This window comes from Anabrus simplex, chromosome 6, assembly GCF_040414725.1.
Source record: "Anabrus simplex isolate iqAnaSimp1 chromosome 6, ASM4041472v1, whole genome shotgun sequence".
NCBI lineage: Eukaryota > Metazoa > Arthropoda > Insecta > Orthoptera > Tettigoniidae > Anabrus > Anabrus simplex.
In genome coordinates, this window is record NC_090270.1 from 20,759,303 (window position 1) to 20,831,391 (window position 72,089).

General features: G+C 40.7%; 1 non-coding gene and 1 pseudogene across 1 annotated transcript; both read left to right on the top strand.

The window, feature by feature from the left end:
- The first annotated feature begins 39,953 nt into the window (after positions 1-39,953).
- LOC136875840 (eukaryotic translation initiation factor 4E-1A pseudogene) lies at positions 39,954-40,613 on the top strand (annotated as a pseudogene).
- An 11,045-nt stretch (positions 40,614-51,658) lies between these two features.
- On the top strand, positions 51,659-51,765 carry LOC137501372 (U6 spliceosomal RNA). The gene has a single exon (XR_011018516.1). It is a non-coding gene; the product is annotated as a U6 spliceosomal RNA (small nuclear RNA).
- The last annotated feature ends 20,324 nt before the right edge of the window (positions 51,766-72,089 follow it).

The window sequence follows — 72,089 nt, forward strand, 5'->3', positions numbered from 1 at the left end:
CTAGAGCGACTTGGATGAGGGAATGGCAGAACGTCGTGTTCTCCGATGAGTCACGCTTCTGTTCTGTCAGTGATAGTCACCGCAGACGAGTGTGGCGTCGGCGTGGAGAAAGGTCAAATCCGGCAGTAACTGTGGAGCGCCCTACCGCTAGACAACGCGGCATCATGGTTTGGGGCGCTATTGCGTATGATTCCACGTCACCTCTAGTGCGTATTCAAGGCACGTTAAATGCCCACCGCTACGTGCAGCATGTGCTGCGGCCGGTGGCACTCCCGTACCTTCAGGGGCTGCCCAATGCTCTGTTTCGGCAGGACAATGCCCGCCCACACACTGCTCGCATCTCCCAACAGGCTCTACGAGGTGTACAGATGCTTTCGTGGCCAGCGTACTCTCCGGATCTCTCACCAATCGAACACGTGTGGGATCTCATTGGATGCCGTTTGCAAACTCTGCCCCAGCCTCGTACGGACGACCAACTGTGGCAAATGGTTGACAGAGAATGGAGAACCATCCTTCAGGACACCATCCGCACTCTTATTGACTCTGTACCTCGACGTGTTTCTGCGTGCATCACCGCTCGCGGTGGTCCTACATCCTACTGAGTCGATGCCGTGCGCATTGTGTAACCTGCATATCGGTTTGAAATAAACATCAATTATTCATCCGTGCCGTCTCTGTTTTTTCCCCAACTTTCATCCCTTTCGAACCACTCCTCTTTGGTGTTGCATTGTCACTGTCAGTCAGTGTATTTAGACTCAAACATGCTGAAATTTTTATGTCAATATGTATAGTTTCAGAATACATTTCATTCATACCTTGCACTATTTTAAATAAAAATTCAGTGAGAGAAAAGTATTTTGAGTAAATACTTGGTTTACTGTTCATTGCAAAAGTAACACTTCGATCCAGACGTTGGGCTTACTGCCATAACAGTAATGGTTCCTACTTGTAGTGTTTAAATATTAAATTTCAGATTATCTTGGATAAAAATGTGTTGTGTTGCTGTCAGGTGGTGAATATGACTCCGCTTAAAGGATTATTCAATGAAAGGAAATTTAAGGGTAATAAAAATCCGAAAAAAGAAACGGAAAACTAAGATGAAAGTGCTAATTCAGTGGTGGTTGTAGGGAGCTATAATACAAACTTCTGTATTTTAGTCTCCCTTGTGTTTGTTATATCATTTTTGCTTCAGGCATATCTTCACTTTTTCCTAGTTGTTCTACAGTGAAACTGACTTTTGAAAATTTGCCCGCACCTTTGTCATTGGCTGTTGAACAGCTTGCATCAGGGTTTTAGAAATGTTAAGCAGCTTCAACACTTTTGCATTTATTGGGTGAGGGTGGTACAGTTCTAGTAATTTTTCTTTTAGGACTATTGGTACTAGTCACCTTATAACTAGGATAGTTATGGAATACTGATGGTACAGAACTTTTCTTTCCCTACTTTTGCCTAAAAATGAATAATAATTTTCTTTGAAATGAAGGCTACCGACAACAGTGTTAGGGACAAAGTTTTCGCGAAAAAATGCTTTGAGCCACTCCTTAGTTTTGTTCTGGTTTACAGGAAATTCGTGAAATGGCAGTGTCCCTTAACTTTTTTTCTGTTTGAAGTACAAAAAGGCACGCAGCAATACATTTTCGAATATTTACAAACAGTTAAATAAAAAGAAATCACTACAAACAAAATTTATAAGAGAATTAGCGAATAAATTACAATTCTTGTTTAGGACGAAGTTAAGGAGAGAAATCACCTTGAGCCACTCATTAAATTTATTTTTGTTTGCAGAAAATTTCTGTTCGAAGTACAAAGAGGCGCACAACAATATCACATATTCAAAGATTTGTAAACACAATTTTAAAATATCAAATCACCACACTACATTTTTGCTATTTGCTATTTGCTTTACGTCGCCCCCGATACAGATAGGTCTTATGGCGACAATGGGATAGGGAAGGCCTAGGAGTGGGAAGGAAGCGGCCGTGGCCTTAATTAAGGAAACCCATCTTCAGGGCTGCCGACAGTGGGATTCGAACCCACTATCTCCCGGCACCACACTACAAAATAAAAGTATAAACTAATTAGCACAAAACTATCATCTCTCAATAGCAAGCCTCTAAACACCTCATTGCGAACACACTACCAACACTTACGACAGCAAAACAATATAAATGAAACTGGAAATGTGGTAATTTGCGGTACATAGCTTCCTGTCAGTGACTGAGGTGGCCAGCGCTCCAGCGGCGTTATGGTGAAACTTTTCAATTACAGATTTATGCTGGGGTCGTTGCTTACGGCTGAGCTTTACAAGCGATTGTCAAGGTCGGTATAAGGAACGCAGCGAGGGATCCAGTCAACCGTGGACAGAGCACCGTTGCATACATAATTATACAAGGCCAGGACGAATAGAAGTACATACTGTAGTGTTCGTGACTGGACGATAACACATGAGTCCAACCACACCTTTCAAGTAGAAGAAGAAGAAGAAGAAGAAGAAGAAGAAGAAGAAGAACATAGTGTGACGACTTCTGCTGTTTGATATGTTCCTACACTACGCGGCGCTGGTGTAGGTAAACAGGGATCAGCTGTCCCTGAACATGTGATTTTGTTGTTGTTGTTGTTGTTGTCGGAGAGATTATGGGCTCTATTATTTCACCCAGCCACTACACTTATTATCGTGATATTACACTTAATATGAGAAATCACACGCAATTATTCACACTACGAAGATCACACGCAATGAGTCTCACTACAAAAGTCACAAGAACAAAGTTGAGCATCATCTCTATGTACACATCTTAAATATCGCGTAACATAAAAAAGGAAGTGCATAGAAGTAAAAAACAGTGGAAGCAGGAGTATGTAACCGAGCGAACAATAAAAAGACAGTAATTTACAAATGAATATGAGAGTCATTCAAATATTGATTGATAGCATGTATTATAGCAGGAGACATATCGGTAAGCAAACAGGAGACATTGGTGGGGAGAGCTTTCTGAAGACTGATAAGACGAGAAATAAAAGCCGGACGAAAAGAATCATACACAGGGCATTGGAATAATAAATGATTTACATCAGCATACGGAGTACCACATAGACAGGAGGAGTGGGGGGAGAGGTTAGAACGATATTTATACAGAGGAGTAAGGGCATGATTAAAGCGAAGACGAATAATGTTGGTAATGTGGCGGCGAGAATAGTTACCCTTCAAATACCAAGGATAGGGAGGAATAAAAGGCTGAATATTGTAGGGACGAGAAGAGTGAGAAGAAATAGGTTTATAGGGATGGTAAAGATCGGGATTTTAAATGAGATCTGATGTGACTTAATTCGGAATTTATCGTTTAAATAAAGTATTTAAAACCGTGTGTTTATTATTGTTATGTTTCAGGAATGTGCATTCTCTTTACTGACGGATGATTGTGTTTATGTGCCATCTATGTTTCGTGCAAATTGAGATATAGTGTTACTTGTTTTGAACGTAATATGTGGCAAATTCGTAGGAAATATTTCACATTTAGTAATGATTTAATGGCATTACTTCTCAAATTGGTTCGTTAATGTCTTAACGAATATCTCAAACGGGTATGTGTGTATAGAGCTAAGCCATATTTCATTAATTCACCACGAAACCAAACTCAGTTGTAATGATCAGTTATAACCTTAAAAAAACACATGTTCAACTGTTAGTGTGCATGCTACATAATATAAGCATATTAAAACTCTGCACGCACCCACATGATGTTACGTACCGGTATGTCATACATACGTTATTCCTACATAACTACTTAAGTTAAATTATATGTTAACATGCTCAGATTAATGAATCTTACCAGCACTTCACCCCATCAGTCAGTTAACTGGACACCTTGGACTTTTTACGGGTATGTTTTGCGGTCTACAAGCTTGCATTTCTTTCCGTACTTCTTTTATTCGGAAATAAAATCGGCATCGTATGTAATGAAAAATTAATTTTGGTACCAAGTCCTGAGCATGTTCAGTACAGCACCCAAGTCTATGAGAAACAGTAATTGAAGGTAAACTATCCAGGCATTCTTGAAATATTTCGCCCCATAATGCTTCTTGTACACTAATATTTCTCACATGAGAAAACATCAATAATAATTCACTCGATGGGTAAAGGAGATAGTTGGACGAGTAGACTTGTTAAGGCTGAAACGGGCTACCCAATACATGCTGTACAGTCTGTCACTTTGCTTGCATGTTTAACAATATACCCACAGAAGTGATGAATAACGTTCAGTTTTGAACTGGTGAAAGGAACTATTTGTTCATCTTCCCAACTTGCAAAGGGTGGCTGATCAAAGGTAAGCTTGGTGTAAATTTTCTCCTGAGCTGTACTTATGCTTTTGGCATTATCTTTGGCAACAGCTTTTGCCACGGCTCTAATCTGACTGAAGAATTATGTTAAGGGTACTTCAACTTCAGACTGGCAATTACCTCCTTTAGGTATAGCATTGCTTAGTGCGACAAACACTGATTGTAACATGAGCACATGCAAAAGTCCACTGTAGAAGGGTGATCATCACAGCTTATGGATCGTAGGATACCAAAGTGCCCTTCCAAGGGGTCTTGGTTGAATTTGCCTGTAAGCACATAAGAAAAACCGCTGCTCCACAAATACTGTGTAAGTTTTATTGTGCTTTTAAGTGTCACACGCATGGACTCAAGAGTTCTCTCAGAGGCGAATGTATTGTTCGGTGCTTTTAAGATCTCACTCATTTCACACAAACGATAACATTTCTCATAATCAGGAAACAATGCTTCGTTAGGAGTTTTGGCATTCAATGCATCAAAAACATCATTGAGGTCCCTTGATAAAATTTCTGTGGCTTCATTTCCTTCAAAACCATTGGTGTGACTGTCTCTAAAGAAATGAATTGCGTTTGCCATAGCAACTAACTGGAACGCCAAACGAGCATTAATTTTCTGAAAACCGTTAGGGTTGATATGAGATGAGGTTATTTTTGGATACTCACAAACCTGCAGAATCCAGGAGGGTGTCACTTTCATAAATTAGCCCGTAATAGTTGAAGCTGATATTGTGGCCTTTTATAGGTAGAATTTTCTTTGGCAAGAAAATAGCTTCTAATGCATTTCAGGATATGAACTGCATTTGAAAATGCCCAAATCTTTCTGGAGGAGCTCACAGGATTGGGAACGCTTACGTTTAAGTTGTTGAGTTTACCTCTGATATCAAGATTTTGCCATGCTTTCTTGCTTGTCTGACTCCCATCGCACACAAATCCAACAATGTGAATCCCAGCATTTTCCAGTTGAATAATAACTTAGATTAATATTTTTGACAGTATGTCACCAGGTGTAGAATTGCGACTTGCATATATTGCAATAGGTTGCACCCAGTGCTTTAAGAGTGGTACAAACATAAACAGTAGGGCATGATTTGCAATATTTGCTTGTTGATCTTCTGGTGTGAGATCATCAAAGTCCACGTACCCATCTATTTTTAAAGAAATGCCATAAAACTGTATTTCTTCTTTTAGTTTAACTTAATCGAATTTAATATTCCTAATCTGTTGTTGTCATCATCCTGACTGAATGATGATTGATACCGTATGAACACTTCAGGCCTTTCAACAGACTGTTAAGATGTGGTGTTGATGGCAGTGGCAGAAAGTCATGATGTCTACAATGCCTGTAACCTTTTGGGTACTTAATTTTCAACAGGAGTGGTGTCGGCAGAAGTTTCTGATCATAACGCATGCTTTTCGAACTTCTGGTACGGTATTGCTCTTCTTCAGTATGGTATCAATTATTATCTTCTGTTTTCTACTTAGTCTTTAATTAGGGGAATTTACCTGGTTTTTTGGGTAATTTCATTTCTTCTAGCTCCCTTTCTAATTCAGCATTCTTTTTCGTTTCTTCTTTTAATCTTCTGCTAAAAAAATAACTTTCCTCTGGAGATGTTTAATTCTCTTTTTTAAGATAAATACCCCCTTGTTATCAGCACTAACCTGTGATTTATCACCAGCACTAGAGCACACAGAGCTAATACTAGCGGAGTCTAGTATGGAATAATCACATGTGGAAGGAACATCTAATTTGGTAGACTGGCGTTGATATGGAGATCTTCTTACTGTGATGTTTCGTGATAAATATTTCGGAAGATTAGGAAAAATATGTGGGACTGCTATAGGATCCAGTTTCCATCTCTGTCTTGGAATTTCCACTTTTTCACCATTAATAATGAAATTGTCACATTTTTGGATAAGCTCGGCTTCAAAATGCAGATCACAGATACGACTTTTATCACTACAAGGCAAATCTTGACGTGGGATAGCTTTCGACCACTTCGAGAACAGAGTGGGATCTTTTGGGGGTGAAAAAAATGCAGATCCCCATTCGATTTTTTATCGTAACCCGACTTGCAACCCGGGACATAGCAAGTTGGAGGCATATTCAGATGCGGAAGTAAATTGAAGCATATGCCCAAGTATACGTCCTATTTCTCAAATGCCTAAATATTTTTCACTTTTTAATTCACGAAAATTTAACACCAGATATTTTGCACGTATTAAACTGGAAAACGTATAAAACTACCGAAAAAGACCACAAACTGTTTATACACTTGCACATAAAGCCGACAAACAGCGCGCGTACTTGGACCTTTTGTCGACAGCAGCGCTTCAGGTGGCGGGGAACATGCACACCGTGTCTGTTAACCACGGCCGACTTGATGCGTCGCTCTAGCTAGCTTACGGCGACTTGATGCGTCGCTCTAGCTAGCTTACGGCGACTTGATGCGTCGCTCTAGCTAGCTTACGGCCGACTTGATGCGTCGCTCTAGCTAGCTCCTTACCAGCCTTGACAATCGGGTCCACGCACTGTAAACGGCGACCTACCTATTTGCAGTAGAAATGCATACTTCTTTATGGAAAATATATTGACTTTGATTGCCGATTTATCGTAATTTATAGTTATGGAGAATGTTACATAGGTTAATACTGTTGAAATGATTGGTCCTGAAGGTTACTTTCGTTGATATTTGCCAAAATGATGAAAAATGAAACTGCGGAGGATGGAGTAGTCCAACTGACGTTCCTTAACTGTGAGGAATAATAGTAATCGTTTTCATTATCATGGCATTTAGATACATAGCAGAACTTGCTACAATACTTTTGTCTTCTGATGTTATCGTTGAGACTAAAAGTCATTGTTCTAGAGTTTTAAAATTTTCCAAGCGTTGCTCTCATTAAAGGGACTGGATAAAACATAAAAGTCTTACTTTTTTCATATTCGTTGTATGCATAACATAAATATTTTGACTCAACATGTTTAAATTTTAATTTCAATATGTGTAGTTTCAGATTACATTTCATTTATTCCTTTTACTGGAATTTTAAATACCGAGCGAGTTGGCCGTGCGGTTAGGGCGCGCAGCTGTGAGCTTGCATCCGGGAGATAGTGGGTTCGAACCCCGCTGACGGCAGCCCTGAAGATGGTTTTCCGAGGTTTCACATTTTCACATCAGGCTGTACCTTAATTAAGACCACGGCCGGTTCCTTCCCACTGCTAGCCCTTCCCTATTCCACCGGCGTCATAAGACCTATCTGTGTCGGTGCGACGTAAAACAAATAGCGAAAGAAGAAGGAGAAGAAGAAATTTAAATAAAAATTCAGTGAGTGAAAAGTATTTTGAGTAAATAAATTGTAAAATGTTCATTGCTCAGGAAACAACACTTCATACGTTGGCCTTACCGTCATAAGAGTAGTGATTCTTACTGTCTTAGAATGTTTAAATATTAAAGTTCAGATTATCTTGGATAAAAATGTGTTGTGTTGCTGTCATATGGCAAATACGACACCACCTAAAGGATTATTCTATGAAAGAAAATTCATGGGTAAAAATACCTGATTAGCGTGATTAGCAGCCCCTCCCGCAGGCCCGGGTTCGATTCCTGGCCCTGCCACGAAATTTCAAAAGTGGTAAGGGGGCTGGAACGGGGTCCACTCAGCCTTGGGAGGTCAGCTGAGTAGAGGGGGATCAGTTCCCACCTTAGACATCCTCGAAGTGGTTTTCCATAGTTTCCCACTTCACCTCCAAGCAAATGCCGGGATGGTAACTAACTTAAGGCCACGGCCGCTTCCCTCCCTCTTCCTTATCTATGACTTCCAATCTTCCCATCCCCAACACAAGGCCCCTGTTCAGCATAGCAGTTGCGGCCGCCTGGGCGAGGTACTGGTCATCCTTCCCAGTTGTATCCCCGACCCGCAGTATCACGCTCCAGGACACTACCCTTGAGGTGGTAGAGGTGGGATCCCTCACTGAGTCAGAGAGAAAAGCCAACCCTGGAGGGGTAAACAGAGTAAGAAAGAAAGAAAGAAAGAAAGAAAGAAAGAAAGAAAGAAGGCAAATACCCGAAATAGAAACGGAAAACTAAGATGAGAGTGCTAACTGCTTTTAGCCACTCAGTTGGTTTGTCCTGGTCTACAGAGAATTCTTGAAATAGTGTCCCATTGCTCTTTTTTTCCTGTTCGGAATACAAAAAAGGCACACAGCAATACGTATTCGAATATTTCCAAACACAGTTAAAGAAAAGCAAATCACCACACCATTAAGAAACGAATTAGCCCATAAATTAAACATTCTTATTTAGGACGAAGTTACAGCGAGAAACCACTTTATTCTTGTTTGCACCGGGCGAGTTGGCCGTGCGCGTAGAGGCGCGTGGCTGTGAGCTTGCATCCGGGAGATAGTAGGTTCGAATCCCACTATCGGCAGCCCTGAAAATGGTTTTCCGTGTTTTCCCATTTTCACACCAGGCAAATGCTGGGGCTGTACCTTAATTAAGGCCACGGCCGCTTCCTTCCAACTCCTAGGCCTTTCCTATCCCATCGTCGCCATAAGACCTCTCTGTGTCGGTGCGACGTAAAGCCCCTAGCAAAAAAAAAAAATTCTTGTTTGTATAAAATTTCTGCTCGACGTACGAAAAGGTGCACAAGAATGTCATAAATTCCAAGATTTGTAAACACAATTTTTAAAAAATCACTACACTACACAATAAAAAATCTCACTAGCGCATAACTATCAGCTCGCAATATCAAGCAAACAAGCACCACATTGCGAACACCTTGCAAACATTTACGACAGGAAAACAGTATAAATAAAACTGGAAATGCGGCAATTTGGGATATACAGCTTCCTGTCACTGGGTAGGAGGCCAGTGCTCCAGCAGCATTACGGTGAAACTTTCCAATTACAGCTTTATGCTGGGCTTCACAAGCGATTGTCAAGGCCGGTGCGAGGGATTCAGTCGGGAGCGCAGCGAGGGATCCAGTCGGCCGTGCTGTTAACATGTGATTCAGACGTTCAGAGGGAGTCGTCACACTATTCATTTCTATCCGTCCTGACAAGGCCGGAGGATGCCGCGCAGTGACTGGGTAACACTGCAGTTCAGAGGTCTGCCGCCAGTATCGTGCTTTACCACCCTACATACGCATGCACTAAATTAATTTATTCTAGAGATCAGAGAATGTATTGACTCTTATTGTGCACATTTACAATTTTCAGATTTCTCAGTCACATCTACAATTCACCGCAAATTTCAGTACTTCTCTGTTGAGAGACTTATTATGAAGTTGCAAAACTCTTTCGTCCATGCTCGTGCGATAAAAGGCTAGGCTGTCCAGGAGCGGTTTCATGAATTGTTACAAAAAATAATCGGAGGTTTATAAAGTTTAGAGTCATTGCATTTGTCACGCAATTGTCTGAAAAAACATGTCCTTTAATAAAGCAGTACAGTTTGTGACCGAGACACAAAGTGGACGGCAAGGGATATGAATTGCATAACTTGCTGTAGTAACGCCACAATGATGCTTTAGGGTACCTCAGCCCTCCGCTATCCTGAAAACGTACTAGGATGTGGACCGGGCTTTCACTCGTAGAAAGAGAAACACATTCACAGTTAGTACTTTCCAATAAAAATTTCGCTTTAATACTGCATTGTTCGGCTTCATTTTGAAGTGCGGACAGCTGCTTGTTCATGCCAGATTTGTCAGTTTTATGCTTGTACATTCTGGAGATTATGAAGTTTTCTTACCGAGCTCGATAGCTGCAGTCACTGCAGTGCGACCAGTATCCAGAATTCGGGTGATAGTGAATTCGAATCTCACTGTCGGCAGCCCTGAATATGATATTCCGTGGTTTTCCATTTTCACACCAGACAAATGCCGGGGCTGTACCTTAATTAAGACAACGGCCGCTTTCTTCCCACCCGTAGCCCTTTCATATCCCATTGTCGCCATAAGACCTATCTGTCTCGGTGCAACTTAAAGCAAATTGAAAAAAATATTTCTTTTTACCCTTTTAATAATGGTGTCTCGATTAGCGGTCTCTTTCGAAGAGACTTCCTAACTACTGGCCTTAAAATGGGTGAAAATTGTGTTTCTATACTTCTACTTCAGAAATAGGACCTAAATTGCATGCAGTCTTTTGAGAGAAACATTTTCTTTTGGATAAATCAGCACCGGTATAACTAGTTTGAGGCTGTCGTTGTTTCGAAGGTTTTCTACGTGTAGCTGTCACTTGTCTGTGCTATGTGAATACCGAAGGTAGAAATTTAGCCAGAAGAAACCTTCTAGTTGTTTTCGCACTATAGTTTTTTGCTCTAAAGTGCCTCCTGCAAACCGTCGACTTTTCCGAAGGAGTCCATACAGTACCTGGTTTATCATCTTGTCGAGAAACAGCTGCATTCTTGATTAACAGGTAACGTACGAAACGAAATGGGTTTACGCTTTCCCTCACGAGACGTACAAAGCAGATCATAGCAGTAAACCATTTTAAAGAAGGTAGTCATTAAAACCACCAATATTCGGAATGCCACTAATGGCTTAAACAGGCGGAAATGCTGATTGCTGAAGCTAGGGTGGTACAGAGCGATCCTAGCGGTGATGACGGAACATTTAGAGCATCATTTTTACACTGCTTGTTTTTCACGGCCTTGTATAATAAATAAGGGAACCCAGAGCATACCTCAAATTAACAACGATCAGTCCGTCAGTTATTGTTAAGCCTACTTTGATGAAGGACATTGTATGTCACCACTCTTCCGGCTCGGCGATTTTAGGGCATTAGAGACCTAGACTTTCATCTCCTCTCTCCATGATTCATTTCATGTTCTTCTAATTCTTCGGGTGATCGCTCCTTCAAAGTTTTCTTCTCATTTCATAGTCTTCATTATCTTCCTTATCAATAGGGCCTAATGACCGCGTGATTTGGCATCTTACAAACCGCAAAAACAGGAATATCAAGTATGCAATGCAATAATAAAGTTGCAGAGTGTTGTTTATTTATCACAGAGACACGCAATCAGGAAATGTAAACTTTTACAAACTCAAAAATATTTCTTCGAATATCTAACGCAAATAAACGTTAATTAATGAAAAGGTCACAATTTGTGGGTTTTCTTTAATAATAATAATAATAATAATAATAATAATAATAATAATAATAATAATAATAATAATAATAATGTTATTGGCTTTCCATCCCACTAACGACTTAACGGTTTGCGGAGGCGCCGAAGTGCCTGAATTTAGTACATCAAAAGTTCTTGTACGTACCAATAAACGTACCGACACGAGGCTGAGGTATTTGAGCACGTAAAATATCACCGGACTAAGCGCTACTCGGCTTGGCTCTCGATCGTTATAGCCCGTCCTGTAAAAATAGGTTTTATATGCAAGATGAAAAATCGACTTTCCTATTATCTTTGTAGCGCACACTTTTTAGTCAGAACTAATATTTCTACATATATTTGAATGTTCACGAGAAATGTAATAATCGTTATTGTTTCTAGGAGGGAAAGAACACCTAAAATATACAAGAGAGAATATTATATTTCACACAACTTTCATTATCTACAGTTTACCGATACAGTCTGATATTAAGGGAGAAATTTGACGTTCACTGGCCTTAAATACTGAGTTACAAGAAATTACGTTGAGCCATTTCTTCGTTTTGTAAGAAACAATGAAACGTATGTACAAAAAAATGAGTATACTTTTTGCCTACGTATACTTAATCCGAGATAAAAATGAAGTATCAATCAACAATTTGATGTGCACAGACATTATACATTGTTCTGGTAATCAGTCCGTAGACTGGTTTGAAATGCTAACCTTTTCATTTCTACTCAACTACTACATCCTACATCTGCTGTAATCTGCTTGTATCATTCTACCAGTGCCGTTCTTACCGCCTACACATCTCTAATGTACAGACTGAACAAGTCCTGGGTGTTTTAAGATGAGTTCTATAATTCTGTCATTTCTTCTCGTCAAATTTAGCTAAATCGGCTTCCACTCACCCATTTGTTTCAGTATCTGTTCATGCGTGATTCGATCTATCCATCTCACCTTCAGCACTCTTCTGTAACACCACATTTCATAAGCTTCTATATGCTTTATTTCTGAGCTGTGTTTCACTTCCTTACAATGCCATGCTCCAGAGGAAGGTCTTCACAAACATCTTCCTAATTCCTATATCAATGTTCGAAGTCAGCAAATTTCTTAAGAAAACCCTTCCTTGCTTGTGTTAGTCTGCATGTTATGTCCTCCTTACTTCTACCATAATTATTAGTTAATCTAGTATCCAACTGACGATATCCATTTACTCCTTTAACACTTAATTTCCTAACCTAATATTTCCTGCGTTACCTCATTTTGTTCGATTGAACTTCATTACTTTTGTTCAGAACGTATTTATTTTTATGTTTCTTTCCTAGTGGTTTTACGTCGCACCGACACAGATAGGTCTTATGGCGAAGATGGGATAGGAAAGGCCTAAGAGTGGAAGGAAGCCGCTGTGGCCTTAATTAATGTACAGCCCCAGCATTTGTCTGGTGTGAAAATGGGAAACCACAGAAAACCATTTTCAGGGCTGCCGACAGTGGATTCGAATCCACTATCTCCGGGATGCAAGCTCACAGCCGCGTGCCTCTAACTGCACGGCCAACTCGCACGGGTTTTCATGTTGTACTCTTTCTCCGAGGCTTTGTCCATAATATTCCAGAATTTCGCCAAAAAAATGCCATTTATTATCTACAGGTATGTGGAACCAAATTTCCAGCAATTATACGGCCGCATACTTGATACTTGGTATTGTCGTCATTTTGTATGAAGAAAACCTGCTCCTCTCAGTAATTGTTAGATGATGACGTATAATCTTGTTAAGTAAAGATTAGAAAGTTCTGGGTCACTGGGCCAAAACAGCTACCATGTTTTGACCACCTGTTGCAGCAAGGAACAACGTTTTGACGCCCCTGCTTTAGAGCACAACATGTATGCCCCTGAAGAGATATACTAATCGTTAAGATTCATAAAAGTTCAAGGACAGACGGGATTCGGAGTAATTTAGCGTGTAATTATTCTCGTGGATCTCTCTTTTGTGATATTATATTAGCCGAGAGCGTGCTATTTTAATCAGGACAGAAAAATGTAGAATTAGTTTCTTTACTCTCACGTGAATAGTTAATAATCCTTCATTAGTTTCTTTATTACAACCAGTAGTGCAGTCATTGTTTGATGCTGGTGATTATGGAGCTGCGCTAGTGGCAATTGTACAGGAAGCATCAAAATTCAGTACTCAAAACATGCATTTCGATTTATTTAGGAACAACCTTCTGTATTTACAGGTTGCCACTCCGAACGTGGTAATATACATAACATTTTATCAATACAGTTCATTAATGGAGGAAAACTCTAAATTATAAAGAAACAGTATAATTAGTGCGGCATTTCAGTTGTGTAGAGGTGGTGTCTCAGGAATTTGATGGAGCCTCGGAGGACGAGAGTCACTATTTCGGGGAGGAGCTACATTGGAAGTTGGAAGCGCTTCCACGTGACGACAGAGTGACGAGGTACTGGTATCACGAGCTCCGACCATTATCCCTATTATTTCAATTTCCTGAAGGTGGTACTTAGATATGTAGTAATGAATAGTGGGTTTGTATAATTTTATCTTTTCTAGATTGACTTTTTCTGGCTGACCACTATGGTGCTCGAACCTGGCAGTCGGATCTAAAATGAATCTCTCAGAAATGTTGTCTATGGCTACGATGTCAGTTCTCTGCGAACAGTCCGTGTACCTCCTCATGGACACTCAATCAGTATGTCCAACACTTGTCCCGTTCCCTGCGCGGTGGGGTATGGATTGAGATAAATCCTCGGTGTGAGCTTTTATGACCGTATGCCCAATTAGAGGAGATAATGAGATGAAATGAATGACGTGATATATGATAATAGGAAGAGAGAGGGTGAAACTCGGTGTCGACACATAGGCTACTTCTATTGAATAGCACCAAGGGGTCTGCGACGGACGAATCACCAACAACAGCGTCATCTGTCCTCACTCCACATGAACACTCCAGAGAGGTTTGGAATTGAATTCAGGCTTTTGGCGTGCAATATAGCGATTAAAAATGATATACCACCACCTCTCCTACCCTGTGGCTCAACATTCTGCTGGTGACATTTTTCCACCAACGAGACTCGAACCGGCTAACTACGGTGTCAGACCGTATAGAGACAGAGCGAGTTGCCCGTGCGTTTAGAAGTGAGCAGCTGCGAGCTTGCATTTGGGAGATCTTGGGTTTGAACCCCACTACCAGCAACCCTGAAGGTGGTTCCCCGTGGTTTCACATTTTCACTTATTTAAGGCTATGGCTGCTTCCTTTCCACTCCTGAACCTTTCGTATTATATCCCCCTGTGGGTGGGGGTGGTAGAATAACACCCACGGTATCCCCTGCCTGTCGTAAGAGGCGACTAAAAGGGGTCCCAGGGGCTCTGAACTTTGGAGCGTGGGTTGGCGACCACGGGGCCCTCAGCTGAGTCCTGGCATTGCTTCCACTTACTTGTGCCAGGCTCCTCACTTTTATCTATCCTATCCGACCTCCCTTGGTCAACTCTTGTTCTTTTCCGACCCCGACGCTATTAGGTTTGCGAGGGCTAGGGAGTCTTTCATTTTCACGCCCTTCGTGGCCCTTGTCTTCGTTTGGCCGATACCTTCATTTTTCGAAGTGTCGGACCCCTTCCATTTTTCTCTCTGATTAGTGTTATATAGAGGATGATTGCCTAGTTGTACTTCCTCTTAAAACAATAATCACCACCACCACCACTTTCGTATTATATCGCCGCCAATTGTAATAAAAAGCAACTTATACAAATAAAAAAACCATACAGACTTGATATGCCTTTGCTGGTGAGACGTAATGTTTACAGTGCACTGTGTATTCTCGTACTGTGTTACTTTCATTGATCTGTCTCAGTCTCATCCTTGGCTTTGACAATATGAAAGTGACTGAGGTATGAGCGATGCTAGTAATGTCATTCCTTATGCATCCAGTCCCTGCTGTGAATGGTATGAAAATGCTGCCCATAGGGCGGTTGATGCATGCTTTTCAATGGGCTTGGCATAATAGCAACGTCTGGCTCGGTGAGGAAAGCAACGGGAAACTACCTCACTCCTCATTTTCCAAGTACGCCTCTTCAGTGATGCCTAGGCCATTTATGACGAGTGATGGTGGAGCTGTTGAGGATCCAACCAGCCTTAGGGCTGAGGAACGAACATACGTACATATATTTGATGCCTTGTCCATCATGGCCCACAGGCGGAATTTTATATAGATGTATTGCTCTTGACCACAATTTGGGATCTCAGTTCAGCGATGTGAGTTCAATATTTACGGGAAAATGATGAATGCGAAGGAGAGCTCCAGACAACATGAACCGGTAATTATCGTGGCCGAGATCATTCGTTCCACTAGCTGCAAGAGGATGTTATATTCCTCTAAATAGTGCTGTTCATAAACCTGTTTTTGTATAACTAGGAAACGTGTTTGTGGTCGAACTCGCAAAATAAACGAACGGCCGGTAAAATAAAAGTTTTCAAATACTGAGGCTATGTACGTACGTTGCAACTCGGTTAAAACAGTTCCAACAGACGGTATAAATAACTTATTGTTCACTACTTAGAATAACCCCAAAAGCCTCCCAGACTGGAGATGATGGTTATTGTACGGTGGAGTACTCCCCAATAATCACACCCTCTTAACTATAATCATAACTCACGAATGTCGTTCCTCCTCTCTAGGTGACGAAGCGGACATCTTCACCGAATAAATCTTGGTCATACCTGAAGCATTGTACTGTATTACAGTTGGTTCAGAAACTTGAAACTTGCAGAAGATACTCATCATCTCTGATTCACAAAGTACGCAATGTATACTCCTCGGTTCATTAGAAGCAATGGATCAAAGGATATACAGGAGTGACATCGTCGAAAGGTTGACCAAACACCAGGCTCACAATGAACTTTTTCTTGCGACTCGTCTCCTCTGCACAAAATAAGCGTCTGACTACACCGAGCGGACAGCTTTCTGGAAGGGATCCAAACAACTCCGTGACAAATATTATGGATCTATTCAACTAGACATACCTATAAAATCGTGCTATAAAGGCTTGCGATTAGCCAGAGAATACATTTCCACGATAATATGGATGCAGTTTAATCATGGTATATTTCCTAAGAAAATCGGAGTCACTGGTGCGTCGTACTGTTTCTGAAATGGAAGAAATAGATAAATCACACCATTTTCGACAGCAGGAAGACTTCCCCAACGACGGTATTATTAATAACCAGATCTCATCAAAGGTCTCATGCTGCTTTGAGTTCCACAGTCGATAAGTGTCGAAATATTACTATCCACAGGAGACGTTAAGGTACTGGAAAATGACCTCATTCATCAAGAGAAGCGAAACTAATATAAAAAATACAAAATATGTGTGCACTGTAATGTGTGATTAATGTTATGTATTTATTATGATTATTATTATTATTATTATTATTATTATTATTATTATTATTATTATTATTATTATTATTATTATTATTATTATTATTATTATTGTAACCTCGTCACAGGCTGAATCAAATTAAGACAATAAATAATTAAAAATAACAATTACAATGAAGCGAAAGAGGTAAAAAATACCAAAACAACAGATTCAACCATCGTAAGGTTCGGAGATGCAAGTTGCTAAAAGTGAAAACAAACAGATAAACCAACATGACAGCTAATGCAGTACCGGTACGTGAGAAGTCGGCTAGGATCCTTAAGAGGGTGAATGGTTACTTCACGTTGTAGGGAAAGAAAAGTGAATGGGGGACACCCTTTAAAATCAAAATTTTACTAACGAAATAAAAATCAGAAACACATGAAAACGTACGAAATTATGACAAAATGAAAACATTTTCAACGATATATGTTGGCCGGCATGTGTTACCAGCGAAAGTAATTCAAAACACATGTTAAACAAACCAAAATTAGATTTGAGACAGGAGCAATTACAAGCACCAAAGAAATTCAAATAATTCAAAAGAAATTAAAGTGGATTACACGATTGCGCACTACATTATTAAATTACAAAGGGAATGATAACACTCGATGCTTCCATACCAAAAACACTTCTGGTATGGAGCAGATGATAATTTAACGTACATCGAGGGACGCTGAACTACGGGAGGCAATCGCGAAGAAAAGTTAAGATTAATATGTTAATTACACAGTTCATAAAACCAAAAGAAAAGGGGGAATTGCCTCCAAACCAAAATAATGATGACTAGCTGTAAGGCTAAGTCATTTCGACGAACACATTGGCGAATGCCGATGTCTGGGGGGTAAACACCTAAAAGGAAAATATTACATGGAATTTAAATTTTAAGAACAAGAACATAGTGCTTACCTAGGGGCCTGGCATCCCAAGAGGGATGTAAGCAGACGTGCGTCCGCCTGCTAGACCGATCAGAAATCAAAGACGCGGACGAGACTTTCGCTCCCGCAGAGGAACGAAAGGCCGGAAATTGAAAAACTCGCGAATAGCCAATGAGATAAGCACGCTACTAATCCAGACATTAGATTCACCAATAGAAAAGGTTGTTATTCTAGCCTATCAGAAAGCTTTTCAAGAATATTCTTTATGATGAATCAGCAAACTACAAGAAACGACTGGAAATATACTCCTAAAAATGACACGTGGCAGTACACTCTGCCTCACAAGCTTTAAGCCACAATTACAAAGTACATTCTATAAAACCTAAAATTTCGCATCAAGATCTTCGGAAAAATCAGTCCTTAAATGTTCACCAGTTCAAATTAAATAACAGTACAAGACATATTCAAAAGCAAATAAAAATACTCTTCTTTAATAACACAAAATAAAATTCCAAAAGTTCTTCTTTTAGTTCTCATTGACTTCAAGCCTTTTCCTGTCCAACCACAGTTACCACAAAAATTTTCAATCAACATGAATTCGAAACAAATAAAACTTTATACAAATAAGTTTTATACAGTTCTTGAGAATGTTTACTGCACACGGCGGTCCCAACATAGGTCTCTATTATTATTATTCGTCGATTTGGTCATCTGTGGACCACTGGACGACATGTATACAGTCTACCTGCCCTTCTGTCACGCAGACTAATGCCTTTCTCTTTGCACTTTCGTTAAAGAACATTTGGGTGCATCTGTCACTTCCACAATCTTTGTTCCTAAATGTTGTTCTGTCCTGCATCTCTTTCTTCTTGACACCCACTTCTGCTAGATCCATGTAAGACACCCCAGGCCAGGTTTTGGGTATCGAAGTCCTCCTCTGTCCTTATGCATAATCGTTTCCATTAGCGGCGTCGTAGCTCTACGCAGTGAGATGTTGCTGAAGCAAATGTCTCACTCCATCCTCTCTTCAACAGCACGAACCAAGTACCCGCACATTAGGACTCGATTTTCTGTTTCTTCATTGATTGGGACATTATCATTTGTATATTTGTGGTTCTCCAAAATGCCTGAACATGAAGACGTTTGTTTTGTGATTGTCCGTCACAATTCTTATCACATGGATTCCACTATCCTCCACGGCTTTAATCACCTTCCGAAATAAGATGTAAATGAGTAAAGGCTACAGATGTGAGAGTAATGTGAGGATATCTAACTACTTCCTTTATTAGGACCTTGTCTAGATATAGCCGACAGCCATTTTCCTCTCAATTCACTTCTAGACGGTATTTTATGCCATCGTATCTCTTCTGGCTATGAACCCCCTTGCCTTCTTTTCCTTGCTATTTGTTTTACGTCGCACCGACACAGATAGGTCTTATGGCGACAGTGGGATAGGAAAGGCCTAGGAGTGGAAAGGAATCGGCCTTGGCCTTAATTAAGGTATGATGTGAAACCACGGAAAACCATCTTCAGGGCTGCAGACAGTGGGGTTCGAACCCACTATCTCCCCGGATGCAAGCTCACAGCTGCGCGCCCCTAACAGCACGGCCAACTCGCCCGGTATTTAATATTCTAGTGCAAGGTATGAATAAAATGTAATCTGAAAATATATATTTAAATTAAAATTTAAATATGTTTGATTCAAAATATTTATCTGATCCATACAACGAATATAGAAAAAAGTAAGACTTTTATGTTTTGTCCATAATCGGGAGATAGTGGGTTCGAACCTCACTGTCGGCAGTCCTAAAAATGGTTTTCCGTTGTTTACCATTTTCACACCAGGCAAATGCTGGGGCTATATCTTAATTAAGGCCACGACCGCTTCCTTTCCATTCCTAGGCCTTTCCTATCCCATCGTCGCCATAAGACCTATCTGTGTCGGTGCGACGTAAAGCAAATAGCTGTGTGTATGTTTTGTCCAGCCCCCTTCCTGAGAGCAGCACTTGAAGAATTTGAAAACTCTAATTGAACAATGACTCTTAATCTCAAGATTAACATCAGAAGAAAAAAGTATTGTGGTAAGTTCTATGTATCTATAATAAAGACCATGATAATAAAAGTGATTACTATTATTCCTCACAGTTAAGGAACGTCAGTTGGACTACTCCATCTCTTCTCAGTTTCATTTCACGACGTTATTTTGGCACATATCAATGAAAGTAGCCTTTAGAATGAATCATTTCAACAGTATTAGTCAAGGTAACATACTCCTTTATTCCCTAAATTAAAATAAATCGGCAATCATAGTCAATATCAGAACATCAGCTGGACTCCGATTACAGTGCGTGGACCCGATTGTCAAGGCCGGTGAACCACCTTGCCGAGATTTACAAAATTGTACACAACAGTTGAAAATTTCTCTGAAGAAATCTGAATTTTCAGTTCTACAGAAAAATATAACGTGCACAAAGGAAGTGAGCAAGCACGTTTACTCACTGTACGAAACAATTCAACTTCACGTACAGTACGCGAACCATTTCGTGATAGCTGTGGTCCCTCGTGCTGCATCGGTAGACCTCGGTTATCTTCGAGATTCGTATTGACAACCTTTGACACAAATTATGAATCGCCGTGAGACAACACCTCCTAGATTATAAGGGCTCACAACAGCGCTGTGACGTCACGCTAAGGAGGCGATCGCAATCCAAAGAAATTTTAATACTTTTAGCTTGTGGAATAACTTATTTACCAACAGATAAAGTTTAAATTTTAAAGGACATTGAATTGTATTGCCGTTATTACCGTATCTTAGAGACTCTGTCATTAAAGATAAACAACACACTGTTTTAAATCACGGCAGCATTTTACAATGTTAACAATGTTAACAATGTTAACATGAGATTAGTCACTTGCAATGTTAACTTACTCCAGGCTGACTTGCTAACACGCAGAACTGAAATTCACAAACATATTTCAATTTAAATAGGCACTGAATAGACAGTAAATGATTTTAAAATAAAAAGAGAACGCATAAAACTAGTTTAGGCCTAACATGTAGACTGTACTACAAAAATATGATACACTAACTTAACATTTATTTACAGACTTCCACTTTGCGAAAATAACAAATTTTCTTAACTTGTATTGTCTTTTGTGCATGCAATGACTATTTTTATTTTGAATTAAAGTAAGTTTATAATAGTAGTAAATTTAGAAAGACACTGAGTTAATAATATTAAGGAAGAGGAGCATAACATTCACCTGGTCTGTAGGTAGGCCTAGGTCCAAATTATAACACATTGGCATTAAAGTTAATAAGATATACATCATCACATATCAAGCATGCTAGTAATGCAAAAAGACTTCAATACTTTTGCCTATTACACGAGTACTGTAAATACCTATTTTGAGAAAATTACAGACTTTCTTGAATTTGTACAATGTTTTATGGATTCATTAGTTTTGTTCCTGCAGTAGTTATTTATTAGAATAGTTGTACACTTCCAAATAATGTTGTAATACAAATATTCTGAAGTGTGCTCCCTACATTCATTCCTGTCGTCTATACATTCATCAGCTGAGAGAACAATTTGCAGGGTCACATCACTTACATACTTCTTATGGTTATTTAAGCTAAGAAATTTTCTCTCACTTTCTGGCCTCAACATCTTTTTTATGATGACATATATTATGTGTATGTCACTAAGTGTACAGTTGTTTCTGCAGGATATTTCAAATTGCCCCTATTGAGGCTGTCAATAACGTTATGATGACTATTTCTAACAGTAACATCTTTCAAAACTAAGAAATCTGCACAGTAATTACAATTTAATTTCTTGAGAAAAGAATGACTACAATAACCTGCTATGTATGTTAAAACACTTGCAACACCAGATGTGCTGTCAGTATCTGAGTCTGTTACATTGAGATCACCTGTAAATGTATAAAATTAGGAAACTGCACAATAATCATGATCTAACAGTATATCTTCATCAACAATATCATTTACAACAATTTTCCTACTATTAGAAATGGGCAGTTCAATTGAATTCAAGATTCTGATTTTTTTCTCAATTTCAAACACCTGTCTAACAGAAACATGGTATTGGCCACCTGCAAATTCACCAAATCGTGCCTCCAACGCATCTGTCTGAAACTTTCCAGGAAGAAAGTATGACCATTTCAGTACTTCAGAACAAAATTCTGTTAGCTGTATAATGCAGCGAGTTGTTTGAGTAAGAGCCCTATGCGTTTGACTAGACAATTTGCCACATTTCAGACCTAGATTATCCCAGTGATCTAACCACTGAACAAACTTCATTAAAAAAACCCTTCCGTTCATCACCAGGTTTGTTGGCGAGAGGCTGTTGAAATTTATCATTAAGTCTTACACCTTTGAAAGGGGTCCTTACATTAACAATATGCCACCAGGTAGTGATAACTTTTACAAATTCAGCTGTGCCCTCATATGATGTTAAATTGAGCTCTTCTCCTACAACTAGTAAAGCATTTACTATATGGTCATTAAACAACTGACACACATATTTCACATTTTGTCTTTCAAAACTTGAAGGCATAGAGCTTTGACAGTCAAACAATGCTCATGCTTTACACGGTCATTCCCTTCAGCCTCAAACAAGTCCCTTATAGCTTTGAAAGATGCAACTTTAATTTTAGAAAAATCATCAAAGTCAGGGTACACAAATTCCAAACCATTAGTTTTCTGGTTGAGCCAATTATTTCTGATGCATTTAAATAAATGCACAGTGTCAATGAGATAAAAAAAGAGACTTGTTAGGATTTCCAGGATTAAAATACTCAGTTTTAAGTTGAGGTGAATTTGAAAATTTTGACATTGCTTTGGTGTTGAGAGCATTATTATCAAACACAACAGCCAGAACATTAAATCCCATAGATTCCAAACCAACAATAACCTTTGACATGATACTGTGTAAATCATCACCTGTTAACTTGGACACAGGGAGAATATGAAATTCCTTCTTTGATGATAAAATGCTCTGGATCATAAATACATGTGCTGATATAGTAACATTGGTAGTGTTAGCACATGAGCCTACAATGTTCCCTCCCTTGAAGTCCATGTATGGTTTAATGTGAATTTCATCTACCATCAATGTTACAAATTTGTCATTCTGTTGAAAACCTTGAACTTTCTGTTTTATGTATTCCAGAAAATATGTAGGGTTCTGTTCTAATATTGGGCTATCATTCAGACTGGAACATACACTTTTCAAAGTATTAACATGTGGCAAAATTAAATTACTTCTAAGTCTCATAAATTTGTAAGCATGAGGAGAAATCAGTTGGAAGATTGAACAAATAACAAGAAAATCATTATCATTTTGTGTTTAGGAACTAAGGAAAGTTTTAACTGTGATTTTATTAAATTAAACGTGGGGTTATCATCCTCAGTGATCAATTCACCCACTAGGCCTAGAATTAACTTATTCGTTGTATCCTTTTGCACACAGTTACACTTATTCCCTGTAATGTAGCTATGGAATTTTGTAACTAAAGTATGTACTTCATTTGTGTTGGTAATTTTGTCTACATTAGAAAATTTACACTGAAATAAAACCCCTTTAGAATACACTTTTGAGGTCATGTCCTCTTCAATTATGATATATGCTATGCAATGTGGTTGGTTTAATGTATCCATGTACAGAAATATTACTTGCATTTCATTCACCACAGTACACCAACCATCAGGCAACATCAACATGTTTATTTTACTTTTCAGTTGTGTTAGATTGTGGACTGAAATTCTGTTTGTGTATGAGGCATGACTGTTGATACTGTCTTCAATTGCTCTGTTTATTGATTCCCTCTCTATTCTACTTCTCTTTTTGTCCGGTTCTTCTCTTGAACTGGCAGAATGTGAAGATAAATATGATGGACAATTGAGAAAGATACAGGGGACTGCATTGTCTGACAGCCGTGGTCTTGGAAGAGGAGCAGTTAAAGTTTTTCCTGTCTTTGAATGAGTAGCAGTTACTTCCCACAAAACATCACTGGCTTTGAAATGTCTGATCGATCGATATGAATTTTCTAAACCTTTATTATCTTACGTCAACAACTGTGTCACACATACATTATTTAACATTATATAACATTTCCCGGTGCGAAACTTGTTACTAGCATGAATTATATAGTTTGGCTTTGCTGTGTAAACAACAACAGTACTAGTTCGTAAAGTGTACGCCAGATGTCGCACAGCGATGAATAAGCGTGTTTCAAAGATTGCCAATATGGATGTCGAAGATAACCGAGGTCTACCGATTCAGTACTAGGGAGCTCAGGGCTCAAGAAAAGGTTCGCGTATAGTAATTAGTAACTCGGTAATCTTGTCTTGGAATTGCACGTAACCATCTCTGCTGCATAACCTCATCTTTCGGGAACTTAAACACATGCACTTTGTTATCATTATCGTAATTTCCCTTGCAGTTGGGCACACAACACTTTAGCACCATTGTACACAACGATTCGCAGCTGGTACAATTAAAACAATTAAAACACTTCTACATAATTGCACCGACACATGGCCACACTCATTGCTTTCTTAACACTGAGAAGGTTCAAGCTTGCCTCCCGGTGCTGACATCACGGTAGACATCCTTATTATCTAGGAGGTGTTGCGTGAGACATGTGGTGTACACTTTACGCACTGGTACTGTAGCTGTTTACACAGCAAAACCAAACTATAAAACTCATGCTAGGAGCAAGATTCGCATCGAGAAATGTTGTATAATGTTATATAATGTGTGTGATACAGTTCTTGGCTTAAGATAATAAAGGTTTAGAAAATTCCTATCGATCGATCATACTATCGATTCAATTCAGATTTCATTTCCATTCAGTTGACAGTATAACTGGAACCGGGAGAACTCCCTCCTTATTCCTCCACCCCGTAAAACCTGGTATCAAGAAAAGGTTCGCGTACTGTACACATATATGCATCAATAACACAATGCAACACAAACAATGACTGCGAAGATTGTGCGCGTTGTGCATCTATCACTGCACTCTTACGGCGAATTGAAGAGATACTGGTATCAGGCTAACCCTCCATTCTTCAGCACGATTCCAATTGGCGTTTACGAGTATGACTTGCATATACAGTAAAAGAACATTACAAAGATAAAACATTGTGTCTTAACCAGAAAAGTGATATTTCTATGACGTTTAATAAAGAAATATAAATATAAATATAAATATAAATATAAATATAAATATAAATATAAATATAAATATAAATATAAATATAAATATAAATATAAATATATCACACATCCGCCTCTGTGGTGTAGTGGTTAGTGTGATTAGCTGCCACCCCCGGAGGCCCGGGTTCGATTCCCGGCACTGGCACGAAATTTGAAAAGTGGCACGAGGACTGTAACGGGGTTCACTCAGCCTCGGGAGGTCAACTGAGTAGAGGTGGGTTCGATTCCCACCTCAGCCATTCTCAAAGTGGTTTTCCATAGTTTCCCCCTTCTCCTCCAGGCAAATGCCGGGATGGTACCTAACTTAAGGCCACGGCCGCTTCCATCCCTCTTCCTTGTCTATTCCTTCCAATCTCACCCCCCCCCCATCCCGCAAGACCCCTGTTCAGCATAACAGGTGAGGCCGCCTGGGCGAGGTACTAGTTAACCTCCCCAGTTGTATCTCCCAGGACACTGCCCTTGAGGCGGTGGAGGTGGGATACTCGCTGAGTCCGAGGGAAAAACCGACCCTGGAGGGTAAAGAGATAAAGGTGAAGAAGAAGATACTCAAGAGGAACTCATACGAGTCAGATGGTATAGTTGCCACTGGAAAGTGGGGCCAGACTAACAAGGTGACCTGAGAGGTGTCTGTGCTCTTTTCTACTCTCACCTTCTTAAATCTCATGCCTCTTACTGTCTAGCCAACCTCTCTGCCTCCGGTAGTAAATCCTGTAGGTGGGGCGGTAGAATAACAGCCACGGTAGCCGCTGCTTGTCCTAAGAGGCGACTAAAGGCGGCTCCAGGGGCTCTAAACTTGAGAGCGTGGGTTGGCGATCACGAGGATCTTAGCTGAATCCTGGCATTTCACTCACTTGTGCCACCTCCTCACTTTCCTATCCTATCCGACCTCCCTTGGTCAACGCTTGTTCTTTTTGACCTCGACGGTATTAGAGTATTCGAGACCTAGGACGTCTTTCATTTTCACGCCCTTCGTGGCCCTTGTCCTTCTTTGACCGATACCTTCATTTTTCGAAGTGTCGGATCCCTTCCATTTTTCTCTCTGATTAGTGTTATATAGAAGATGGTTACCCAGTTGTACTTCCTCTTAATACAATCACCACCACCACCACTCTCTTCGCTCTACTTGCACGTCGTTTGAAACATTTGTATTTGCCTGTGAGAATGCATTTACATAGCTTCTTCGGTAGCTTACGCGCTTTATTAAGCCTACTCTTTTCAAGCAAATGCGATGGATACCCTGAAATAAGCGTTGGAATTGAATTTGGTTTTAGTAGAAATTCTAAAGCACGCGCTTTTAAGATGTTGACTACATACTACAAATTTTGAGGATGGTTGTCACATGCTATTTTTCTCATCACACCGGCGTGATATAATTTTGACCCATTTTTCTCGTAATAATGTATTTGCTGGTAGCTCGTGTAAATAAATTCCGCTACCTTTGTGAAGTTATTTTGCAGAATGGTACACAGCAATAAACAATTGTTTAGCATGCGCAATAAGCTTCCCGTGAATATAAGGTTTACAGTAAATATTCTTTTTTATTTCTTTTTCTACCGCTTTTTCGCACAGTTGTGGGGTCGCGGGTGTGAACTGTGTCGCACTTGTGGATATGGCCCGGTTTTACCGCCGGATTCCCTTCCTGTCGCCAACCTTATATGGAGGGATGTAATCACTGTTACGTGTTTTCTATGGTGGTTGGTAGTGTAGTATGTTGTATGAATATGAAGAGGAAAATGTTGGTACAAACACAAACGCCCAGTCCCCGAGCCAGACGAATTAATTTAATATGAAATATGCGATTAAAACTCCTGACCCGCCCGGGAATCGAACCTCGAACCTTCTGAACCGAAGGCCTCAACGCTGAGCATTCAGCCAAAGAGGCGGACTATACAATAACTACTCTCTCGGTGGTAAATATAGAACCTCGTATATTTATAACTGTGCACAAAATATTATCTTAAACTTACGTTTAAATAGAAACTAAATAGGCCTACACCCTACAAGCTGAATAAACAAATCAACACGTTATATAATTATTTATAAAGTCTACCTGACCTAAAATTTCACTAACTTAACTTTTTGCGTCTCTGTTTACCTATACGTCAGTGTAAAACAGTGAAGGACCAGCACGAAGTCTAGCGGCGAGTGTGGAACTAGACCGTATTTCGCGTTGTGTAAGCTGCCATGCGGAGGTCTTATTACTCATCACGTAGGCAACGGTTGTGCCACAGAGCAGGCACGGAGCAAGCAGTGTAAGAGGATCGAGACGGCGGTGGATTTCACCACCACTGTAGTGGAGATCAATTCATCAATCGAAGTATTGAGAAGATATCGACTCAATAATCGCTGATAGAAAGTGAACTTGTTTTTTCGTCTTAATGTTTGCTTTCGTCCATCGAGGTTAAGTATGACATCGTTAAGAAGTATTATACGGAGTGTGGCCCAGCCAGCAGTGAAATTCCTTTCCTCAAAAGAGGCTAAATGTCGTCAGCGTGTGAAGTTCAGTGGGAGTCATATCCCAGTGATGACAGTTCAGAAGAGGTTAGTATAGAATATGCATCTTATTGGTTAGAATGTCTGTTTTTACAAACTTTAACAGAATAATGATAACTTTTACAGGTGTTATGTTGTAGACAGAAAGGATACTGTATCTATTGATGACCTTCGAGACAGAGTGATGACTGTGCTGTCCTTGTATGATAAGATTGAAGGCCAGAAACTAACCTTAGACAGTCATTTTGAGAACGACCTCGGACTAGACTCCTTAGATCACGTAGAATTAATCATGGCTATGGAAGATGAGTTCGGCTTTGAAATTCCAGAGACTGATGCCACGAAGATGGAGAGACCTATTGATATTGTTAAATACATCGCTGAAAAACAGGATGGCCGTAAATAAGTGTGTGAAGTTCATATAGTAATGGACTTTGATGCTTTGTTGGAGATGTAATTCTATTTAGACTTGTGTGCTATTTCATGATCTTTAGTGTTTAGTAGCCACTTCATTTTACATAAAACTGTGTTCTCTATATGGTAAGCTTCAACTCTGACAATTTTCCATATACCTTCTATGACTGAAGGTTACCATGATGTAAGGTCACAAAATCAAGTCATAAAATATACAATAGGAGTCGATTATAACGGCAGTTTATACAGTAGCCCAACGCCGTATTCACTTTATAACTATTGCTGATTTTTTTTCTGACAAATTGTACTACTTTTCTAGATAAAACTTCCAGACGTTGCCTGCTGATCGCGAAGTGATCCTATCTGAATCTCTCTTGATTTGAATTCAGTGCAACTTTAACTGAGAGATGTGTCTCGTCCGGTGTTTTACTATAATTTCCTAGGTACAAAATATATTTCGACATTAATCCATGTTACATTTTGGGGAAGGATACTGTGTTCACAATGCTGACGATGTACACGTTCCCCAAATTTCGCTGCGAGAGAGTATGGATTTGCACGTAATATATTTCATATTAGAGCCCGTATTTTCAAAGTATCCGCTTGTGACAATTTAAATTTATAATTCCACCTTTACAATACTGTAATTTCCTTTATTGAAAAGACTACACTAGATTAAATTCATGATACATGTTTCGTCCTCTTATGGGATATCTTCAGTCATACACACAACATTGAAAGTAGGACGTTAAAATAAGTTAATGAAAAGTCTTTAAATCTTGAGACGCGCCGTGTTGGCGTCTTGTCAATCTTGAATCTGAAAATTGTGCAGCATGAACATGATATGAACCATGAAGTCCAGTTAAAACACAGGTTAAAATATTGTTATATTGTACATAAAATAGTGTGATGATATTGCCACATTAAAATAGCTTCCTTGATTAGATGAAGGTGGAGTTATGTTGACGCAAGTTGAACTTGATTGTGTGTTGGCAATATGGGCAGGCCCCAGTGCTTATCCCGACAGGAACAAGAAGTTCCTCATTGACTTCTACTAGAATTCTGCAGCTGTCACGTGTTACTACTAAGATAACTTCTTTAGGTTATCTAGGTACCACTTTAACAAGGAAAGATATGTGTACAAAGCTTCGTAGGCCTATAACTTCTTGTTTAGTTTTTAAAGTGATACTCAGATAAACTAAAGAAGCTACTAACACGTCACAGCTGCAGAATTCTAGTAGAAGTCAATCAGTACCACCTGCCTTTCCATTCTTCATTTTTCCTCAAGAATCGCATCACCTCTCCTTTCTCAATACCTCCTGTCGCCCCTTTATTGGGTGTCCCATCTTCTGTGTATCTCCTTTCATTTTATTCGTTCAGTGATTCTTCAAAATGACACTTTCATCTATTTTGGATACCTTGCTCTCTAATTAATACTGATCCATTTGCCCCCTTGCTTTGCTCCACTTGGTATATGCCCTTTGTTATTCTCCCGTTTGCTTAACCATCCTATACACCTTAGTTTGTCCTTCCTGTGTGTTCTGGTCCTGGTACATTTCATTATAAGATTGGAATTTTGCTTGAGCTACCGTTTTCCTTGCTACTTTGTTCTTATTGCTGTACTCTTCATGATATTCATCTAAACGAGTTTCGTCCCATTTTTCTTTACTCTCTGTTTCTCGTGGACTGAGTACCGCACTCCTGAATTCCACCACCAGCTTTCTTTACTCTCCTACATTTTTTCAGATGTTTCTGCCAGGGTACCCATCACACAAGATCGATTAACCTTTGTATTATTTTCGCACCATACCTGCGCATATTTTAACTGCCTCTAAACACTTACGAGAACTTGCTCCTTAAATCTGGATCTCAACTCTGCATCTTTTAGTTCATGTTTTTCACCCTGGTTTAGTTTATTTTCTTGATTTGCATCCCAAGACATAATAAACTGTGTTGCCGTGGGTAAGAGGCGACTAAAAGGGGATCGTGGGTTGGCGACCATGGGTCCCTTAGCTGAGTTCTGGCATTGCTTCCACTTCCTTGTGCCAGACTCCTCACTTTCATCTATCCTATCCGACCTCCCTCTTGTTCTTATACGACCCCGACGCTATTAGGTTTCCGAGGGCTAGGGAGTCTCATTTTCACGCCCTTCGTGGCCCTTGTCCTTCTTTGGCCGATACCTTCATTTTTCGAAGTGTCGGATGCCTTCCATTTTTCTCTCTGATTAGTGTTATATAGAGATGGTTGCCTAGTTGTACTTCCTCTTAAAACAGTAACCACCACCACCACCGTGCATAACGATGCAGTTCCGTACCTCCCTAATTCGAGCTCGTCTATTCAATGTGGGATTTATTTCCTCCATTGTTTTATGTTATGAGATGTTTTGGTAGCTTCTTGAAGAATGGATTGATTACAAATGGCCAAATCAAATGATATTGCGAAATTTACTATCGTCACTTCCTCCTGGTTTGCAGTTCTCAGGCCAATGTGCTACGTGTACTCTTTCTACTTCTAGATTCTGCTTCCCAATATGTCCATTCAAATCTCCTCCAATCTTTTTCCAGTACGAACCATAAATATTTTTCTTCCTCCTTGCATCCTGCGTGAGATACATATGCACTGATCAGTTATCTCATTGCCTACACTCAACTTCATTCTTATTAATATATCATTATTGTGTTGCACTTTCACGACTTCTTGTAGGTTACTCGTTAGGATGATTCCAACTCAGTTTCTTCCTTGCTGATTGGCACTACTGTAGAAACGTTTGTACTCAACTCTAACGAACATTTTCAGTCGTTGTCTATAGCCTAACTTCTTCATTCGCATCCGCTTTTCATGAGATAGTCATTATTTTCTCTCAGCTTCCAAGCGACGAGACTGCGCTTGGCTTGTGGGGTACCCCCAAGTCTTGGATTTAAATCATCGTAGTTTGTTTATATTATTACCTCATTATTTCCACGCCGGGCCGACGGTCGAGGGGTAGTGTGCCTGAGCCTCCCCCATGAAGTCCCGGGTTCGATTCACGGACAGGTCAGGGATGTTTACCTGGACCTGAGGGTTGGTTCGAGGTCTCAGCCTACGTGATTACAGTTGAGGAGCTATCTGACGTGAGATGGCGAACCCGCTTAAGAAAATCAAGAATAACGGCCGAAAAGATTCGTCACACTAACCAAACATCACTTCGTAATCAGCAGGCCTTCGAGCTGAGCAGCGGTCACTTGGAAGGCAAAGGACTATGTTGCCATGGGTTTTGGTTTGGATCATTATTAGCACAATGTACAATACTTTTCGTGAAGGCTAGTGTTACAAAATGCGGCTGTGTTCTATTAATCATAGAACTAAACTAACAAACAATTTACTGGAAAATTGTATCTTTGATTCATATCGACGTTTAGGCCTATAGGTACTTTACTTTTAATGTATACGGTCCGATTCAAATTTATATTGATATATTTTACCTAACGCCTGCGCCTGTATAATTATATGCAGGTTACAATAAGAAGCTGGTATTTAGGGTAAGACACAAATTAATAAGTTGAAAATAAAATGAATTATTAGGATGGTTTGTAGAAGTTATGACTTTGATTTGAACCAAACATAGTCTAGGCTTCGTGTAACTTGCACAACTATTAAAAATTATACTAAAGTCAACAATTCTAAGTAAATTTTTAGTTTCTCAGTAGCATATACGGAAACGTTTCCTGTATAGATCCAATCTTTATAAATCTTTCATACTATCCGCTTATTTTACTGATGTTTAGCTGTCCAGTTTCGTTGTTAATTGTATTATTATTTTTTATCATAAACTTCAGCAGTACTGCCTTTTCTCACACAGATGTGCTCATTATGGATTTATCACTACTCATCTATCACAGCGTTATGGTCAAGGCCCCGTTGTCTTAAGCTGTTATAAACCTGGTCTTTTCATTGTAATATGAGTGTCCCTCGGCCAATCTATCATTTATTATTCGTATTTTACTGTTTTACCTTCAGTTTTCCATTGAACCCGTTCAAACTCTCTCAGTCTACATCTTACTTTTCTCCCTTTGTTGTATTTGTTTCATTATGTGTAGACTTAATGGCAGTAAAATATCGCTTAGCACCCAAAAGGTATATTCACAGATTTAAAATATATGTTCAACCAGTAGATGGCATGTTTATTTGTTCGACACTGTCTATACAGTTGAAGTGTTGCTTTGGTGCTTGTTACTCCTTTCATTCTGTTCAAATAATAATACTGTCAGCGTTAATTCTAACTCATGATGTATGCTAATTGCAAGAACGATGATATCATCTATAGATTTCAAGTTGAGTTTAAATAAACTAGCACCAGTTTGTGGGAATCCTGGAAATCTTTCCTATTATCTGTAAACTAATGACTTAAACCATGCATATATTTGTTCGATTGAGTTATCTGCAAGGCCGACACCATGCCTTTGAGAGAATTCAAACGTTGGTGTTTGCTGCCTCCAGGACATCGACATGTAATGGAGTTCAGTGCTTATACAAAACTGGCTGGTGTACCCATCGCTTTTGGAACAATTAGCATTCTATACAGAACCGAGACTTAAAAATCCAGATATTGGTTTAAACCTGTTTCGAGGTTTCGTTTCTATTGGTAGGTATGTTGGAATGAGTAACTGTGTCCAAACTCTATATCACAGTGTGGATTTGGGTTATGTAGTTTGGCGATATGAAACTCCCAAAACGGAAATAATATGGCACTCGCATTACTTCCAGGAAATCTGAAGTCCGATTATTTCAAGTCTGACTGATACGATAATTTGAAACTCAAGACATAAATTCAGATAGCAATTACGAAAATTCACCCTTGTGATCATCGTCTGATGGATATTCCGTGATTGTCTGTTTTAACACCTTCCTCTCTGCTCTCACTAGGATCGCAAAAATAAAGCATTAGATTAACATTTGTAGAAGCTCAGACTGATGTATACAGCCTTACAAACGTAGCTGGTATGATCTCCACTGCAACTATCCATAAACTTAGTTATCAGCACATGGACGTAAACTTTCGCTGGATAGAACCGGATATTTCACTTATTTTTTACTGTGTCCGAATAATGAATAGAACAAAACTGTTTAAAATAAGATTCTGAATACATTTTTCCGAATAACTAACCGAAGGAGAGGTACGCCGATCACCTACCCCCCCCCCCCTACTGCTGATATTTTTGACCAGCATATAGACAAGATCCTACTCATCCGTGTCGTAAACTTAAGTAACAAGTTTCTGCTTTCCTGTGATGCTGTAACTGACGAACATACAATAATCCCGGCTATCCCGTATAAATCCCAAATATCAGGTTAATATTCAAGGGCTGGAGACAGAGAGACGACTTTATATACGCAAGGTAGGGGCCCATATTTCGTCCCCTTAGCAGATCTGGACTTGTAGAAATTCAGGAATATTATGGACAAGGCTAGAAATTGGTATACGTGACATGAACACTACAGAAACTAAACTACCAAAAATGTGTTCGTAATTTCGTCGCCCATCAAATTTTAATATATATTTTCCTTTCTAACCTTACCAAACACTTCCCTATAATGAATTACTAGAAGAAAATTTATGAAAAATGTTTTCGTGATATTCTTTTTAACATCTTTCAGCGTTGCTCGTGGGAGGTTGAACGCTTTACTTGCACGTTTGTAACCCATTATCTTGTACCTCGCTGACTTAATAGCCTTTTCTACAGCCTCCTTATCCCACAGCTAGCGTTTTCCAATCTGAAAATAATAATAAACTTCATAAATAACAAAAAATGAAGGGAGACGAAATTACGAACGTTCCCTGATTTATAATAATGACGGTACCCTAACTCACGCCAACCACCTCACTGTAGCGATTACACGCCAGAAACTACTCAACACTGAAATACACATATCAGTGCTCACACTTGTAATAACAGGCTCTTAATGTGAATGCTGCACTAACTGAGCTCAGCATGAAAAACGAATCTTCCTTGTACACGGGATCTAAACGTGGTGCACACAACAGGATAAGGCTACGCGTGTGCGCGCGGCTAACATTAGGTTCCAACCGTGCAAACTGGAAATCCCTACAGGGACGATATTAGGTGCGAGGACGGAATTTGGTCCCCTACCTTACAGCGTGTCTCTAAGAATGTACTCATTCCTGGAATGACGACAAATTCAGTGTTTGTTAACATACAAGGTTAATTGTTTCATTTAAATTAAAGGCCATTCAAGGTAGAAAATTAAAGTAATGAGGTCCAGAAAAGAAAGAAAACGATTCTAGTAGTGCCCCCTGCGTGTTCTCAAATTTTCAAAATTGTTCAGGGCGATGAAGGTACCTTTAAGTTAAATGGTTCCATCAATCCACACAATTGCACCACTACTCCACACTTTGTGAAACTATCAGGGGCTACCGTGTGGTGTGCGATATCTGTAAAGGGCCTCCTAGGACCATTCTATTTTGACCGAACTCTCACGGGGGTCGTTTACCTAAACTTGCTGCACGAATCCGTCGGTTGATGCGTTGCAGATATGTTTGGTGACGAGGAGCCTAGCTTCCACCGCACTACCATGATCATGTCAGGACCTATCCCGATGTTACTTTTAGACGGACTGGGCGAAGAATTACCTGCGCAGTCTCCCGACCTCAAGCCAATGGGTTTTTCCTTATGAGGATACCTCAAAGAAAAGATTTACGGCACAAAATCCACAGCAGTCCATGCCTTGAAAGATGAAGTTGCAAGACAATATCTTGCATTTACAAATGCAATGACCGAGCAAGTTGGCCGTGCGGTTAGGGGCGCGTATCTGTGAGCTAGCATTCGGGAGGTAGTGGGTTCGAACCCCACTGTCGGCCGCCCTGAAGATAGTTTTGCGTGGTTTCCCAGTTTCACACCAGGCAAATGCTTAGGCTGTACCTAAATTAAGGCCACATTTGCTTCCTTCCCACTTCTAGCCCTTTCCTGTGCTATCGTTAACGTAAGACCTATCTCCGTCGGTGCGATGTAAAGTCAATTGTAAAAAATAAATTTAAAAAAGCAAAGGATTGTGACGTTATCGATTTCACTGGTGCACGTTGCTGGCTGTACCTGGAAAATACATAAAACAATTCTAGCAGTGCCCCTTACGTGTTCGCAAATGTTCAATATTTTCCAGGGCGATGAAGCTACCTTTTGAGTTAAATGGTTCCATCAATCTACACAATTGTAGTAAACAGTTCTGTTCGAACATCTGTGATAACGGAGGAGGCACTACACTTGTTTCATTTCTCTCCTGCGCCTGATTAATTTAATTTCCTACACTGAATGGACTTTAATTGAAATAAAGCCATATTAGTTGTAAAGGGGTGAACATAACAATCATTTAAAATTTGTCCTCACCGTCTCCTATGTATAATGCTCGCATTCAAAGTTGGATTCAATGCAGTTCTGAATTTTAGATCTCATATTCATCTAAATCATAGTTTTATATTGCGGATTATTTTGTCGGCACTACAGTAGTGAAGGGAGTTTTTCGACGAATTTTGAAGTAATATGTAATGTAATTCATTAGAAAAACCAAGACACAGATTTCGACATGGCTCGTGAAATAGCAATGGTGTTTATGGTCCCACAAACACACAAACAATCCCGTGGTACATCCGGGGCCTGCAAAGATGGCAGCAACCGAGCTAGAGTTTATTTCATGAGGTCTAAAGCCGGGCTGAGTGGCTCAGACGGTTGAGGCGCCGGCCTTCTGACCGCAACTTGCCAGGTTCGATCTTGGCTCAGTCCAGTGGTATATGAAGGTGTTTAAATACGTCAGCCTCGTGTCGGTAGATTTACTGGCACGTAAAAGTACTGCGGGACTAACTTCCGGCACTTCAGCGTCTCCGAAAACCCTAAAAGATAATTAGTGGGGCGTAAAGCCAATAACATTATTATTATTATTATTATTATTATTATTATTATTATTATTATTATTATTATTATTATTATTAGTATGGGGTCTAAAGTCGCCTAACGTAATACATACACAATGTAAAAATAAATTTTACGTTATAAATTATAGCAACCAACATCAACACAATAAAACATTGAGACTGTCAAAGGTTTTGTGGAATTCAACTAAAACATAAAAAATGCCAAAATTGAGAACCCACGCGGGTAATTAAAAGCAAGACAAGGAACAGAGCTGTAGGAAGTATTTTCTTAATACTGGTCAGGGCTATTACGGCACATCTTAATCGCATCAAAGTGTTAATGGCAATTCCAGCAAAATTTTCAAACATTAGAATTCTAGAATGGACACGAACACATGATATGCAAAAACTAGATCACACCTGTTAACAGAACCTGTAGTGGGATGTCGGAATCCAAAATTTTCCGCAATGAACATCAATGAAAACTATTACCGTGTAAGTTTATAGAGAATGAAGGTAATACAACTTATTGGTCAAATAAATGACACAGATTCGAAAGTTGATGCTATAAAGATTTCTTATTCTACTGCAGCTTTTCCCACATCTGTAGCGTCGATGGTGCTAACTGTGTCGCACTTGTGTATATGGTCCTGTTTTATGGACGGATGCCCTTCCTGACGCCAACCCTTCATGGAGGGACGTAATCACTATTGCGTGTTCCTGTGGTGGTTGGTGGTGTAGTGTATTGTCTGAATATGAAGAGACGGGTTGGAACAAACACAAACACCCAGTCCCCGGGTCAGAAGAATTAATCAGACGCCATCAAAATCCCCGACCTGGCCAGGAATCGAACGCGGGATCCTCTGAACCGAAGGCTTCAACTCTGACAATTCAGCCAATGAGTCGGACACTATAAAGGCTATGAGCTTTAACATAAACTGAGGCTTATTAAAATAGCAAACATTCATTACGGGCAGATGTTTCTCATGGATCAACTGCTCAAATCTCTGGACATCTAGTGCAGACTAGATCATACCAAATTCTCATGAGGTCCGGTCGCACTTCTTCACGTTCTTCCCAGGATGGAGGCTACCAGATAGTAGATCACTTGCTGTGGACGGCAGAGATTTCAGTCTGTATATGGAGTGAATGAGGTTGGTATATTGCCATACAATGTGAGGTTGATGCCTTAGATTCCTCCTGTCTGGTTGTAAGAGGCGTAGGACACCTGTTTGACAGTAGATATTTCGAGAGGTGTAAGTCTCAGACAGGCTGTGATCATATGACCTCAGCTACCGTCTACAGCCATTTCGATTAGACATCATTTAGGCTGCCCTGCACGTCAATCTATCTATGGCTGTATTTTAATTTTATCGGGTGAACACCAAATGTGTCATCGGAGATGTTTTACGTGTCGGCATCGTTCGACATGGAATGACAAATGGACATTTCTTCTGCCCTTCCTCTGTCCGGTTTGAATCCGAAGGGAGGGAGCTACAGTCTGTGGTGACGCATATTCTGTAGCTGACGTTCTTATCGAGTAAGAGTAGTGGCACGAGGACAGCGTGACAATATCCTTCTCGGCTTTTTCGACCGCGCCCGATACCTCTCATGTCAATCAGACATGTCCTCGGTTGAATTCACGAGCTGACCTGGAATCGAACCCATAGCCTCTGGTACACCACGGGACTAGCTACGTGTAACCCAGCAAGTGGCTGTGTGGTTTGGGTCGCGTAGCTCTCAGCTTGCATTCCAGGGGTACTGACTTCGAACCCCACTGTCAGCAGCCGTGAACATGGTTTCCTGCGGCGGTGGTTTTCTATCCCACTGTCGGCAGACCGGAAGATGGTTTTCCGTGGTTTCCCATATTCACACCATGCAAATGCGGCAGCCTTTTAAGGCCACGGTCGCTTCTCTCCCACTTCTAGCCCTTTCTTATCCCATCATCGCCATAAGTCCTAAGACTTCAAGTAAATTGTAAAAAATATTTAACATTTCACCCCATGTCTTACAAATCTCTACTGGAAGAATATTGACAAGTGATTCTGAAATCGCAGTCACCAAAGTAACGTCAAATTTTCCCCGCATATTCCCTACCATTCCATTTAATGCTGCATTTCCCGTTCTATTCCTTCAAAAACTCTGAAATGCCTATCACACGGCTGATAAATGGGCACGATGTTGGAGTCTCATACTGGCCTAAACTTGGATGACTGAGACCTTCCATAAAATTAAAATAAATGGCTCGCCAGATGCAGATCTTTTGATTTGATGTCCGTAGGCGACCTGCGCGTCATAATGAAGATGAAATGATGATGGAGACGACACGTACACCCAGCCCCCGTGTCAGAGAAATTAACCAATTATGGTTAAAATCCCCGACCCTGCCGGGAATCGAACCCGGGACCCCTGTGAAAAGGCCAGCACGGTAACCATTTAGCCCTGGAGCCGGACTAGACCTTCCATGAATTCATAAGAACATACTAGTGACTTGTTTCAGAAATCGAGTCATTCTTCCTTCTCGGGAAATGCATGAGTAGGAAATGAACTGCTGCTACATAATATAAGCTCGTAGTGTTTCAACATGGGAGTTAAGTCTTTCTTATAATCCCTGCTCCAATAACGTGAGATGAAGGAGTTTGCCGCTCCTATCTACGCAGTGAATGAATAAGCTCTACACTTTTCAACACAAATGTATCGAGTTGAAAGTGGTCGACTTGTTCAGAACTTGAATACAAGTCCATTCGCTAGTATAAAGGGAAAATGAGTCAGATGAGACTTATTGGAGTTTAATATAACCAGAGCAAGTAGCGTTGTGAGGAGAAGAAGTGCAGCCTCGAGCAAGTAAAACAACTGTCGTTTTCTTGTTGTTGCTGGTTACGAATTAGTGTTATAAATCTGATAGCGTAAGAACTCCCGGTCGGGGGTTGCAGAGCAGGATTTGGCCTACAAGTGACTGGTTCGTGGTCCGACAACTCTGCACTCCGAGCGACCAACCGAGCAGAGGAGTGGCCACGGCTCTACCGTGGCTGTACACGTCTGCACTCGGGAGAGAGGGGCTGGTCCCTTGAGAATGGTTTTCCGTGGTTTTCCATTCTCCTGCACTAAGGCGAATGCCGGGACAGTTCATAGTATAGGCCACGGCCGCCAACCCCCTCACCTGCTGCCAAAATCTCCTTGACCATAACAGACCTTCCTTCCCTGAGAGACGGGGTTAACTATCTAGAAGGTTCGTTTTAGTTCAGCGTACTTTCTCTTTCGGCTTAGGTTTATCTTCCCGGAAGGACGTGGGTTCGATTCCCCGTCACGAAGTCGAAAACTTTAAGAAACGAGATTTGTGCAACATGGCCCTGAGGTTCACTCAGCCTACACCAAAAATGAGTACCAAGTTAATTCATGAGGGCATAGACGGCCGAGAGTAGAGCTAACCATTCTACCGCACCAAGTGCCGAGGTTACGCCCCTCCAAGGGCCTTCATGGCCTGTGCTTTTCGCTTTGCTTTGCTTAGTTGTACCGTGATCAATTCACCTTCAGTTACATGTTTGCCTCTTTAAGGAATATCCAGGAGAGTCTATCACGAACTTTTATACATCAGCACAGTGGGAGAAAACTAGCCCACAAATTACCACAAAATTTCTCTACATTGAAGGGTTTGGGTTACGTCTTACTTGTGCCGAGCTCCTTACTTCCACTTTGCCTGTCTGACCTCACTTGCTCATCTCTTGTTCTATTTCGACCCAAACTGTATTACATTTGCTTGACCTATGGAGTCTTCCATTTTCACGCCCTCCACGGCCCCTCTCATTCTTTTCCCTATTGACGATTGATATTCTATAAAGCAGGATAGGAAACTACTGACAACAATAACAAAGAATAGGCAAATGGGCTAAGAGGCAGGTGAAGTGCAACTGAGATGACATTTTCCTTGCTCATTTGTTTCTTTATGTTTGGAAGAAAATAATTTTAATGACAAAGGTATCTGCACCACTGTTACGTGACCCATGCGAGAAAAGTCACTAAATAAAGCTATTTTCGCGTATTTGATGTCTGAACAGAAAGTAGCATCGTTCACTACATAAAAACTTTACTTAACTCTACGTATGTATGATCTTTGCCTTTCTCTGAGGTCATTTTTCGTCACGTCAAGTCACTATGGCAACAGTAAATATGCGAGGTTATTATAACATGGCTGGAATGAAATCAGCTGAAATGGATGTTATGGAGAACGTAGATTACTATGACTCAGACTATTATACTGATTACTGGAATATAGTACATCCTTTACAAAATTCTTGGACCCTGTGGTACTGCCATAATGATACCAGGCTGACTTGGGAAGAAAACCAACGAGAACTGCTAACATTTTCCACTGTCGAGGAGTTCTGGAGTATCTTCACCCACATTGAAAAACCAACGAACTTAAACCGTGGTTGCGGATATGCTCTCTTTAAAACGGGAATTCGACCTATGTGGGAAGACGAAGCAAATGCTAAAGGTGGTCGTTGGGTCATAAATTTGCAGAAGAAGCGCAGGGAAAAGGATTTGGATAAGTATTGGCTCGAGACAGTCCTATGTTTGATTGGAGAAGCATTTGAAGAGCACAGCGACGAAGTGTGTGGTGCAGTCGTTAACCGTAGGGGACGAGGGGGAAAGATTGGTCTCTGGACTGCAGATGCTAAAAAGTGTATTAGTGTTGTAGAAATTGGACGCAAACTGAGGGAAAGATTAAATATTGGACGTAATATAACTTTTGGATACGAACTTCATAATGACAATATGGCAAAGGCTATTGCTGTGGGAAATGGTTACTGAATGGTGACTCAAGTTAACTGAAGATTGAATTTTAATATCAGAATTCGTTATTTGTAATTTCTTCTTTTATTTATAATTAATGATTTAATAAACAAGCCCGATATTTATGCAGTTTATAATGGCCTTCAAATTAAATTTATTGTCATATTAGTGAAAGGTAATAATCAAATTACGGTGATTTCCAAACATCCTAGCTTCAGTAAACAGATAAACATTGACGGTTAGCCGTCACATTTACCTAAGTGCTCATCGGGAATACGATTTGGAGTTTAGTGTATACAGTACATTTCGAGTCGGAAGTAGTTGTCTGTTGTTTCAAGAGTTCGTTTCATTTCTTTAGCTTGTGGCAGATGTACAGCATAACAAGAAAATTGAATATTTAAAGACATATGAATTAATCTAAAACCACTATGCAGACCATGCAAGTGTTGTCTATGTGGCAGTATAGAAGTCACTGTGATTTTCTGATAGGACCTCAACTCGGTCCGTAATGTTTTGGATTGTCTGAACCTCGGTGCCACAATCCAAACATGATCAAATTCAATTTATACAGTTACAAACTGAAACCTTTGTGCAAATATTTGCTAGTGTATGGAGTGGTTTGAATGTTTATACAAATTTTCGAACAAAATCGAGCGAGTTCAACACTATCTGTGCGAATTATTTATTTCATTACACTGAGGTAAGGGGTAAGTTTTGCTACCTTTCCACAAGTTACCCTCGCAGGAACCATTTGGAATTTTATTTTTTTACGTAAATTGTGGCGGTTCCATATCAACTGGTGTCTGAATGTGATCTGCAATTAGATTCTCATTTAACTATTTGGAGAACCATCTCATTCTAATCTAAGCACTTACAGCTGGAGTTGACATTATTTTGCTAGGAGGAGAGGGCTCGTACGTACATATACGGCATCCAGGACTGCTCCTTCTTATTATAGATAGAGGTACATCAGAGTAAGCTAGGGTCTGAGACTCGTCCACTAGGATCAGAAGAGAACGTCGTCTGTGTTGTTTCGATGGTACAATTATAAATTAAAAAGGGGAGTCCAGTAGAGTTAGTTAGATGCGATAAAACCCCATGACTCTACATCACTATTGGGCCTTAACGTACCAGGCAACCGCTGCTCAGCCAGAAAGCCTGCAGATTACTAGGAATGCGTAGTCAGCGTGACGAATTCCTTCTGCGGTTAGTCTTTGCTTTCTAGACAAGGGCTACTATCTCCCCATCATATAGCTTCTCAACTTACGCAGGGTGAGTGGAGTTGAAACCAGCCCTAAGGTCAGGTAAAAACCTCGTTGTGAAAGACTGCAAATGCGGGCATATCAGATGCTTTCTATGCAACCATACAAAGAAAGAGGGACTGGACGTTAGAGCCTAGGATTGTTTTAATATGTAGGCTACAGTTTCTCAAAAAAAAAAAAATGAACGCACGATATTGTATGTTCCTCGTATTTAATACCTATCAGACAACTTTAATAATTATCAAAATATAATTCACTTCCCATGTAGATACAGACTCTTTGTATACACACAGCAACTATATCTACAGGTTCAATTGTTTCGAATGAATGAATGAATGCTATTTGCTTTACGTCGCACCAACACAGATATGTCTTATGGCGACGATGGGATAGGAAAGGCCCAGGAATTGGAAGGAAGCGTCCGTGGCCTTAATTAAGGTACAGCCCCGGCATTTGTCTGGTGTGAAAATGGGAAACCACGGAAAACCATCCTCAGGGCTGCCGACAGTGGGGCTCGAACCCACTATCTCCCGATTACTGGATACTGGCGGCACTTAAGCGACTACAGCTATCGAGCTCGGTGGTTCAATTGTTTCCGAGAATAGTGTACTTATACAATACCGTGTGATGATTATTTTTCCGTGACTGTACATAAGTAAGTTTGGTATTATATTTTACTTGAACCATACGATAAACACGTACATATATAGGAACCAGGACTGCTCCATATTTTTGAACTAAGATGCTAGAGTTGCATAAGATGTGAAATTATCTATCGTTTTAAAAATACTCTTCCAGATTTTACTCTGTTCACTCCATAGAGCTTTTGTAGCAACTGTCGAAAGCTATCCATTGGTCTGCTTCCAGTGGATTGTGCCAGGCTCCTCACTTTCATCTATCCTATCAGACTCTCGTCAAATCTTGTTGTTTTCCGACTCCGACGGTATTAGAACATTCGAGGGCTGAGAGTCTTTCATTTTCACGCCCTTCATGGTCCTTGTCTTCCTTTGGCCGATACCTTCATTTTTCGGAGTGACGGATCCCCTCTATTTAATCTCCCTGATTAGTGTTTTAAAGAGGATGGTTGGCCAGTTGTACTTCCTCTTAAAACAGTAATCACCACCACCACCATTCTCATTTTCACACCAAGCAAGGCCACGGACGCTTCCTTCCCATTCGTAGCCCTTTCCTATCCCCTCGTCGGTGTGACTTAAAGCAAGTTGTAAAAAAAAGTTTCTCGTTGTCTTTAGGGAACGAAAGGTTTGTTTCATGAATTTAATTCAGGTTGTGTAAATTGCTTTCCCTGCTGCTGGGGCCGTAGAACAACACCCATGGTATGCCCGGCCTCTTGTAAGAAGCGACTAAAAAGAACGCAGGGCCCTTAACTTGGGAGTGTGGTTTGGCGACCACAGAGGCCTTTAGCTGGGTCCTGGAATTGTTTCCTCTTACTTCTGCCAGGCTCGTCACTTCTATCCTTCCTGTTTGAACTCCCTTACTCGACCCCAACGTTACTAGGTTTGCGAGGATTATAGTCTTTCATGTTCACGTCGTTTGTGGCCCTTCTCTTTCTCTGGCCGGTGCATTCATTATTCGAAGTCTCGGACCTTTTCCACTTCCTATGTGATTAGTATCCACTTTGCCCAGTTGTACTTCCTCTTGAAACAGTAACCGCCGCCGCCACCACAAACTGCTGACAACATTCATGTCATAGAGGACTAAATTCCGACATTGCAGAAATACGTATATATCTCGTACATCGTCAGATTAGGACTAGAATAAAATATCTACAAAAATAGCCAAAATAACGAATATAACGTAGTTTCTTGTTTATAATGAAACAAATTTACTACCAAATCAGCTTAATGTTTATGCTCTTCGAAATATGCCTATAGCGTAATTTAAGTTCATTCAGTATCTCTGTAACTGATAAACGAAAATAATGTAGATATAACACTGCATCTAAGTAAGAGACGTTCTTTATAATTATGGTGGTAATATAAAACAAATTCAGTGACTTTCAAGTCTAAATATATAATCTCTTATATTGCGGGTTAAGCAACAATATCACGTATCTTTGGATTTTTTCAGTTCTTGAATCAGGTAATCCTGGTTAGGGTCCCATACACTGGAACTATACTCTAGTTGGGGGTCTTACCAGAGACTTATATGCCCTCTCCTTTACATCCTTACTACAATCCATAAACACCCTCATAACCATGTGCAGAGATCTGTACCCTTTATTTTCAATCCTATTTATGTGATTACCCCAATGAAGATCTTTCCTTATATTAACACCTAGATACTTACAATGATCCCCAAAAGGAACTTTCACCCCATCAACACAGTAATTAAAACTGAGAGGACTTTTCCTATTTGTGAAACTCACAACCTGACTTTTAACCCCGTTTATCAACATACCGTTGCCTGCTGTCCATCTCACAACATTATCGAGTTCACGTTGCAGCCGCTCACAATCTTGTAATTTATTTATTACTCTATACAGAATAACATCATCTGCAAAAAACCTTATCCCTGATTCCACTTCTTTACTCATATCATTTATATATATAAGATAACATAAAGGTCCGATAATTCTGCCTTGAGGAATTCCCCTCTTAATTATTACAGGGTCAGATAAAGCTTCGCCTACTCTAATTCTCTGAAATCTATTTTCTAGAAATATAGCCACCCATTCAGTCACTCTTTTGTCTAGTCCAATTGCACTCATTTTTGCCAGTAGTCTTCCATGATCCACCCTATCAAATGCCTTAGATAGGTCAATCGCAATACAGTCCATATTTGACCTCCTGAATCGAAGATATCTGCTATATCTTTCTGGAATCCTACAAGTTGAGCTTCAGTGGAATAACCTTTCCTAAAACCGACTGCCTTCTATGGAACCAGTTATTAATTTCGCAAACATGTCTAATATAATCAGAAGAAATGCCTTCCCAAAGGTTACATGCAACGCATGCAAACTTACTGGCCTGTAGTTTTCAGCCTTATGTCCATCACCCTTTCCTTTATACACAGGGGCTACTATAGCAACTCGCCATTCATGTGGTATAGCTGGTATATCGGACCCACCTCTACTCATTTGACCTCCGGAGGCTGAGTGGACCCGGTTCCAGCCCTCGTACCACTTTTCAAATTTCGCTGCAAAGCCGGGAATCGAACCCAGGCCTCGGGGGTGGCAGCTATTCACACTAACCACTATACCACAGAGTCGGACTTGCTATCCATTATTTTCGTTAAGATATGGGCGTGCAGTCCATCAGAGACATTTTCGTTGTGCTAATTTTCCTATGCTGATGTGTACAGGGAAAAAATGAAATGGCGTATGGCTTTTAGTGCCAGGAATGTCCAAGGACATGTTAGGCTCCCCAGATGCAGGTCTTTTGATTTGACTCCCGTAGGCGACCTGCGTGTCCTGATGAGGATGAAATGTTGATGAAGACGGCACATACACCCACCCCCGTGCTAGCGAAATTAACCAATTATTGTTAAAATTCCCGACCCTGCCTGGAATGGAACCCGGGACCCCTGTGACCAAAGGCCAGCACGCTAACCATATAGCCATTTTACAGGAAAATAAACCTTAAATATATTATACTACAGGAGTGCATACACACGACATGCGAACGTATTTCCTTACGCTACGGTACGGTGAGGTTCATTCTTCTTTACATAGGAAAATAAACCCGACGAATATTGTACTGATGTGGCTGGGAGGCGTGACCAGTCCTAAGGAGACTGATAATAGCGTGTGGCCTCCAGAGAGGTCTGTGCAGCTCTGGGCGTCTCTTAGGACTGGTCCCTACCTATGATGAATTCTAATGCTGAAGACGATACAAACACCCAGCCCCCGAGCCATAGGAATTAACCAATGAAAGTTAAAACCCTGTCCCGACAGGCAATCGGACCCGAAACCCCTTGGGCCTAACCATTTAGCCAACGAGTTGGACTTACGGATGGGAGGAGCATTGTCAGATACGTAGTATTAACCCGCGATATACAAAATGATACCAAACTTGTCAGGTCTTCCTGATTCCAGATACTGGTCGTAAGCCGCCGCTGTTATAATCGTATTAATCAGTTTAATGTGCTGTATCCATCCGAATATCATTGTGTAAATAAAAAAGTGAGTGTTCGGCTTAATATTCAAGTTTCAAGAGAAATATTTTTTTATTTTTTTCGTGTCAGGAACCAAATATGTAGTACTACATACACAAATGACAAAAATTAAATCCTATCACGGTAGACCAGTGACGTGCAACCTCAATAGCGTTTTATGTCGTAAGAGTACAAGATGCAGGGCACAACATGTTCCATGGTCTGGAGTTGTCGAAAGGGAAGTGCCATTCCTGTACTTTGCTTTTGGATCCTCCAACTCCAGAATGAAGACGGTTGAGATATCTCCAGGCCTCAGGGGCTCTGAACTTGGGAGCGTGGGTTGGCGACCACGGGGCCCTCAGCTTAGTCCTGACATTGCTTCCACTTACTTGTGCCAGGCTCCTCACTTTCATATATCCTATCCGACCTCCCTTGGTCAACTCTTGTTCTTTTCCGACCCCGACGCTATTAGGTTTGCGAGGGCTAGGGAGTCTTTCATTTTCACGCCCTTCGTGGCCCTTTTATTTTTTTGGCCGATATCTTCATTTTTCGAAGTGTCGGATCCCTTCCATTTTTTCTCTCTGATTAGTGTTATATAGAGGATGGTTGCCTAGTTGTACTTCCTCTTAAAACAATAATCACCACCACCACTGAGATATCTCCACACAGTCCAAATTTGTTCATGCCGAGGTAGGAGGCTTTCCGAAGGACGAGGCCATGTGAAAGATCTCAAGTCGAGGAAACCACATTTGTTTTCTTGCTGTAGTCTATGCAATTCCAAGAAGCTTCTCCTAGTAGACCTTAATCTAGGGGTAGATGGTTCATAACCATATAGCGGGTGGGAATAATGATGCATTGCATTTGCAGCTACCTCACGATGAATATCTTGTGGCGGTATCCTTGCAATGTGGAAGAGTTTTACAAGGGCGCAGGCCTCAAACAACCTGTAACAAGAATACATGTTTCATTGAGCGCTTTGTCAACTTTGTTTGCGTGGGCGGATTTGTACAAAACCGGGCGGGCATATTCTGCAGTACTGCAGCATAATGCAAGAGCTGTCGTTTTTCGTTGAGAGTCCCGAGTGCTGTCAGTGATTTTCCGAAGGATGTTTATTCCTAGCTTCCACCTTCAGCTTACAGACAACGAAGATAACAATCAGATGATATTCTCCCTCTTCCGTCAGCAGGCAGCATAGTAGAGTGTGAACGAGCTTTCAACTTAATGATTGAAACTGCGACTCCTATTACAAGCGCTCTTTTAGCAGCCTTAAGCATAATGTTTATTAATCTTACGAGTCCCACACTCCAGTAGTTTGACACCAACTCCTGGAGAGAAAAATGAAAACAGAACCTCATCCCTTAGAATCTATGTGGAAAATTCCGAGACAGTAAGTGAGAATTCATAGTTCATATTTTCCAAATAAAGCCCTCGTTTTATTCAGTTAGAACATACTGTCACTTTTCCAACATATGATGATGGAAGTACAACCAGAAAACCATCCACTCTGAACAAATTAAGCGCAGAAAATAAAATAAAACTATTATTTTATTCAAGGAAGGAATTTCAAAATAAGCTATAAAATAAAAACAAACATATTTTATTTTGCCGAAATGATCACAAACGAATGAAAAGGGAACATAAGTTCCCTGAGTAACAGAACACTTGAATTTATATACCCTTGATTAATCCTCTCTCACTCGTAAAGGGAATAACGAGATCAGCAGCATGAGTTCGACTGTCTCCTGCAGGTCGAGGCTCCGTCTTAAGCCAGAGAGATCGGTGCACTCTGTGAGGATGTGGGCCACGGTGAAGTCGCCAGCACAAGAACACACCTGGGGGCGGAGGGGGGGTCTTCCCTCTTCAGGAGATAAGAGTGCGTAGATCGTCCATAACCTATAATCAGCCTACACAGTGGCTTATCCTCAGCCTGTATACAACTACGGCCTTTCTCCATGAAGGCCGAAAAAAGGACATCATTGCCTTCACCTGCCTCTCACTCTGCTCTGATACGGGAATGTTGTTGTATGTCCTCCGCTCTCTCCGCTCAGCGCCAGCCAGCCGCACGTACGCAAGCGTGGAGATTTCGAGACTCGACGCGCAGCCTTCAGTGCGCGTGCCTGTACCGTCGAGTGCTGTATAAAAGGAGCTCCCTGCCTGTCACTCTCTAGGATTCTCCCCGGTGTCCTGCTCCAGAATACACTGTACGTCGAACACTGAGGCTACTCCTCTTAAAAATGTGTCTCGACCAGGTGGACGGAATTCTGGTAGTATGAGGTTTCACGTCAGGTCACTGTTCCAAGTTCCCGTTCCTTCATTCAAGTCGAGCCCCGATGCTGTACTCTACACATCCACAATCTCCCTCAGGCTCCGACACACACACGTTAGATTCTCTAATTGTGTACTTAGCTTTCCTTCAGTGCAAGCTCATAAACTCAGAAGCTGCAAGTTAGAAGGAACTCTCTTCACTAATCTATGCAAGTGAAACTGATAGTTTTCGACTATCACGAACTGAACATTCCTACGAACTATCTTTTCAAGATAGAAGCTAGTGTAAATACATTCCAAGTGTATATAGTGTACAGTGACAGAAACTCTCCCAAGCTTAATTATCTACTTTGCTTTAAGACAATTTTATGTTTATTCTTGTAAATTTCTATGTGAAGCAAATAAACAAGTTGTGTTCTGGTAAACCTTATCCTGTTTACAACAAATGTCATCAGCAAAACGAACAACATGTGTCTATTTTCACTCCTTGGATCTTAATCCCCCTCGTCTCCAAATATGAAATTGGTACTGGTAACGTATTTACATGAAAGTGAGAAAATTGGTGAAAGTCATGGGGGATTAAATATTTCATTCTGAAGAATATGATTTTATAAAATTTGTTTTTGTTGCAAAATGAGGAGTTTCAAGAAAACCTTTTGTTTTTGGCCAAACTAGTACTTGATTCATACTTCGTACAGAGAAGTGCTTGTTTCAGACACTTACGAAACGTGTCTGAGCCTATGAGACATGGTCCGTGTATACTGCCCTGGGGAACAGCAATGAGAATACTCAGTCACAAGAACATACATTATCCCTTTCTTGCAGTCCATAGCCTACGAACGGTGAGAAGTGGCTGGCGAGATCTCCCGCAGAAGCTGGCACATGCTTCAGTTGGCTTCACTCAGTCAGCTAATTATGTTTTGGTCAAACACTACATAATTCAGCCCGCGCTCGATATCGCCCCGTCTTACATAATTTAGCCACCGGACCGTAAAGTCACCTCACGTATTGCACACTTGGTCCGTGAATAGTCAATATTGAAGGAAGGAACGCATTGTGCTGAGATTTCACGTTCATTACAATTGTTTAACTCTGACATTATGCCTTCTTCAACTCAGGAGTGTTCCAGAATTATGTCCTGAAATGATTCTTTAATATATTAGCCAGGGATCTACTGGTACGCGTGTCTCGTATTTAAGGGTAACTAGCACAGATGGTGAAATTCTCACTAACTTCCCAAAGAGGCTTACACATTGATTGTGAAACTGCTATCATGGGTGGAGGATAGAATGCGTCCACGGTATTCCCTAGCTGTCATGAGAGGAACTGAAAGAGGCTAAGGAATCTAATAGGAACGTGGCATCTACCTGAGTCTGAAGGTAGTTCCATATTCCTTTCCTACCTCCCTTGGACAACTCTTGTGCCCGAGTGCACCAACCTCGATAAAGAGAATACCGCGGTAAACTTCACAATTTTACCAGGGTAAAGTCGTATTTCTGTTGCACCAAGCTCGGTTTCGAGTTTACCGACATTTTACCGCGGTATAATGTTTACCGCGCGTGAGCGAGCGGTTAACTAAGAAAACCGCGGTAAAGTTTATTTGTGCTCTGTGTTTAAAGATTCCAAGATGGAGCTTAACAACTATAGGTTATATCTCCAGTATCTTAATCAGTTTGAACGAAATGAAGGGAGAATTATAGAAGAGAGACGCGATTTATTTGAAGAATTAAGCGATGTTTCGTTCCAGAGAAGATTTAAATGGTGAACAATTGGAATGCCCGACTGGGAGAAACTGTCCTATGTCGCCTAGAAATCGTCTTTTAATAGCGCTGCGGTTCTATGCAACTGGAACATTTCAAGGAGTGATCGGTGACGTCTGTGATGTTGACAGAACAACTGTATGCCGCATAATACACAAGGTTTCTGATCTACTTGCGTCGTTATCGCCACAGTTCATTCAACTTTCACTTACGCAGCGAGAACAAAGAGAGGTTATGGAAGGGTTTCATACAATAGCTGGGTTCCTTGGTGTATTGCGTGCGCTGGACTGCACTCATGTGCGAATACAGTCTCCCGGAGGTGAAAATGGGGAGGTATTTAGAAATAGGAAAGGTTATTTCTCGCTAAACATGCAAACTGTGAGCGATTCGAACCTCACGATACGAGATATTGTAGCAAGATGGCCAGGGTCGACTCATGTTAGCACAATATTTCACAATTCTCGGCTGAGAGCGCGTCTCGAGACGAGAGAAATAGCTAATGGCTATATTTTGGGTGATGGAGGTTACCTGTGTAAATCCTTCCTCCTTACACCTGTTCAGAATCCCACCTCCCCAGCAGAACAACGATATAACAGAGCCCATATTGCCACAAGGAATGTTGTCGAGAGACAATATTGTGTGTGGAAAAGGAGGTCCCCTTCCATGTCTTTAGGACTTCGATGTAACATTCAAAACATGTCGAACATTACTTTCCATTTTAAGGAGTCGATAACTTGCTTGCGCTGTCACAAAATGTAAACACGAGGGACAAGTGACTGTCGAAACGATCACTGCCGGCTGGATAAACTAAAGACAAGTGACTGTCGAAATGATCACTGCTTCCTGAATACTACTTCGAATTTCTTCCGAGGGGAATAATAGCGAGAAAATCAAGCGTCTAGAAACCGCGGTAACGAAACCGGGCGATAGTAATGGTGCACTGCTTTTACGACAATACCACGGTAAAAGTTTTACCACGGTTTCGTAAAGGCTGATAATTACCGAGCTTGGTGCACTCGGGCATTGCTCTCTTCCAAGTCCTACAGTATTAGGTTTACAACATATTCGGAATTATTTAGTTTCCATGTCGTCCATGGCTTTCCGCGTTCTCCCTTTGTGGGTGGGGGCGGTATTTCCTGCCTGTCGTACGAGGTAAACAAAAAAGAAGGACTAGGGTCTCTGAACTTGGCGACTAAGGTTTCCCTGACATTACTTCCACTTACGTACCCGTGTTAGGCTCCTCACTTTCCTTTCCTATCCGACTTCCCTTGGTTAACTCTTGCTCTTTGCCGACCTCGACGGTGTTAGGTTTACAAGGCCTAGGGAACCTTTCATTGGTCCACGGTCTTGTCCAAAAGGTACAATAGCTCTGGAAGAAAACACAATGCTGCTGTATGAAGGAGCAAGGCATTGGTTCTGTTGACTGAATGTTGCTCTCATACAGCAATACAACTCGTCACGTGGTGAAGACACCCATATCACAAGCGTAGGCCTATCGGTATAAACCTACGGTAATACAACCTGGCCGATCAGAACGCACTCTTGCCTCTGCCTTTTGCGGAAGTGCTGCCATCTGGTAAGATTTTTAGTAAATTTGACGATTGATTAGCAATTGTTTTTGCGTAAATAAAGAGAAAATTTGTTGTTTGAATTGTGTCTACATGTACTCGCTTCGGCGGTACATATACTAAAATTGGAACGATACAGAGAAGATTAGCATGGCCCCTGCGCAAGGATGACACGCAAAATCGTGAAGCGTTCCACATTTTTAGCCCGCCTGGTGGCCATGATCGTTAAGGCGCTGAAGTCTAAAACGGTCTAACACCGAGGTTAGCCGGTTCGAGTCCCGTTGGTCGAAAAAATTTTCACCATCAGAATGTTGGCCGGCAGGGTAGGGGAGGTGGTGGTATACAATTTCTAATCACTAGATTGCGTGCCAAAAGCCTGGATTAAATTCCAAACCTCTCCGCAGTGCTCATATGGAGTGAGGGCATATGACGCTGTTGATGGTGATTCGTCCGTCGGATGGGGACGTTAAGCCTTGAGCAGACCCCTTGGTGCTATTCGACAGGAGTAGGCTATGTGCCGGCACCGGGTTTCACCCTCTCCCTACTATCATATATCACGTCATTCATTTCATCTCTCATTAACTCCTCTGATGAGGTTGACGTCAGGAAGGGCATCCGGTCATAAAAAACCGCCACGACAAATTCATCTCACCTCATACCCGACCCCGTAGGGAAACGGGACAAGGGCTGGACAAACAAACAATTGTGTCTACATACCCATACGGCCAGTAAGTTCAATTGGAAATGTTTAATAGATTTCCGAGTTCTTTGTAATCATTAAAAAGAGACTAGGTAAAATAATACGGAATCTGCCAACTGGGCTACAGCACCAAATGCAGATCAGTCATCACTGACTTGAAGAATCCTTCATTTCATAACACGTAAAGGAATACCCCTCATTCATTTTGCTAACCAAGCTTGAAAATTCTAAAAAAATGTAAAAAAAAAACTACAGGTTATGTAAATGTAAATGTCGGCTAATAAAAGCACTTACATGAATAGATTGGTTGATGGTTTTTTTTTGCTAGGGGCTTTACGTCGCGCCGACACAGATAGGTCTTATGGCGACGATGGGATAGGAAAGGCCTAGGAGTTGGAAGGAAGCGGCCGTGGCCTTAATTAAGGTACAGCCCCAGCATTTGCCTGGTGTGAAAATGGGAAACCACGGAAAACCATTTTCAGGGCTGCCGATAGTGGGAGTCGAACCTACTATCTCCCGGATGCAAGCTCACAGCCGCGCGCCTCTACGCGCAGATGTTTGTTGTTAACGGGGCCTAACATCGAGGTCATCGGCCCCTAATGGTACGAAATGAGATGACAAATTGAAAATCCAAAATCCTCCACTGACCAGAATTCAAAGCGTGAGGACGAAGAATGAATGGATGGATTGATATGAAGTTAAAACGATCAGTGGATCCGACCCACAGTGCCTCACATGCTGGCACGAAACAATAGTAGTACGGACCAAGGGACTGCTTCTATAATACGATGCTGAATCGATTAGAATTTGCTCGTTCTCGAAACGGGTCCAAAATCCAGGTCATCGGCCCTCATAATGGTATTTATCGCTAGAAAAGTAGAACCATGTTATTTCCCATGTTGCGGTACTAATCAAGAGTAGCGTAGACTCGCGGTATTCCATACATTATGGTACGACTCACAGGCAATGAATTTCGCACATGTATTATAGACCTAATGTGTTTCGCACATTGCGGCACCCTTGACAGGCAACGCAAACCTATGGTGTTCATCACCTAAGTGTACTAACCACAGGGACTCGTACTGTCCCGTGGTGTTCCTCATATAGTGGGTATTAATCATAGGCAAGCCAGAACCATGGGTTCCTTCATCCCATGGTGTCGCGCATATAGTGCTACTAATCACAGGTACTGTAAAAGCCGTCGTGCCCACGTTTGCTACTAATCACAAACCTATTTGGTACACAACATAGTGGTATTACGCACAAGTAAAGGCGACCCATGGTGTTCCCCACGTGGTGGTACTAATCACAAATAGTTTCATGGTTCTCGTTTGATCATCCCTTGGTCGCCCCTTTTAGTCGCCTCTTACGATAGGCAGAGGATACCGTGGGTGTATTCTTCGTCTGCGTCCCCCACCCACAGGGTGTCTGACATGAATAGACAGTCCTAAATTCGTATGATTGACTTCGCAGAATCCTTCATAAATCGTCAAGTATATTATAAGTAAAAGAAAATCCCTAATCCTCATTCTTTCTCCCCCTGTGGGTGGGGGCGGTAGAATAACACCCACGGTATCCCCTGCCTGTCGTAAGAGGCGACTAAAAGGGGCCTCAGGGGCTCTGAACTTTGGAGAGTGAGTTGGCGACCACGGGGCCCTTCGCTGAGTCCTGGTATTGCTTCCACTTACTTGTGCCAGGCTCCTTGCTTTCATCTATCCTATCCGACCTCTCTTGGTCAACTCTTGTTCTTTTCCGACCCCGACGCTATTAGGTTTGCGAGGGCTAGGGAGTCTTTCATTTTCACGCCCTTCGTGGCCCTTGTCTTCCTTTGGCCGATATCTTCATTTTTCGAAGTGTCGGACCCCTTCCATTTTTTCTCTCTGATTAGTGTTATATAGAGGATGGTTGCCTAGTTGTACTTCCTCTTAAAACAATAACCAACACCACCACCACCACCACCACCTCATTCTTTCCACTAACAAAGCTTGGAAAGTCTAGCATCTTAAACAAAACTGTCGGTTCCGTAACTGTAAATGTGGACTAATTCTGAGTAACTTAATCTGAAATCATTCATACTATCGTATCGTATTATTTCGTATTCAAGTTTTAAATATTACTTTGATTAATTTTGCATCGGGATGTACAACTCAACCCCGTACATATAAAGGCAGCGCCTTAAGGAACTCTATCTATCAAACAAAACGTGAAACAGCTACTGCATGAAGTTGGGACATTAATCAGAAGATGTCACTCATAAATAACAGAGTATTGTGTTATTTTAAAGTTTCCTAAACTGACTGGATTTATTTGTTTTGTTTTGGTGTACAGCAGGAAGTTTGAACTTTTCTCCATAGATGTCCTTACAAAAAAGTGAGGTCATGCACTCTAGTGCAAGGTGGAAGAACTAGTGATTTAAAGAAGTTTTGTGTTCTTATGTTTTCTCAACTAAATCAACTTTCATTTATTTTGATATTTCAAGGTTTGCTACACTTCCTCCTCGTCCCGCCAGCTTTTGAATCTGGCCAAATAGAAATTTTTGTATTTATTTTTCAGCCTATCGTAGGCTTCTTGTAGATTTTTATTCGGCCAATAAAAATGAGAGGGTGTGTCCGGATTTAGTCCAGAGCCTTCTCAAAACATCCCTTCGGGTATATAAGCTGCGGATTTTCGTGCTACCTTGTCTTATTGATCGCCGAATTTCTGAGAGTGGGTGTGTTAAGACAGGAGGCGGGCACCTCATTCTTCGGCAGGTAGTACACCAGCCGAGGTAATGGCCACCAGTTTTCTATCTCTTTAGCTATCTAAGCCAACTTATCCGAGGGGAAGTTTCTAAGCTTTAACTATGTAACCGTGTGATTTCTAAGATGTAAATCACTTCTTGCTAAGGTAAAATTCATAAAGTCTTTAACTGTAAATCGGGGATAGAGAGTGCGTTATTCCCCTGTGGGTGGGGGCGGTAGAATAACACCCACCGTATCCCCTGCCTGTCGTAAGAGGCGACTAAAGGGGGCCCCGGGGGCTCTGAACTTTGGAGCGTGGGTTGGTGACCACGGGGCCCTTAGCTGAGTCCTGGCATTCCTTCCACTTACTTGTGCCAGGCTCCTCACTTTCATCTATCCTATCCGACCTCCCTTGGTCAACTCTTGTTCTTTTCTGACCCCGACGCTATTAGGTCCCCGAGGGCTAGGGAGTCTTTCATTTTCACGCCTTTCGTGGCCCTTGTCTTCCTTTTGTTGATACCTTCATTTTTCGAAGTGTCAGACCCCTTCCATTTTTTCTCTCTGATTAGTGTTATATAGAGGATGGTTACCTAGTTGTACTTCCTCTTAAAACAATAATCACCACCAATCACCACCAGAGTGCGTTACCCTCTCGAGTTCCCCTTCAATTTATCTCGAGGTGACTATGATTTTGTAACTGTTCCTTTTCCTGTAATGGATTAAATTTACCTTTCATTCTAGTCATCTCAGTAGCTTGGGATTAACCTGTGTATCATCGGGCCGCGAGCCCAATTAGGGTTTTTAGGGTTTTATACTTGGTTTTCTAGGAGCGCAAGTGTACGCCTCCTTGAATTTTGTGTTTGCGCCTGTAATTTAACCTGTTCGTCCTTTTCACGAAGGCCCAGTAGTATGGGTACTAGATACCCCTGTGTAAAGAAATTGTAAATTGTAGGTTGGGCCTAGAGAGGCCAGAAATTGTAAGATATTTGTGTAATGTTGCCTTGAGTAGGCTGTAAGAAATTGGGAGCTCAGTCTCCTTGGTTAAATTTGGAGAGCATGTGAGCTCTTTTCTGGTATTTATGTAATATTGTGTGGGGCCTTTGGAAGGCCGTGATTATAACTGTTGGAGCAAAGTGCTCTGGAATCTGCTGTCGAAGTAAACGCTAAATTGGGGACATTGTGAATACCTAACTTTGGAGCGTGGGTTGGCGACCACGGGGCCCCTAGCTGATTCCTGGCATTGCTTCCACTTACTTGTGCCAGGCTCCTCACTTCCATCTATCCTATCCGACCCCCTTGGTCAACTCTTGTTCTTTTCCGACCCCGACGCTATTAGGTTTGCGAGGGCTTGCGCGGCCCTTGCCTTTCTTTGGCCGATACCTTCATTTTTCGAAGGGTCGGACCCCTTCCATTTTTCTCTCTGATTAGTGTTATATAGAGGATGGTTGCCTAGTTGTACTTCCTCTTAAAAGAATAATCACCACCACCACCACCTCAGGGATGTAATGAATGAAGCAGATATAGGCTGTTCGTACGATGGGGTCGCCACTCCCAAAGTGATTTATTAATGAATGATAGATGCTATGAAATGAGAATGGAGAGTGTTGCTGGAATGAAAGATGACAGGGAAAACCGGAGTACCCGGAGAAAAACCTGTCCCTCCTTCGCTTTGTCCAGCACAAATCTCGCATGGAGTGACCGGGATTTGAACCACGGTATCCAGCGGTGAGAGGCCGACGCACTGCCGTCTGAGCCATGGAGGCTCGTTGGGGACAATGTAATTTTGTAAATTAGGGGCTTTAAGCCCAAAGGTGTTGAATTCCCTATTCTGGGGTTTTCTATTTTTATATCAAAATTGTCATGGTACCTGATACACTGTTGTTAAGTTTGATTTTCTGAAAAGTAATATAACCACGAAACCCCGGTAACAAATTTAATTCTTCTATTTTAGATTATCAGACAAACTTATGTAGTGCATATGGCATAAGTAGACTGGATTCTATCATAGGTGCCCAAAACACTGATCAACATGGAGAAGCTAGTCGTCACCATCACCAAAGCCAGAGGATTATGGGAATAAAAGCGGCCACGGTCCTAGACACTGCGAGAATGCGTTGTGATTGGTCAGATCGTATTATCGTAGTGTTGTAGCGAGACGCTTGTCCCAAATCTGATTGCCGTTGCCATCGGATGGTTTTTCCTTTAGCTCTGTCACAGTTTAACTGATGTTGTAACAGTGTGAAGTGTGGTCTTTAAGATGCTCGGTGCTTTCTCTCTTAGAAAACGGGTGGCAGTAATCACCCGAACTTCTTCATAAACTGAATCTTACACTTTGTTCTTATCTTCAGATGTACCGTCTTCTTCTATTTCAAAGGTACTGATTTTACTACTGCCCCAGTCTGCAGAAATCTTCACTTCCATTTGATTTTCTGGTCCTAAACTTGTAAAATCTTGGCAGCAGACCTTACAACCTAGCGTTTTATTTTTCGCATAAACCCGCTCGTTTCTCTGGAAGAAATAATTTTTCAGAGTTAATGTCTAACAACTGGGCCCATCATAGTCAGAATTATTGGCTCCCCTCTTTAACTGCAATAAATCTATCGATACTTGCGATGTTTTCTTCACAAACACTTGTGTCACTGTTCGCAGCTTCCGGAGATACTTCAAAATAAGCGTTATATTTTTTATTGCACACCGGTACAAAATAATGAGTTATTTTATTCATTACACTTCTTTAACTTGTGAACCACGTGCACCTCTAGCTCCTATTGAATTACTGTTATGAATTCGCTTGCCTCGGCAACACAGAACAAGTGTATTAAACTTTTCAAATTACTTAAAAACAACTAAAACAGTTAATTTTAAACACACATTAACCCCGGATTAACTATGACTGTTAGCTATTTACTCGTTATTTGCATCTACGTTCGTATTAACAACACTTGGTGCAATAAGGATACCGTTAGATTGTTCTTAACAGGAATAGTTTGTTTGTTGGAGAGTGAGAAAACGAGTCCCCTATTTTTCTTTGTCTTTGTCGTTTGGACCTACTGAGGACCACGGGGCTCGTATATTTTCGTCAGTTGGGCCTTCTGTTTTCTCCTCTCCCAGGACTGCATCATTTTCTGGCTATGAGCCAGCTTTCTTTCCTCCGTCCACGTAAGTCTGCTGGTTCGTGTGTTCTTCCCACTCGTAAGCGACGTTGGAAAAATTCCCCGCTGGGTGGCTTGCCGAAGCTGTGGGTGGTCATGTATGGACTCATGCGGAATCCCCAGTTGTTCCAGATCCGACTTGAACGAAGAGATCCACCTGTTACTGGACGCCTTCCGTATACCTGTCACAGTGAAGATCCTGTTGGTAAGTCTGCACGGGTTCATGTGGGTTAGGTACCATCCTGCCAGTATTCTCCGCTGAATCTTCCCTTCTTTTTTTTTTAGTTCTAGTTTCATGATAGGGTCTTTCCTGGTCATTACGAGACACTCAGAGGCTAGTGAACGGATGGTTTGACTACCGCATTATAGTGCCTGACTGTGAAGTTCTTGGAGAGGGACTTTGATGCATGGATGCTTCTGTAGGAGTGATATGCCCTCTGATACTTAGTGCACCTGGTGTCTATGGCTAGGTTCTCACTCTGGTCTGCAGAGATCCACTCTCCTAGGTACTTGACCGCCGGGACCTTTCCGATGGTGGTGCCTTCTAGAGGTATTGTGGAAGGGGCTTCCTTGATATTGGTCATGAATTCAGTCTTCCTGATATTGATCTTCAAGCCAGCCCTAGCCGCTATAATATGAAGGCTCTGTAGGTGATGGGTAACCTCCTCTATGCTCTTAGTATGGATAGGTTGTCGGAAAAGGCTAGGCAGGAGACATCAAGGTTGTCTTTCTTGTACCCTACCTTTAGTCCTGCTCCGGATGGTAATTTTGCCGTCCATTTCCCTTATGATCTCCAGGATGCGGATGAAGAGATGACTTCTGTGCTGATGGAGAAGCTCTCAGATAGTTCACCTCTGAACTTGACCTTAGAAGTGGTGTCCTTTAAGGTAGCCTGGACTAATTTTAAGTTCTTCCCATCAAGGCAAACTTCCAGCAGGGTGAAAAGGGTCTCTCTATCCACCGAGTCGTATGCTTTCTGGAAATCTACTTAGACAACTACCCAGGGAATGTCCCCTTCTCCTCTTGTAGGTGAGGATGATCTTCAGGTTTTGTATCTGCTCTGGGCATGATCTATTGCCCGGAAGCCAGCCTGATATCCACCTATTTGAGAGTCTAGTTAGTAGGTGACTCTAGCTGACAGGGCTGCAGAAAGAACCTTGTAGGTAGCCTGTAATAAGGAAATACCTCTGTAATTATTGAAGTCTGTATTGCTTCCCTTCTTGTAGAGTGGGTGTATCACAGCTAACGTCCATTCTTCCGGCAAGGTCTTCGTTGTCCATATATCTTTTAAGATCTGGTGGATGCTGTGCAGGGACTATTCGTCTGCGTATTTACACATCTCTGCTACTATACCATCTTCATTTGAGGCTCTGTTGTTCTTTAGGTTCTTGATTATATCTTCTACTAGCTGATGTACCCGTGCTTTGCTACGGAATTCTACATTGTATACAGAATTGCCGGTTAGGTAAAGTACACGTTGTAAGCAAGACTGTATTAAATTGCATAGCTCGTAACGTTAGCCTAAAAACGCACGGAGAAATCACCAAACGCCTCTTCTCATATGAAGACTGGGTTAGGGAATATTCATTGTAACGGTATGCCGCAGGCCCGCTTGCCTACCATCAGTCACAATCAAGTTGGGGAATTGCATTATAATGGCAGACACTCACTCTCCACCTGCCTTTTTACATCCTCAGAAAGACTGTCTTAGTGGTTTTCGAAAATGGAATGGCGCGAGTAAAAGCAATGATTTCATATGAAATACTTGATCAAATGAAAAACGACACATTTTCTCACTCTAAACGAACAGCACTATGATGCCGATCTAACAGTCCAAAGTTCCAGAGCTGGAATGACCAGGCCGCAAACAGCCATGATCCGTGAACACTCTGTCTTTTTCGTCGGAGGTGGGGGTGGGGGTTCGAATAGTTAAGAGTCCCAGGGCAGAAACTATGCCCTTTTACTAATCTATTTCCCAGGAGTACCCGATGAGTCGAAAAATTTCAATTCACTACACTGGCGGCGGGAAAATCTATCTGACTTGGAGGCAATTTTTTCCTCCAAGCCAGAGGAGAAACTCCCTCTCCACTGCTAATTTTGAATAAAATGAATGTAGAATTTAAGAAAAGCGAAGAGAAAGAAGCTCTTTTTAAGAAACAGCTCTTGTCAGGGTTGAAGTTTGAGTTATTTAGTGAATTGTAGTGCTATATTTTGGAATACTCCTAAATTGTAATTCTAGACCAGGTCATACTACTACTATTACTACTACTACTAACTGAGCCTCTGCCTTAAGTGTGCACCCTGCTCATTAAAAACAGCGCGTCAGAGTAGGGATCTAATAGCTGGAATACTGTAATGAACCATTACGTACCAGCAGTATCAGACAATGCATGAACCAGAGGAATGGCATGCTGAAGAAAAATGTTTCCTAACTCCCCAGCTATTCCCCGTCAATATTCAGTCTGGCTGTTATATTCGGTACGCAGCAGTAATCCCATCTATCGGAGTTGAGCGGCAGTATAAGAGACAAAGAACATCACCACAAACAATGGCAAATGTAATGCTATTGTTGATCAGTGTTATGCCCTTTCAGTATTGTAGGCCTTCACATTTAGTTTTCTTCCGACTCTGAAATACCACCCTTATCATAGTTGGTACTGTAAAATTGAATAAAAACTAAATGGTTGGAAATTGTATTCTCTATAACTTTTGTTATGTAGTACTTTCCGATAGGACCAATAACATAGATATTTACAAATTAAATTTTAGGCGCCTTCCCCTAAACAACAATTTCATACAGGCGAATACAATTGTTTATAACTTAGACTGTATTTTCTTATTCCCCGACTCTATATACCGACTTTTATTAAATTATGTTAACCCATTTTCTCATGGCTCCGGGTTGATATGGACTAGGCAACAAAAATACAAATTCATGAATATCTGTGTTATCAAAACCGGTACGGTAATAATGTATGACATACATGATCGGAAATTAAATTCTATATAACTTTAGTTATGTAGTATTTATTGATCGGACGACTAATAATATAAATATTTGAGAATTAAATTTTAGGCCTTCCCCTAAACTACCATTTTACTCAGCGTGAGTAAAATGATTTATAGCCTAGATTGTATTGGCTCATCCCCCAACTTCACATACGATTTTCATTAAATTCTCTTCAGCCGTTTTCTCGTGATGCGTGTACATACATACAGACAGACAGAAATTACGGAAAAGTAAAAAGTGAATTTCCTTGTTACAGTGGACATCACCGATACAGAAATACCATTCTTTTCAAATTCTGAGCAATGTACAGACAAAACTCTAATTTATATACATAGATTTCTTTCCTATTCTATTGTATTCCAGTAGCCAAAAAGTGTGGAAATGGTGACACGAAATAGCTAATAGGACAAGAATAATAATTTTAGAACGGCCATTTACAGAAACTTCAAGCAAGTACTTGTACGTATTATATTTTTTGTGCTAAGACAGGTGTAAACCTAATAATGTGAAACACGTATACTGTACTATTACATTAGATACAAACAAATATAAAATTAATATTATCCCCTATGAAAATCCTTGTAAAATAAAGTCATAAATGAAATAAAAATACACTTTTCTTCAATAGCATAATATTACAAATATTCAATTACTTGTACACATAGTGCAACAAGGTATTTAAAATATTACAATTGAAATTGTTTACGGTACTAACGACTTTAAACCTGTATTAGTACCGTAAACAACCTTGATTTTAAGCCATTATCCAATTCTTTGTCCTTTTGAGAAAAAGGTGCCGGTACTGTGCAACGTTGTGTACCGCTACAAAAAAAAGTACCACTAATGCTCTACAAATTTATCAATCAGTTAATCACTCCATCAGGATAGTGACACTTGCTACAATGGAGACGGCATCGCTACTGTTGCCAGCTATATCAGTGTACTTCGTAGGGATATTTGCTCTATGGTTGTGTGACGAGAAGTCGCATAGATGCTGCGCATTCCCTAGTCTCTAGTCTCAAGGCCTGACAATAAACATCTGTTCCGTCCGCAGTGATTCATGCGAACTGAGGTGCTGTTGTGACGTTTCAAGGTGGTACAGCAATAATTGGCCTTTAGTTACACATTTACTATAAGTACTGCATAATGAACAGTGTGCTAATGAACGCACATCTCTTGCAGAGAGCTCTCACTGTCTATCACGACTAATGTTTGTAGCTTAGTGTAGTACTACAAACTACCGCGAATTCTCGTCAGATGCAGATGCTGGGGCTGGTGGCATTCTTCATTCCGATCTTTAGAAAGGGATTCAATGTGTGTAATCTTAACATATCCGGGAGTCTCCACCTCCTTTTAGTCACTGATCTTATAATAAGCAAAAGAAGTGTGAGGTGACTATTTGGCTCTTGGTTTACTTTTCCTCTAACTCAGATAGGTTTTCGGCAATGATGTGGAAGGAAACGTGTAGAACTGGGACGAAAGAGGGTGTGGTTTTAATTAAGGTACAGCCTCAGAATGGGAATAGCAATGGGAAATTATGGAAAATCGTCATCACAGCTATCAATAGAGAGGGTTCAAACCCTCAATCAATCAATACTGATCTGCATTTAGAGCAGTCGCCCAGGTGGCAGATTCCCTATCTGTTGTTTTCCTAGCCTTTTTCTAAACGATTTCAAAGAAATTGGAAATTTATTGAACGTCTTCCTTGGTAAGTTATTCCAATCCCTACCTCCCCTTCCTATAAATGAATATTTACCCCAATTTGTCCTCTTGAATTCCAACTTTATCTTCATATTGTGATCTTTCCTACTTTTATAAACGCCACTCAAACTTATTCGTCTACTAATGTCAATCCACACCATCTCTCCGCTGACAGCTCGGAACATACCACTTAGTCGAGCAGCTCTTCTTCTTTCTCTCAATTCTTCCCAACCCAAACTTTGCAACGCTACTCTTTTGTCGGAAATCACCCAGAACAAATCGAGCTGCTTTTCTCTGGATTTTTTCCAGTTCTTGAATCAGGTAATCCTGGTGAGGGTCCCATACACTGGAACCATACTCTAGTTGGGGTCTTACCAGAGACTTATATTCCCTCTCCTTTACATCCTTACTACAACCCCTAAATGCCCTCATAACCATGTGCAGAGATCTGTACCCTTTATTTACAATCCCATTTATGTGATTACCCCAATGAAGATCTTTCCTTATATTAACACTTAAGTACTTACAATGATCCACAAAAGGAACTTTCACCCCATCAACGCAGTAATTAAAACTGAGAGGACTTTTCCTATTTGTGAAACTCACAACCCGACTTTTAACCCCGTTTATCAACATACCATTGCCTGCTGTCCATCTCACAACATTTTCGAGGTCAGTCTGCAGTTGCTCACAATCTTGTAACGGATTTATTACTATATACAGAATAACATCTTCCGCAAAAAGCCTTACCTCTGATTCCACTCCTTTACTAATATCATTTATATATATAAGAAAACATAAAGATTCGATAATATTGCCTTGAGGAATTCCCCTCTTAATTATTACAGGGTCAGATAAAGCTTCAACTACTCTAATTCTCTGAGATCTATTTTCTAGAAATATAGCAATCCATTCAGTCACTCTTTTGTCTAGTCCAATTGCACTCATTTTTGCCAGTAGTCTCCCATGATCCACCCTATCAAATGCTTTAGACAGGTCAATCGCGATACAGTCCATTTGACCTCCAGAATCCAAGATGTCTGCTATATCTATATCTATCCTCTATTTTCCTAATGCATGTTTACACACACATGGCTGATACCGTTGCCATCTCCTTGCAGACAAGGACTGTCTTGGACTGAGTTGTCGAATTCCGTGTTTTCCATATCAGAGTCGTCGTATCGTCTATGTCCAACCACCGTCCAGAATAATCTTCTCCGTAAATGCTCTCAATACATAAAATTCCATTTTAATTTCCCTAACATTTTTGCTTTGAAATGGTTTAAGTTGTTTCCGTTCCCCAATTGTCTGTTGAAAATTACAGCCGTACAAACTATATTACAATATCTTGCAAAATAGAGAGAAAGTTAACTTGAACATAGAGAGAAAATGCTGTGGCTACATGCAGAGGGGGTCTAGAAAAATATAGACAATCTTTGATAGTCAATATTAATGGAACAAAATGACATACCGTTACAATTCTTGCACGGGGGAAGGTTATTTTATGTGTTCAATGTGACCCTCATTAGCAGCCAAACAAACGTCCATGCCGCTGAACTGCTGACCGAACTACGGCTGTCATTGTTGTCGGTGTGACAGCCACACAGAACGCCGGGATGGTTTCACGTAGCTCGTTCAGTGTAGCTGGCTTCTGTCGATAAACTACATTATTCAAGGTCCCTCGTACGTAGAAGTCATGTGGAGACGTGGTGGGTACTCAGAAGCTCCTATTCATCCTATCCATCATCCCAGTAGGTTTTCATCCAAGTAGGTAGTGAGGCGTAGCGCCATCTTGTTGAGGGTAAAATCTTTCATTTCCAAACACCTATCGGATGGCGGATAAAATCCATGTTTGCTGTATATGAAAATACACCTCACCAGTTACGGCACCTTCAAAGAAGGCCTATCAAACAGCGCAATGACAGACAACACCACACATTAACACCGGATAGGTTAAACATGTTTGTCCACGTGATCGCGAGGATTTTCAGGAGCACCGTACACGTAGTTGTGGTGGTTTGCAGTACCACCCGGTTTGAATTGCGCCTCGTCAGACCAGATAACCATCCCTGCAAACCGTTAATCCTCGCGAAGCATGCCCTCAAATCACTCGCAGTACTCCATCCTTCGATTCGAGTCATCCTCGTTCATAGCGTGCAGCGATCTTGGAATGTACATTTTCCACTTTGCAGCTTTCAGAATTTGCCGTTCTGTTGATCGGCTTACCCCGCTTTCACGTGCACCCTGATTCACAGATTTTTGAGGTGACCTAGTAAAATGTTGCAACACAGCTGCGCTGGAAGCTGGACTTGTTGATGTTTTTGGTCCGCCAGACCTTTCCTTATGCACATCCTGAACAGTACCTCCCGCTTCAAATTTATTCCGAATACGATAAATTGTTGTACATGTTGGTGTCTGAGTTCCGTACACATTACACCAATGTCGTTGTACCTTCATCATGTTTTCGTACTTCCAGTACCACTTTAATACTTCCTTGCGTGGCTCCAACGACAATCTTACTGCACTCATTGCTGCAATGTCATCTGCTGGAAAACGGGCGCCAAGATTGTCGGGCCATTCACGTGACCATCATCTCTTGAGGAAACAATGGACTATGCTACCGCGCAAGAAATACGCGATATGTCATTTTGTTCTAAATATATTAACTATAAAAAAGTGTCTACCATTTTCCTGGACTCCTCTGTATTTAGCTACTAACCTAGAAGGGATTAAAACAAGAATAGGGATGCACTGAAACACTACCGGTAGATGTTTCTATATTACTTCGCATCTCTTTCAAAACATCCTCAGAATATGGTAATTCCATTCTCATGCATTTAAAGTAACAGTTTCTTTTAGATTATCATAAATTTAGGAATACTCCGTATAAGTCACATGTAAAACAATCGAGATGCGGAAAGCGTATACCGTCTGTTACTATGACGCTACCTATCGGACAAGTTTTGCGTGATGGGTCCCTATCAATCAACCAATCACTCAAGAGTTTACTTGAGTTATTACAAAATCCGCCTTACTTCTATTCTGGAATTTTAATACACAGTATATTTCCAGGTTCCTAGAATGGATATACGAAAGTAAAGTTTGTTTTCGGTTCCCTGATTATGCGTTCTTCTTTGATATTTAAATGAACTGGGCCAGTGTATTTTCCCCTTTGTTGTGTATTTCATGAGTAGAAGCCATGTAATTTTGTATTGCTGGTCTAAGTACCCAGTTCTGTATGCGTTGTAGTTTGTGAATAGTAGGGAGTATTCTGTTATATTCCAATACTTCATTGGAGACGACTATTGTCAAGATAAGTGCATGGTGTACGGGTAACATATATTACCATCATTTGATGCAATTTTTCTTTGACTGTGAAGAGCCTGACTTGCGTTCCTTGCAGACTTGAATTCAATTCATACAGGCGACTAAATATATCTGGTAAATAAGCCACGAGAAATCATTGAAGATGTCTTTGAAGTTGCACCTCCCATCGAGAAGGAAATGCCCGAACTTCACCTCTCATTTCAAATAAGTGGGTCAAAATTTTGTTTCTCGACAACCACCTAACCTCTGTACGCAACATTAAATGTTGATGGCCAATCTCAATCTCCTTGCATTGCACGGATATAACCTGCAATTTATAGGCCTCGCTTTGATGAAATTAGTAACTTGCACAGTTTTTCCAGCACATCATCCAATTGTAAAACAGTTATTAAATTCCGTGTAGAAATAATAATGAATTTGGAGGGATATAATTCGGTGATATAACCTGTGCGTATAATGAAATTTTGCTTTACTCAAATACATACTAATACTTAAACACATTCTTCAAAATCCCGACCAATCCCTAAACATAATATATACCTAACCTACAACCAATACCTTACTCACTCTTAATGAAATATGTCCATACCTCCCCTGCAATCAAAACAAATTCCACAACCACTTACAAATTCTATAAGATAAGAACCGATTTTATCAGTTTTACAACTCTCATCCTTCTGATCAACACCTGATTAAGTATACCAACAAGTTCTCATTTCCTTTGGTGTGCGACCTACACCTCGTTTACAAGACACAACAGTCGCAACGAACATCAAACACTCGGAATCAGAAAGCTGGCACTAATTTTGCTGTTGTAAATAATATAAAATTAACAACTTCGGGCATTCGTATTATAACGAATTACCAGCGATAAGATTACCAAATGCATCTAACTATAGCATAAGGTACAGTTGATGCCACCATGATTACATGAGGCACCATCACTTATTGTAGGCACTAAATCATTTTCCATACTCTAAACATCAACATGTCACCGTCTTATCTATGAAAAACATTAATCTCTATACACTACATGTATTACTCAACCAAACCCAACAATGACTAACAACCTAAACTACATATTTATTTAGACCAAATGAATTGAATTGTTTCAATTGTTTAAAATCTGAAATAAATTAAATAAGCCAAAGTTTTCTAAACATCATAATAAATACAAAAATTATATGTATTACTTCAGTACTATGGGTAGATCCGTGTCGCGGCTGCATGGCAAATAAGCAATCAAAAGGAGGAGAATGGACATTAGCAGTGACTAATTGTACTCTCATTTCATAAATATCTATAATTTCTTTAAAAATGAGTTTTAAAAATTGTAGGAAGTGTGCGATTTTCAAATACTGTTGCCGTAAGAAAACACGCTCCATCATTGCTGTCCACTTCACATTTTCGCCACTGGGACGTCTGTTTAATGTCATTATAGTATGCTGTAATTATCAGTTAAGAAAAGAATGATAGTAAAACCGAAAATTACTTCCGGGACATTCGTCAGTATAAACATGCTTTTGCATTGGTCTCCGTTCAAGTGGATAATATAAATATTAAAAGAGCAAAGATGGCATGGTAAGACTGTCCACTATTGTATGTATTGTGTGTATTCCTTAGTTCACCAGTTGTTCACCAGGGGGCTACTCCACCGCATACTTTATGAACATGCGAGATTTCTCGCACGGGTTCCCCAGTTATTCTTAAATTCTGAATCAATATTCCAGTTCCATAATACGCTGGCAGATTAGAGCTCCGGTACCAGCAATTCCGACGCCCTTCACTCCACCTTTCCGGAGGGAAGAGCGCCAATCCCTCCTACGGGGGGTTGCACCCCCAGGGGGGCTAGTTCTTTTTATTGGTGGTGATAGAACACTCCCATGGCCTAGTTCCGAAACGCCAGGAACTGGGAAGAGAGTTGTCATTTATTGCTATTCATATTATTTTGACCCGTGCTAATGCAGTATTAAAGAGGACTGAAGTCATATGACTCCTTACCTCAAGCCAACTCTCATCTCGGTGGAGCGAGAAAAACGTCCTTGTACACAAGCTCAACACTTATTCCTTTTAATGTTGCTTCAGTCACAATGATCAATTTTTTAGAAAACCTTAGCCTTCGTTTATATAGGACGGTATTCCCTGCCCGTCGTAAGAGAAGACTAAATGTGACCCAGGGGCTCTGAACATCGGAGGGTGGGTTGGCGAACACGGGGCCCTTAATTGAGTCCTGGCATTGGTTCCACTTACTAGAGGCAGATTCTTCACTTTCATTTTCTATCCTATCCGATATCCCTTGGTCAACTCTTGTCCTTTTCTGACCATGACGAATAGAAATTAATAGTGTGATGACTCTCTCTGAATCACATATTAACAGACACGGTGTACATGATCTCCGCCGCCTGCAGCGCTGCTGTCGATATAAAGGTCAAGTAGGCGCGCTTTTTGTTGGCTTAAAGCGGAAGTGTGTAAATAGTTTCTGGTCTTTTTCGGTAGTATTATACGCCCGAAATATCTGGTGTTAACATTTACTGTAAAATTATCAATTATTTGAGAAGTAGGACGTATACTTCGGCATATGCTTCAATTTACTACCTCTGATAATACGGCAAAAAATTGCTATATCCTGCGTTACAAGTCGGGTTGAGATAAAGTTACAAATGAAAAACATTTTCACTCCAAAAAGATCCTAATCTGTTCTCCAAGTGGTCGAAGGCTGCTCCACGATAAGAACTGCCTTTGAGTGATAAAAGTCGTATCTGTGATCTGCATTTTACAGCCGAACTTGTCCAAAACCGTGACGGTTTCATTATTAATGGTGAATAAGTGGGATAGAGATGCAAACGGGATTTCATAGCAGTCCCATACATTTTTTGCAAATCTTCCATTATATTTATCCTGAAACATCCTTGTAAATAGATGTCCATATCAACGCCAATCTACTAAATCAGGTGTTCCTTCCACTCATGATTATTCCATACCGAGCTCCTCTAGTATTAGTTATGTATGATCTAGTGCTGGTGATAACACAAAGTTAGTGCTGATAATCAGCAGGAATTCATCTTAAAAAGGTAATCAAGTATCTCCAGAGGAAGTACTAGTAAGGACTATGATTAAGCTGAGCATTTCAAAATACAAATTAAGTAGTTATCTGATAATTACATGTGTTTGGCATACGTATTTATAAGAATAATGTTGCAAGATTGCAGAGGTTTAATATGTTTACTGCGATATACGAGTATGTCGCGGCATGTACAGTAAACAATTGATATATTTTTTTAAAGGTTGTGACTGATAATTGCTACTGAGTTTGATAAACAGTCATTTTAGTGTCGAGTTACTGAAAGAACACACAGCGCAACTAAGCACAAACGTTTGAGATACTGATTACATTACTGACGAACCAATTTCCGAAGTAATGTCCTTATGCCATTATTAACTGTAAAATACTTCTTATGTATTTTTCACAGATTACTTTCAAAACATGAAACACTCTCTCTTAATTTGCATCAAACATATATGGTTCATGAACAGTCATCAGTTAGTAAACCCAATGCACAGTCCTGAAGCACCACAGTAATGAAAACATGGTTTCAAATCAGTTATTTAAACTATAAATTCCGAATTAAATAACACAATTCCCATTTAGAAACACATATGCAGAGACAGCTGATCTCTACCTATCTACACTAGCGCCGCGTAGTGAAGGAACATATAAACCAGCACAAGTCGTTACACTATACATTTCTACTCGTCCTGGTATTTCGTATGGAGTCCTAGGGAGTCCTTCATTTTCATGCCCTTCGTGGCCCTTGTCTTTCTTAGGCTGATACCTTCATCATCATCATCATCATTTCTTCGCTCCAGCAAGCCGGGTGCGGTTGTGTACGAGCCTCCTCCAGTTTGTTCTATCCATCCACAAGTGCTGCTCATATATTTGACACCAGTTCACATCTCTAATTTCAAGGTCCTTCATTATCTGTTTTTCCCAAACATCACGAGGTCTTCCTCTTGGTCTCTTCCCAGGAACATTGTGTTCAAAGTATGATCGAGGAGTCCTGTGAGGGTTCGTTCTTTTCATGTGACCATACCATTGCAATCTCTTCGCTTCTAGAGTCTCCAGCAAGCTTCTTTCCAACCCAAGCTGTTGTCGGATATCCACATTCCTTATTTTATCCATTTAATTTGTAGACAAGAACGCAGGAACTTCATTTCTGTTGACTGAAGACGACTTTTTGTTGGCCCAGTACGTGTTGCTGCTTCCAGGCCATACGTAAATATAGGTACTAGATATATTTTGTACAAGCTGATCTTGGAAGCTAACAGAAATGTTTCAAAGTATTTGACGTACAGCGTGATATAATTTGGAAGCTTTCTGTATTCTGTTACTAATCTCTTGATGTATGGTATTGTCTGATGACAGAACACTACCTAAATACTGGAAGTTGTCTACAATATCCATCTCCTCATCTCCAATTCTTAGATGAACAGTTGGAGAATTTCTACTCATCACCAAGCCAACTGTCTTCGTTTTGCTGATTTTGAGACCAAAGGTTGTAAAAGCTTCATGCCAGAGATCTAGTCTAGTTTGTACTTCAGCTTCTGTCTCACCCCATATCATTACATTACCAGCAAAAACCAGGGCATAAGTTGTTGGATCCTTTTCCTTAACCGCTTTTAAAACTTCATCCATTACGATTATGAAGAGAAGTGGCGAAAGACAACTTCCTTGCTGGACTCTACTCTTCGTTTCAAACCATCCTGATCTTCCATCCTGGACCTGGACACAACACTTGATTTCATCATATAATCGTTGTACTCGCGCTACGATGTCACCGGGCACTTTCTTATGTCTCAAACATTCCCATATATGCCTGCGTGGTACATGGCCATATGCTTTCTCGATGTCCAGAAAAACAGTTATAAGTGTTTACCTTTCTCCCAATACTTCTCAGAGAGCATCCCGATGGCAAAAATGAGGTCCATAGTTGATCTATGAGGTCTAAATTCATGTTATTCCTCCTCAAGTGTAGGTTAAACATATTTTCTAATCGTGCTCTCAAGGATGGATTCGTAGATTTTGAGGCCATGTGACCGCAGAGTTATACCTCTGTAGGTGGTACATATCTTTCTATCACCTTTTTTCAACAGTGGGATGATGACTCCTTGCTTCCAGTCATTGGGTATTACATTCTCTTTCCAGATTCTATTTAGTACCCTGTACATCCACTCTTATCCTACCTCTCCTAGTGCTTTGATCATCTCAACACTTAATTCATCTGATCCAGTTGATGTGTTGTTTTTCAGCTTAGATATTGCTGTCTCTACTTCCAACCATGTCAGACTAGTAGTATTTGTGCTGCCAAAATCATAAGGTTCATCGTCTAATGGAGTGACATTTTCATAACAGTTCAGCAAAGTTTCAAAGTGCCTTTGGAACTCCTGTAATATTTTGGTCTTATCCCTAGTCACCTCACTATTAGGAGGTTCTACAGATTGGATAGATTCATTTTGAGTTCTTCTATTCTTAACATTACTGTATAACAGTTTTTTATTTCCATTCTGCACTTGCATCTCTGCCTCTCAGCTACAACCAACTGTTTGATCTGCAATTTTTTCTTTCTGTAAAGTGACAGCTTCTCCTCTATTTCATGTTGATCTCCCCGTGTTCTTGCTTGATATATGGATCTTCTTGCACGGTTTCTGTCGTTGATAGCTTTTTTAATATCATCATTCCACCAGGCAGTTTCTTTAGGTTTCCTTATTTGACTCTGTCGTCCACGTACTTTTTCTGCTGTACCAACCACAACCTTCTTTAGAGTATCCCATTCTTAATCTACCAATTTCAGTTCTTCTCTCGGCAGCAATTGCGGACACCTTCCCTGAATTCTTCCTTTACTCTTGGCTCGGCTAGTC